The sequence below is a fragment of the Manis javanica genome, chromosome 1 (assembly GCF_040802235.1).
Source record: "Manis javanica isolate MJ-LG chromosome 1, MJ_LKY, whole genome shotgun sequence".
Classification (NCBI taxonomy): Eukaryota; Metazoa; Chordata; class Mammalia; order Pholidota; family Manidae; genus Manis; species Manis javanica.
The window spans coordinates 228,176,574-228,248,662 of NC_133156.1; the positions used below are offsets into that span (position 1 = coordinate 228,176,574).

Below are 72,089 nucleotides of genomic sequence, written 5' to 3' on the forward strand. Positions count from 1 at the left end.
TCCATTCCATACTCGACTATCAAGAAAGAATCAGCTACCAATTACTCACACTTCAGTGTGGACGTCAGTTCATGGCCAAGTCTGATCCTTTACTAGGAAAAGAAAAGCTTCCTTCGTGGGGAAAGGGATTCTGGCTACCAGCAAGTGGATCATGAGAACATTGCCAAGGCCCTTGAGATCATGCTGCTGCTTTCTGCTCTTAATACCCATTCAGAGAGTCTAAGATTCTAAGATTCTTGAGTAATAAAATGTTAGAATTGAAATGGTCAATAGAAATACCATCAATACTGCTTTACTTTGCTGGTGACTAAACTGAGACATGGGAAGGAGTAGTGGCTTGCTAGGTATATGACTAATGAGAGTCAAGATTCAAACTTGAATCACCAGATCTTTAAAGAAGCAAAATTTGAACCAGATATAATGTTCTTTTCTTGAGAACTTGATCTACACAGAGCTGGACAGTTTTCAGTTGCATAAATCCTCATAGATCTTTTCTATGGCAGTGAAGGGTACTGGGGATTTTGAAACAGAAAAAGCGGATAAAGGGGATAAAGGAATGGGGAAGAAACTGTGGACAAGTTTCCAAAATGCTTCTCTTCTGTTGCTATAGTCACTGCTGTTTCATATGACTTAGGGAAGTAGCATCCAAAAAGTAGCATCTGATTGATCGTTTGAGTCTTCAGTTCCAGCATTCCGACATAAATCCTCTATGTGGTCTTAGCAACTCACATAACCTCCTTGCTTATCTATTAAACAAAGAAGAAGGGGTCCTCTGTAAGCAAATCCATAGACTTTCCAGCTCTGGAATTGGGAAAAATTGAGGTCCTGATGTAGCATCCAGAATGCGCCCAGGCTTGGAGTAATGAAGGAGAGGTGGTTGGAATAATGAGTAACACTTGTAATAATGGTTATTAACTGTTTCAGGGACAGCAAAGAGGACAGTTTGACTAAGAAGAATGATTTAGGTTGGCAACTTTTAGTAAAATAGAGATAATAGTTACTCTCTTAACATGATAAAATATGCCTATCTGCAACCAGGAAACAATGCTCACTCATTGTCAACATGATTAAATGTTGCTCTGGAAGTGCTGAACGATGCCATTAGTTCTCTGATATGTCTTGGTTTTGGACTCTTTCAAATTTAGGGAATTATGAGTCCCAGTTCCTTCCTTAAAGAAGTGGCTCTTTAATGGTAAAATTGTGGGCATCATTGACAAGCAAGTTGTAGGTAGTTCTAGATAGGAGCTTTCTAGATAGTCTTTAAATCATACTTACACATCTCTCTTCTATCTTCTCAGTGGGGCATTTTCAAGGGTAGGCACTTTATAACAGCTCTTCACCCACAATTCTCCCTGATTTAATAGGACAGCCCTGTGAAATAGGGCCCTAATCATCTCAGGTCTGTCACTTGCCAGCCAGGAGGCCCTGGCCAAGCAGTTAATACCACCAAACCCCTGGATGCTTTTGTGAAAACAGATATAATGATACCTACTCTATCTGCTTCACAAAATTGTTCCAGGGATCAAGTGAAAAAAATGTTTACATGAATGTATTTTATAATTGAAGGGAATTTGTAGATTTGAGGGGCAGTTCTTGTTTGGAGCCCTCAATCCTGTGGGTCTTCAGTCTTTGGAGAGCCCATGGAGGTATGCATGAGCACTCACCCTACAAAACTGAAATCTTTTCCTAGAGCACCCAGGCCCACATCACTGAATCCCATACACCTGGAGCATATGGCTTTCTGAGTGACAGCCAGCTTGGAACGGTGTTAGCAGAGCAGGTACAGTTAAAAGGCCTGGGGCCTTGGAATTTTTAAAAGGGAACCAACACCAACATCTCTGAAATAAATTGATTTGGTTGAAACTCTTCCAAAGAAATTACCTTAATTCTGAGACTAAATATGCTGTGTTCCAGCCCAAATGGACTTTTCTTGGCCGATCCCCTGAGAAGTAAACATTCAAGTTTAATAGGGAAAGGGCAGTAGAACTTGCAGTTTTAGCTCACTGATGTCACCCATCTTTTTGAGCCAAATAACAAGAAAAATCCAACACTTCCTTCAACTATGAAGGCGTCATATGGGAATGATACAAAGATGTTGCAGTTTCTATAGATTTTCGTTTAAAGAAAAGCACAGGAATTGAAGAGGATACATTTTTCAGGATCTTGACAGACATACGAGCATCTTTCAGAGAGGGGTGTGCCTGGGAATCTTGGCTGTCCAGGCTTCTTATTCCTCGATTAAAAGATATGATTTTTTAAAAAAAGCACGGACAGGCTAAATCATGGTAGAGCTTAATGCTAAATCAAATCTGCCATAGTCAGATCCAGGGACAAGATTTTGGTATTAGGGGATAGGACAGCTTTTGAGCTAAAAGGCAAGTGTTTGTTTTACTGAAGAGGAAGTGGCAAAATTAAGATTTGAGAGAAATCACAGAACTTTTGCCATCAAGGCTAGACAAGAACACAGAGCTTTATGCACCAGGACTCCTCTTAGATTGTTTGAGAGCAAATCATGCCCTGATAACAAAGATGATTTTCAGGCCATTCTGAGCGGTAGTGTTCTCATGCTCCTGGCAGCTATGCCAGTAAGTCACTAAAATGGTAGGACAGCAACACCTCAGTTCGTGCAATGAAGCAGGTAGAGTCACCTTGCAGTGGCAGCTGGCTAGAGTCAAGACCTGTATTCCAGGGCCTTCTCCTGGGCAAGTACCTGAAACTGTCAGTTCAGTACCAGCAGAGCTTGCATTGTGAACCATCTCTTACAATTTCCGCTGGAGATTGTGGAATACTTTGGCGAATCCAGTTGGATTCTGTTAACCTTAAGTAGGCACAACAGAGCCAGGCAGGTATTCAAAAGTCAGGAATCTGATCCCAGGCCCAAGGGCTTATCCAAAAAGGGTGGCAAGAATTGAAGTCCCTTCTTCTTTATATCATGGCCTCCAAGACCCAGAATGTATTTTTAAAATATTTGGTGATTGAATGGTTACATGTTAGGCTGATGGTAGAATTGCTCTGAGTATGGAGAAGAGGGGACAATCAATCTTCCTGGAGTGAAGAAAGGAACAAGGTCAAGGAAAGCTTCAAAGCTGATATTCAATCTGAGACTTAAAGGAAAACACATTGCAGAACAAACGATCATCCTTGTCTATTTAATTTTCAGGGCATATAGATATGATTCTTTAAAGGGGGGCCGATTGTGTGCACGTAAAGCACTCAAAATTCTCTGATATGGAGAGTGACCCCTGGGTCAAGAGCAGGGTGGAGGGGTGCCCAGCTTGTTTGCATCAGAGCTACCAGGTCTGCATCTGGGGGGAGCTTCGTTTCCAGGCACTGGTACTGACCTCAGGCACTGGGTCTCAGCCTCTGGTGGCCTCACCTGACTTCCTGCTCTGCCCTCATTTGGATCCTTGGGAAAGGCTGTTGGACTTGGCCTCCCTCCACCCCCAGGGTATGCAATTACTCAGAAACTCCCAGCTGTTCCCAAGCCCCACACTGAGTTTCCAAACAAAACCTGTGAAAACAGAGCTCCGGTGGCAGCTTCAGCCGCATTTGGCAACTGCCCATGTCCACAGTCCACCAGCAGGCTCTGCGTCCCAGACACTCCACTCCAGATGCAAATGAAGCCTGGATGGACACTGTCTTTGAGACATATCCAGGAAAGATCTGCCGGGGAAATCATGGATTCAGTGTTTTTCCTTTGGCTCCATCCAAACCAAATGGAGCTGAATATCTGCGCTGTGGCCTGTCCCTGGATTGCAGGCGCAGGCTCAGACCTCTGCAATCGAGCTGTAAGGAGAAGCTCTCCCCCTACCTGCCAGGCCTCATGGGTTTCGGAATCTCAGCTTCTCCTGTCTGGGAACCTCTTGCTTGGGTGTGACCCCGCCCTGTCACTCCACCACCTTACTGATTGCCGGGTCCTTTCTATAACTGAACCTGCTCTGTCTTTTCTTCTGCCTCCTTATCTTCCCACCATTATTACCTTCCTTCACGTCTTTACTTCTTGCCTGCATTACCTTAATAGTCTCCTCCTATTCTCCCTTCCCACGCTGTTTCCAGCCTTCAGAGACATGCTTGCAGTAGATTTCTCTTTCCAAAGTTCATGCCTTTGATGATGTAATTCTCCAGCTCAAAACCCTCCCAAGACCAGCTTACCTACACCACGATGCCCTGACCTGTTAGTGTGCTGTGAAGACCTTCTCTGCTCAGGACCCTGGGGGAGAGGGGACCCCCTAAAACTTGTGCTCCCACCTAGAGTGTACAGGTGGTGGAAGTAGCTGCTGGGATGGGACTGTATTTCCCATGTCTCCCCTCTCCATCTCCACCCTGCATTTAATTTTGTAAATGCGATGCATGTCACTTCAGGGCCGAGGTTGTTGAGATAAGGGCACACCTTTTATGCCCTCACATTCTCATTCTGCCAGCTCGAAACAGAAGATTCTATGCATGTTGAGGTTGAGAAAGTACAAGATGGAAGGAATATGGGTCCCAGGAGCACCACTTGGAGTAGACCTCAGGACCTTGTTGCTCTGTTCCGTGAGGTAGAAGTGGCTGTGCATCGTCATAAGCCACTGGAGGTGGGGGGGTGTTATTTTTGTTTCAGCTAATGTCATCATGACTGTGACAGCTTCAATAGCCTTTCTGACTTTCTCTTCCACTGCTGTCCTTTATATCCAGTCCAGACAAGTAGCTCTGCACACACCCGTCTGATGCACCTGTGCGCACCTCACCTTCCCTGCTTGAGTGCCCTGTCCTCCCCTGCAGGAATCCACATCGTCCTCGAGATGGGGGCGTGAAGTGTCCCCACTCCACTCATCGCCCCCCGTGGGCTCCTCCGCTGGCCTCGGAGCCCTTGGTCTCCCTGTCCCTTGTTCTGCTCTTCTCATTCCACTGTGTATTTCCGCCAGTGTTTTATGTATCTTATTTCCCCTGCCAACTTGTAAATTCTTGGAAATTAGTAAGGTGTAATGTTAAAGAAAAAAGCAGGACCTAAAAATATATATAAAGTACAATTATAATGATGTAAAAAATACATGTAGGGAAAAAAGACACTTCGATAGTTTCAATAACTGTGGTATGGGATTTTTTTTTCTATTACCCAAAATTGATGCAATAGCCTTTTATTATTTTCAGAACATCTAAACATTTCATTTTTCATATTGGTAATCATTATCATCATAAGATTTTTAAAGGCTCCTCATTACCCACTCTAGGATAAGGGAAAGCACCTCATCTAGGCACTTAAGGCCCCCATCATCATGCCCAGATCTTCCTCTCTCTCCCCATTTCCTGGAACTTTGTGTTTTTGTGCTCCTTATGTTCTCCTCAGGCTGGTCCTTGCTTGTATCCGAGGTAGAAAGAGGTTGCAGTCAGTGAAGGAAACACAGATCTTGGAGATGGGCAGGATTCAGCGACCCACCTTGGCCAATTTACAGCTGGCTGACTTTGGGGGTATTACCTTCCCCCTGGAGTTGCTGTTCCCTCATTCATAGAGTGAAAGATAATACTTCTCTCTTGCATAATGACTTGCCTTTTTATATGTAAATGTTGTAGAATGCTTAGAGATTTCATATATACATGAGTACATATGTATGTGTATATATATATATATATATGTATGTGGGTATGTCTACTGCTGAAGGCATATATCCTGCTTTGCATTTCTTCTTGCCCTATTCAGCATTTTTGAAAGACATGGGGATGCTCAGTTATTGTTTTGTGAGTGATTTAGATCAGGTTTTCCAGCTTGCCTGATGACTTGTTAAAAACAGGTCCCCCTGTGCCTTTCCCTGGAGATTCTGACTTACTTTGCCCGGGCTGGGACTCAGCCTATAGATCTGCCAACAAACCTTTCTTCCTTAGTGTCTCAAGAGCAGTTTGGTCTTCTAATGTCCCTTATTAGAATATGCATGCAGTTGGGGAGACGAAAATCAACTCAAACTTTTCCTGAGGCTTACTGATCAACACTCTTAGCCTTTATTGCTTCATTGCTAGTCCAGGGCAGATAAAGGGGACCTGGCTGGAGGTTGTGGGTGCTGGGAATAAGATCAGAATGGGGGTGGTCTCTGAATGACAAGATCTAAGAGCAAAAAACGAACTTGACTGATTTTTAATCTACACTGAATCTATCTGTTGTACCCATGTTTTTGGACTCTGAAAATCCCTTCAAAAATCTTTCATTTATTTACACAAATTTCAGGACAATTCAGCAATATGGAATAAGTATCCATAAAAAGATCATGAGCTGAAGAAACATGTATTCTGTGAAGGTCTTGATTACAGCTTAGAAATAATAGATATAATGGGTTCCGCACATTGGGTGCCCATATGTCAGGCACTCTGCCAAGTACTTTGGTTCTAATGCAGATGGAGAAACCTAGACCACATGACTTAATAAATGGCAAAGCAGCTATTTGAACCCAAATCACTTTGGGTTTTAATGATCAAGAGCATAGTGGGTTCTCTGTAAATACCAGTTAAATGATTGAGTGAGTGTTCTGTAGCGTTAGGCTCCTGGTCATTCTCAACATAGTGTTGGAGGCCAGAAGATTCAAAGTAGGAGAAATGCCTAGAAAAAACTTTTTAACAAAAAAGAATAAAGGAAAGGTAGAAAAAGTAAAACAAAATATTTAGAGGAGGAGGAAAAATGACTGGGGTAATTACACACGCCGATGAAAGAGCTGAAGGCAGCCCTCTAAATGGTGCTTCTGGTTTATGGAGCGAGGAGCAGCGTAGCGAGAAAGGATGCGTGGCTGGAGGGACAAGAGGGGGCCTCGGATAATCGCCGCAGCAGCCTGGGACTTGCCGGCCTCTCGGGCTGAGCTTTGTGGAATGGTTGACCACGGGATTTTGGATGGCAACCAATGCTGACTGCTGAGAAATGTACAGGGGAGGAAAGAACAGCAAACCTCACCGACAGCCCGGTTCGTGATGCCTCATTCCTGTGCCTGCCCCTTACATATATCATCCAGTCTTCTACCAGTCACTTCTTCCCAGCATCAGTCTTGTCTATCACAACAACTGGAAATACCATTATCTGAATATAATTGCATTTCTGCAAAGAGACCTCAGTCTCAGTGGATAATCTGACATCATAAGCCATGATGGATCATTTCGGACCATATGCCCTGAAAAGACACATACCACAGTAAAGCCAAAGATTATGTCACATGCACCCTGGTATCTCCATTGCAGCTCATGTCGTCAACAGGTTGGGCTTCAAATGAAAGCATGGAAGGCAGCTGAAAGCCAGGATATTCAGCCTGGTTATGGGGAGCAGTGGAGTTACTACAGTAGTGGCCAGCACACTGGGGAGCCTTGCTTCCCACCTCCTCGACCCTGCACTTCCTGGGGGGCCAACTCTCTTACTCAGCTTTCTCTCTTATTTTCCTCTGTCTACTTCTTCTTTTATTTTTTTTGGAATCAAGCAAATTTAAGTCCTTTAGTTGTAACTAGTTGAAGTAGTTAAAAAAGGTATATTATTTTTATCAAACCTGTCATACATGAACAAAATAAAACAAAGCAAGCAGGAAGGTTTCCAGCTGGGGAGCAGCATGATCTTCTTGGTTGCAAAGGCTTCAGACCTTACTAGGATCATCACAAAATTCCCTTGATGTCCCTGGTACCTGGATTGTGCATTTGGAGCTCTTCTTTTATTGGAAGATTTTAAATGATGTCACATAAGGAGATTCCCAGTGAACTTGCAGCTATGTGGATTTACAGTTCTCTTGGTCCAAAAGATAGCCCTTGGGTGGTAAGCTACAAATAGCCAACAACTCAACTGGGAAAATATTTGTGGTTCATGTGTGAATCATGTTCAAGTTAAAACCGTCCTTTAAAGCCTCCATCAGGAATCTCAAGAGCCTCCGGTCGGAACTGACTCTGCATCTCCTGGATTCCACTGTCCTCTCCACTCAGACCACTTGTTGGAGGCGGCCTGGACCCACGGAGTGTAAGGCCATGGCACACTCACTTGCGTCTTTCTCTGCAGGCCTACCAGAGGGCCTTGCACTCCATGGGCGCTGCAGAGCTGTTCTGTGAAATCCAACCTTTGTTTCAGAGAGGAGTAGAGTGCCTGAGAAAACCCTTTAAGAAATTAAGATGGCAATAAATGCCCAGTTCCCTAGTTTCTAAAATGAAGAATGAGCTCAGTGATATTGCAACTTGAGTTTGTAGCCAGATGTGGCTACACCTATATTTGTGACTAACTTACTTCAATCTGCAGAGGAACCTGAAACTTCCTAATGCTGAAACGCGGGTGATCACACACTGCAGCCGTAGGAGATGTCTGTCACCCACGTATATTTCATCATTCTCTGGAGGTTCCAGGTAAACAGAGATATGGTAATAGCTTCCAGATATGTGGAGATTGCTGCAGACTTGGTGATTGTCCCCATCAAGCTGGGAGATAATGAAAAGTACCTTTTCTTTGGCTCAAATCACTTCCTCGTATTGGTTAAGTTTTTGAATTATACAAAGTCATGGCTATGGTGTGTTTGTAAAGGAAGAGTTTCATTGTTAATATCACTAATGCTTTTTCCCCAGGACAATTTCACTAAGCAAATTTATCATTATGAAATACATTTTTAAAATCATAAAGACCTATGTGGAATTTGAAATATTTCCAATAATTATATCACAATAGCATATGTATTAGTAAATAGTATAGGGTGGAGGATACTAACAGAGATATTTACAGAAAAAAAAGTACACATGAAATACGGTTTGGCCAGGTTTAATACACACAGAACACACTTTAATACTTTCATATGGTCTGAATAATATCTCCATATTGATTTTTTCCTTGTTTCTACCAACTCCACAGCAAATGTACGACAATGGCTCATTGATTTATTGTGAGTGTAGCAATGGGTTTATAACGGCATGAATCATGCCGATTGCTCAATTCACCACATGCCTTAATAAAAGTTTCACTTTAATAAAACTGAGCTAAGGCAAATATGCCCAGAGGCTGGCCTGACATTCCTTATACATTACCCTGCCTCAGGAAATTATTGCCATATATTTTACAGCAGCTACAGTAGGCTAGGGGATCAGGATTAAAATGTACTAACTACTGTGATATTTAACAGAACTCCTGTGTTCCCAGTTAACCCTCATAGGTACAAAATGAGCAGAACAATTAGGAGAGAGCACGGTGTGGGGAGCAGAACTGGCCTGGGATGCAGGTCTTGGGGGATTGGTGCTGGCCCTTGTGACCCCAAGAGGGTCCCTCAAGACTCTACACAATGGAGGCAGAAATACCTCTCCTTGTTCCCTTCCAAAGTTACTAGTAGCTTCAAAGAGAAGGAGGAAGTGTAGTGCTTTATAAACTACAAATGCAAAACAAGTGTGAGGTGGGGACATCACCATGAGTGACACTTCGTAAGGCACACACATCTCATCCCCTCAGTACCATGAGCTCTGACTTCAGCAAGACTGATCATTGTTGTTAATAACAATGTATTTGGACAAATAACAGATCTTACTCTATTGATAGGTGTTTAGGGGTTAAAAAAAAGAAAGAGCCAATCTTTCTAAAAGAGCTGTATTATTCTTTTATAACCTAAAAATTGCTGTTTGTCTTCCCTAGCAAGAAGTTGAAAATGTCCCAACCGCACCTGCGTCATGCTACAAAAAATGAACCGGGGTGTGAGAATTTAGCCAAAAGGAATTGCAGGCACTGTTCAAGTGACTTATACCTGCTCACGGCTGCCCTGGCAGAACTGGCGATCAGGCGATCCGTTGCTATTCAATGCCAAGTGGGATAATGTACGTTCTTACAGAAGACCAAGAAGCCTGTTTGGCCGTCTAATCAATACCAGTCCTTTAGTCTGTGTGATTGAGTCAGTGGGGTGGTATGGTCCTGTGGGAAGAGTCAGTCAGCTTTGGACTTAAGTGTCGCCTCTGCCACGAACTACCCCCTGTATGATCTTGAACCAGGTACAAAATCTCTCTTGGCCTCCAGTTCCTCATCTGTAACATGGGGGGTTACATTTGTTGGTGTGACAAAAGTAAAGTGCCTGGGCTCAGAGTAGACCTTTAAAAGTGCAGTTTCCCCGTGCCTGTGCTCAGCTGCTCCATGGTAACTAGTCTCTAGCGCCCTTTCCCATTTCCCCCGGCTCTTGATTCACCCACGTGGCTGCCAGTCTCGGGGGCACTATCATCCCAGTGGCCCACTCTGGGTCTCATGGCTGTCCCCAGCCCCTGCCACACCTTCCTCTGTGCTCAGCAAACCGGCTTGTGCTAAGCTCAGTCCTTGGCTTTCTCCCCAGGTAGGGCCTTGAGAGAAGAACCTGCATTCTGTTTTTCTCAACGTTATTTCCGTCACGTTGAACATTTTCTTTGGCACATAGAAGATAGTATTAAAAAAGGATGAATGAATATATGAATTGATATACAGCCAGGTCCCACCTCAAAGAGCATGTGCCATCACAACAGCAAACTTGATCCTTGATTAGAAATTTTAAAAATGAGGGACGATTCAGGAGATGCTGGATGAGCCAAAACCCAATTTACAATTCAAAGTCGCTGCTTCGGAGGTAGGATAACAGCCATAATGTGCGATGGATTATTTATCAGCTACTTTCTATGTACCAGGCACTATGCTAATCTGCACACCTTGTGTCATTAGCGCTCAGGATGTCTCTATAGCAAATGCACCATATGATTCCCGTAGTACAGCTTTGTACGCTGAAACTCAGAGAGATTAAATAACTGTGCCGAGGCTGCGTAGCTAGGCTGAGCTGGTCTTTCCGAGTCCAGAACCAGGGCTCCAGCTCCTAGGCTGTACTTAGCAAAGGGGAGTGGGCACACACTGTCATCTGCAGAGGGGTTAATGACTGGCTGTGAGGCTCAGAGTCCTCGTGAACAGAGCTCACGGCTGCCTGGTTCTCCACAGGAGCCTCCCTTCCCCGGCTCCATGTTCTGCGGCTTTCCCCCTCTTTCTCACTCTCACCCCCAAAGGGACACCAACAGGGGCAGTTGAAATAAAACCCACCATCATCCACCAGGAACTGAGCTGTCGAAAGAAATGAAAAATCCAGGGGCAACTGCAGTCTTACCGTTCATTAATGGGTTTATCGGTAACTCTCTTGACATTGAGCTCTAACTGTGGCGTTTAAGAAAATCCCAAATTTGAAAATAAATAAGTTGGCTGACATATAGACATTTTACATATGAATTTAATAAAATAGATTTTTCTTTTTGAAATCTTTGGTAATCTCTGAAATATATCAACTGTAACCCAGGAACATTGTATCCCAAGTTGTGATTCATGAAATGAAACGGAAATGTATTATGTAATTCAATTTGGAGAGCCTAGCACAGAGCTCATTAGGGCAGTTGCTGGTGATGTGGACTGGAGTCCGGAGGCCCTGTGGTTTGGGCAAACCCCTCCCAGTCCTTACCTCCCCTTCCTCCGAGGACATTTCAACCAAATATCGTCACCCTTTAAAAATAGCATTCTTGAGCACTTTGCCCACAAATGAGGATAATGCAGGGGAAATCTTAGGAAAAACTGAGGCTTGTTTCCTTCTCCTCGCGCTTTACCATTAACCCATCTGTGATGAGTCAGGCTCAGAACCGACTCATGGCTTTTCTATGTAGTCCTTGGACCCAGACCAGGCCCCACCCATACATCGGGCAGGTGGACACCAGGATGTCATCTGAGGTAACTGGGGCCCAGAGAAACAAACATGTTCCCCAGGGTGACATGGCTCTTGAATATCAGAGCTAGAACTCACTCTGTAATCTCTGGCTTTTTTTTTTTTTCAGTTCATCACATAGCCTGAGGTTGTAATCCAAGCATAGTTTTCACTCATTTCTAGGAAAGCAAATGAGAAAATGAGTAAGAAAACACTTTCACTCCTACGTGATTTTTAGGGTTTCGTTTTTTAAAAACTTTTATGGAGATTAGAAAAATTGCTATTTTAACCACTTAAAGTGTACAATCTAGCAGCTTTTATTATATTCCCAATGTTGTATAACATCACTGCTATCTAATTCCAGATGATTCTTATCACTGTGAAAAGAAATCCTGTGCCCAGCAAGTGTTCACTCCCCATTTTCCTGTTCTCTGAGCCCCCAGCAGCCACGAATCTGCTTTCTGTCTCTACGGATTTGCCTGTTCTAGACGCATCCTATAAACAGAACACATGCTATGTGGTCTTTTGTGGCTGACTGCTTTTCCATAACATAATGTTTTGAAGGCTCCTCCATGTGATAGCATGTGTCATACTTAATTCCTTTTTATGGTTAAATAATATTCCATTTTATATCTACTACATTTTATTTATCCATTCATCAGTTGATGGATCCTTGGGTAGTTTCCAGTTTTTGGCTATTAATGAATAATGTTGCTATGGAACATTTGTATAAAAGTCTTTGTTTGACTTTTTGTTTGTTTGTTATCAGTTTTCTGGGGTTTACCTAGGAGATAATTGCTGGGTCATATGGTCATTTTATGTTTAACTATTAGGGTAACCACTATGCTGTTTTCCATAGCAGCTGCATCATTTTACATTCTCACTAACCATGTCTGAATGTCAATTTGTCCACATTCTCACACAGCATTTGTTACTTTCTGGTTTTTGTTTTTGTTTCTGTTTTTTTTTTAATTGAACCCATTTCAATAGGTGTAAAGTGTTATCTCATTGTGGTTTGATTGGTATTTCCCTAATGGCTGATGATGTCAAACATCTTTTCATTTGCTATTGGTCATTTTTATATCTTCTTCAGAGAAGTGTCTACTCAAGGCATTTGAGCATTTTTTAATTGGGTTGGTTATCTTTCTGCTCTTCAGTTGTTAAGAGTTCTTTATATTTTCTGAATACTAGTTCCTTACCAGATATATGGCTTGAAATATTTTCTCCAATTCTGGGGGATGTCTTTTTACTTTCTTGATAGTGTCCTTTGCATGCAAGTTTTAAATTTTGATTAAGTTCAATTCACTTTTTCTTTGTTCCTTGTGATTTTGGTGTCATATTTAAGAAACCATTGTCCAATCCAAGATTGTGAAGATTTACAGCTATATTTTTTTCTCAGAGATTAATAGTTTTCACTCTTGCATTTCATCTCCTTTGAATAAATTTTTACATATGGTGTGAGATAGTGGTCTAAATACATTCCTTTCCATTTGGATATCCAGTGGTCCCAGCAATATTTGTTGAAAATAATACTGTCCCCACTGAATGATTTTTTTCATTCATGTCAAAAATTAATTAACCATAGTTGTATGAATTTACCTCTGGGCTTTCATGTCTATTCTATTGATCTCTGTGTCTTACCTTATGCCAATACCACATTGTTTAATTATTATAGCTTCATAGTAAGTTTTGAAATTGGGAAATGTAAGTTCTCCAACTTTGTTCTTCTTTCTCAAGATCATTTTGGCTATTCAAGGTCTCTTGCAGTTTCATATGAATTTGGGATCAGCTTGTTTCTTTATGCATAAAAGGTCAATGGAGTTTTGATTGAGACTGGTTTGACTCTGTACATAGATTTGGGGAATATTGCCATCTTAACAATATCAAATCTTTAAACCATGAACAAACACAGGATGTCTTTCCATTTATTTAGGTCTTTTAAATTTTCTTTCAACAATGTTTTATTTTTTTTAAGTGCACAACTCTTACATCTCCTTGATTAAATTTATTCATAAACATTTTACTACTTTTGATAATAGTGTAAGTGGGATTGCTTTCCCAATTTCAATTTTGGATTGTTCATGGCTGGTTTATAGAAATACAACTGATTTCTTTATGTTGATGTTGTGTTCTGCAATTTTGCTGAACTTGCTTATTAACTCTAATAGGTTTTAGCTCTCACAGTGTTTTTTCCTTCTTGTGGTTTCTTCAGGAATTCACAGGGGCCATTTCTTGGGGTCAAATTCCTGATGAGCCAAGTGGGAAGTACTGGCCATGCTTTCCTTCTCCAGGCATGACCCTGGAAGGTGTTAGCTGGAGAAAAGAAGAGAAGAAGAGATATTGCAGGGATTTAGGCCTGAGCTAAATTAGAATCTAAACACCTGTGAAATTGGGTGGTTCTGAGGGAAACGTCCCACTTTGGATATCAGCTTGCACTTACCTTACCCCAACCCAAGGCCAGCAATGACAGGGCACTCTGAGGAATTCCTTGCAGCTTTGAAATGGACCAGCTGTGTTGGAACTGCTCTGGAATTAAGATTTTTGATAAGGTTGTCATGTGGTTAAGAACAAAGATTATTAATTTTGCATGAGAACTTGGGAGAAAATGCTAGGCTTTTGTATGACTCTCTAGATGCTAAGGTCTGTTTTCTATGAGGTTTGTCTTTTCCACTGTTGCCAAGTGTATATAAGAGTGACATAACAGTATAATGAACTAAGCCAAAACAAAATGTGTGTGCACATACACACACACACACACACACACACACACACACACACACACACACACACACACACACACACACACACAGCATTGGACAATGAAACAGAAGCCCAGAGGTGAAAGAAAGCAAGAAGGAGTCTTATTCCCCCAGAGAACATGCAGCCACATGCCCCTAGAGGTTAGCTTCCCCATCTGAAGTGAGGGAGCATTGGCACTGCCTTCCTCCACCCTTCTGGCATGGTGGGAAGAATGAATAATAAGAAGATCCATACCTATGTATTCTGGAAGTAGAGGTGTTGTTAAAAAAAAAAAAAGATTTTTAACTAGTCAGTTAGAAAGAATCATGTCCAAAGACATTTTCTATAGACCTTAGCTGCCCTCCAGGTAGGAAAAGAAAATAATAGCAGTAGCAACGACAATAAGAAAACAGATGTGACAGCCCAAGTCCCAAATCGAGTTTATGCTCTGCTATTTCGCTGTGCACTTCTCTGTTGGTAAGGTGCTGGAATTCTAGCTTCCACAAATAGCCTTAGTTCACCTTCCCCTCTCGTGCAGAGGTGTCCCTTCCCTGTACTCAGCACCGATGGCCTGGAAGGTCGGTACCTGGGACCCACTGCCTGCTGCTGGCTTCTGGTATACCCAGTCTCCACGAGCGGTCCTGAACAACTGGCAGTTCACTTTACTTTATCCACCCACATCTGCCTCAGGTTCCAGCATAGGGCTGAGAGTGAGTATTTTTTGATCAATTGCTTTATAAATAAAAATACTTTTAAAAGGGAAAATAAGTTTAGAAAAAACAGCTCAAAAGATAAAAGTGGCATGACCTTTTTGAATGTACTAAAATGGAAACTTCCTGGCTGAGAACTACTAACTTATCTCCTAAACACACAGAGGTAGAAACATACATTTAGGCTTCATAATTCACATTTCTCTAGAAGGAGTTGTCATTTTTACTATGAACTCTATGTAGACCAAATCAACACTGAACTATAGAACAATGACAACATGCATGAAATCAGTAATCTACGTTTATCTTTACAACACAAATGTATCTGACAGATCTTTTTTTCCTCAACAAATTGCTATTTTTTAATGTTGCAAAAAACAACAACAACAACAAAAAACAGTGGTGTGAAGCGCTGGAAAGAAGACTGGATATGGCTTTTAACTCTTAGTATGGAAAGACCTTCCCTGAACCTCAGTTTCCCTAATTACAGTATCCATGTGGTAGTAAATATGTCCACACAACCTCTCAGGGTTTTTAAGGACTCCAGTAATATAATGCATGTAACTATGATTTCTAAATTCTAAAGTGCTTCACCATATTAGTTAATATTATTACAAACATGAAACAAAGCTCTCCATATCTTTTGTGGAAAGGGGGTTTGGCATTAACCATTATCACTGTATAATTTCAGATAAGCAGACCCACTTAGATCAGAGTTGGCACTCCAGGATTTTGAGAAATGAATGATCTAATTTCATTTTTGTTTTTGTAAAATCGTCAGACAAATTGTTTGGTGGTGTTTTTTTTTCTTTCTCTCTTAACATCTGGTTCTATCAGAACTAGACATACCAACAGAGTGTAAAAAATATTTTTGGGATATATTTGCAGACACTAGTCATTTGGATCTTTTTATGCATTTTATGGGCTCTTATCTCAGCTCAGCCTAGACACTTGAGTCTTTAAATATTCCTCATGTACAAGATGATGTAGTTATCAGGTGACCGTATTTCATAGTCAACATAATTAAGAAGTTTGTTTAGACTGCACCAACCCAAATTCCTTTATAATAGGAAGGTGGTGTCCAAAGTTGTTCAAGTAATTTCCTATCATGGTATGGTAGGGAGAAAACCTCCCTGAGAGACTGCTTGTCATTTGTGACACTGAGCGAGAAGCCATGCGTCCTGTCCTGACTGGCGCTAGATCTAGTGCCCTCGCAGAACTGACTTCTGACCTACATGAGCAGATCTGTCCCTCACTTTTTCACAAGCATGGATACTCTGAGGCTCAAGTGTGATTGTCCTGGTTGTTGAGGCAGGTGTGGAGCTGGAGCTGGAAAGAGTTGTCCCCGAATCCCTCTTCCCTTCCTCCAGGCCAAGGCCCCCCCACCTCCCTACGCTTAGACACGAATAGCCAAGTCAGGGAGGATTCTGTCACACTGCACACTCTGACTGCCTGGATTCCACTGAACTCTTAGAAGTACGCAGGAGAAAGTCAGATTATTAACCTCCTAGCCAGTGTAGTCCATGGCCTAAATGGGTGGGGTGTGGAATTGATGTGCATCGATCAAACCGCTGCTCAGCCTACCAAGAAATCTCAGTCTACAAACAACCAAGAAGTCGGTGCTCAGTATTTAGACACTAGATTCTACATGAATGAAAGAGCCCACTGAAAGATCCACATGAAAGATCATTTTGTACATGTTGACAATGAGGTATCTTGGTGTAGACATAGAGTAGGCATTTGGATCCATGAAATTAGGGCTCAGAGGAGAGGCCACGGCTGGCATGTAAACTCGATAGCCATCGTAGACCACCTAGGTGGTAACTGGAAGCATGGAAATGAATTAAATCCAGTGAAGTGAAGGGAGGTATTCTGCTAACTGTCTTGCTTGACCTCTACTACAGAGCTCTAGGTCCCCAGTCACACATTGAGAGCTGCCTTCTCAGGCCACTGATGTTGTTTTTCATTCAGTCTTGGCAGGCTTCTTTTTCAATTAAACAGGAGTGTGTGTGTGTGTGTGTTTGTGTGTGTTTGTGTGTGTGTGTGTGTGTGTAGGTAAAGGTTTGTTCCATGAATCCAGAGTTGGAAAGTTACCTCAGACTGAGTTTGGATTTTATTTTCTAATGGTCTAGTCTGCCAAAGTTTTCAAAATGGAGGGAGTCGAGTGGTTTTTCCTGAGGCATAACTTGTTTCCTTTACTCTGGGCTTTTTACAAACCTCACACCTTCTTTCTCCAAGGTTCCCTACTGCTGAAGACTTTAAATAGTCTGATTTTGTTTCTAATTTTCTCATAAATTCACCACCCACAATCAACTGGATAGCTGTATTTTTTTCTTCTTCCAGATAGGTTTACTAGGACTCGAACACATACTCTTTATTTTCCCACCTGCCTTGGCACATGAATCTGATTCCCAAAATGAGCCTAGTGGTCACAGCGCTGCATGGGGCTGGCACTGCATCCCCGCAGGTGCCCAGACATTCCGTTCCTTTGGAAAGGCACAATCAGAAGTCTTGATCTTTCCATCGGAATGGTATGGCTGGATTTTCACTGACTTTTACTTCCTTGGTTTGGTTTGTATTGATGGGGGGCACACTTTAAAAACACTTTCCTCATCATATTACTCAGGTGGTCTTTCTTCCTGATTTTTATACATGTCTTGAGGAAAAGGTAGTTTTGAAATGGCCAGAATGTGGTTTTGGAAAAGATGAGAATTCCTGCTTGTGGCTGATAATTAAGCTTATTCAAGGCTAAGATTTTAGGGTCTGTTTTTATTTGCCCATCATCTTTTAGTTCTAGTGTGAAGAAACATCTATTTTGCTTTGAATTTAATTACCAATTAATGTAGGGTGAGTGCTCACTATAATCTGCTCACTGTATCCTAGGGATACCAAAATAAGAAAGAAGACGTAATCCACACCCTCAAGACACATCTTTGTATAGTAGAAGAGACAGAAAGAAAATGACCAACTCTGAGGTGCTATAATAACAAAGGTAAAGGAATAACTAACATAAGGATAATAAACTATTCCATTGATGATTTTAAAAGCTACATGTCTTAAGGAACTGAATCTGGGTCAGCCTACATAAAACAGACATATTAATTGTTCACTATGTAGAAAAAGAGGGCAGTCTCCTCAGACAAACTGTGTAAACAGAATATATAGCCTAAAAGTAGAATGTGGACCTAAATACTCAGAAGATCCTTTGTCATCAGATTTGTAACAAAAATTAATATTAATGGGATAAGTAATTCCAGTGGAGTGGTGGGTGCATAAAACATACCAGTGTTAGCAAAATGACAAAATTCATTTAGCGTTAAAGTTGAACTTTAACATGTGAGGTGTCTAATGATGGCTGCCCAAAGAAAATATAAGCCTTCCATAGCCACCAGGACAAATATACACCATCTAATTTTAGGGGATCTCAAACTTGTCTCGAATCAACAATCTTCTACTCAAGTAAAAATCTTGATTGGATATTACAAAAAAATAGACCCAGTTGGTAAACATGACCAAGATATTTGTAAGAACCTATTAAATAGATGCCCACCCATTATGTTTCAGATAAGAAGAAAAGTACAGTACAGGTTCTTCCCTCTTGTGAAGCATGGCTGTTTAAGTGTCAACCTGGAGTACTTGAAATAGAATTCAGGTCTACGAGATGAAAGCATGGTGAGAAATTTTAGATGGTTGTAGAAATGTGTGTTCCTGGGAAGTAAAAATCATAAGAAGGAAAACAGAAAGGGCATGCCTTCTCCATCTTGTTTAGTCCAAGAGCTGCAGCCGAAATTGTCTAAAGTAACAGAGGTACAATGAATGTTGTCACAAGTTGTGTTAGTTATTGAAACAGTGTGGCTGATGACTACTAACAGCATCAAAAATATATACAGGATTGTTTTGATACCAGCATCTATTAATAAAGAGATGGCTGGGAGTGGCAGGTTGAGGAAGCTCTGTTCAAAGCTGTTCCTGTGTGCTAGGTTACAGACATGGCTGTAAATATTTGTTTACAGTCTTTAACAAACCAAGCACTTAAATTTAAGAGAAATCAGCAGAAAGGAAATTGATGTATGGATATGTGATTTGGAGATTAAAGTTACTCTTAAATAAAATGTGTATTGAGAAAAAAATAGTGTACTTCAAGGTCTAAAGGGACATTGAGGAGGGAGGGAACAATTAGAAATTCTCTACTGTCCCAGAGGACATTACCGGGGCTTAGAATTCATAGGGAGGTAAGACTTGGCACTCTGGAAGGGAGGAACATCCCGAACACCTGAGATACCCAGAGCGGGAATGAGCTGCTCAAGACAGTGAACTCGCAATGACAGCAGTGTTCGAGCAGATACCGGGTTACTGCCTGTCAGGGATGTCATAGACGTGGCTGATTTGTGTGAGCGATCGGGCTGCACCAGTGACTCTCAATTTATTTCTAGGGAGTGGAACTTTTTTTTTTTCAAATCATCTCTTACAAAAAAGCACAAAATTTTAAAAATAGATAGCAGACAAAAGGAGGGCTGCTTTGGCAGCCCCCCCCCACCGCACCCCCGGGCTCCTCAGCTCTCACATGACCGCCCCTTGGCACTGCCTTAGAATTCCAAGGCCTTGAACAGCCCCTCTCCTCACTACATAATATCTAAGGATTTATGGTTCCTTTTGCTTCCAGGATTCCATGATTATTCTGTATAGGAATTGTTCCTGTTTGAAATGGTTCATTAGCTAGGTTTCTTTTCTTTCTGCTTTAATTACTAAAACATATGGAATTTCACAAATTAGGTTCAGAAAATTTGAGCCTGAAGTTTAGTTTAGACCTATCTAAGTACACATTTTGACTAGGCAGGATACAGAAATTATGGGTGCTTTTTTTTTTCCAGAAGAAGATTTTTTTTGAGATCTAATAATAGATGTTTTAGATTCAAACTACTTGAAATCAGATTGTATGACAATGAGGAAGTGCAGCATTAAACAACCAGGTCTGATAACTGATCAGCTTATATTTAGTGTATTATGGAATTATGTCTTTCTTTCAACTCTGTCTGGCTATAGAGGATCGTTTGAAGCTCACGTGTAGGCAGTTAATCTTGACTGGATTCATTGATTTATAACAGCGAGAAAAATGCTCTTGTGAATCCAAATAACTTAAGCTTGAAAAAGTTTCAGTCAAGTGATTTTGTCCATAAGCCACTAATAAAATTAAAGAGATGTCAAACAGAGACCAGATATCTTGCAGGGGGGGGGGGTCACTGCTCTGCAGGTGCAAAAACTTGAGTTAACCAGTTAATCAGCTTGGGAGACTCAACATGCTAACTAACCTAAACAAGATAGATGTGTCTGGCAGATAATGATTTATTAATCAGAATGGAGAAAAAGATGGCAGGTCTGTTTTGAAAAATGAGACTTTTTTGATCAGTCTCTGATGTGTCTATACTCTCAGCAGGCCAAGTTACAGGCAATTTACAGAAGAGGGAAAACATTGACAATATGGTCATTGCTGCCTTAGCATGGTAATGAGGAGCTGAAGGCTTTCTGGTTGTGCATTGCTGGAGAATATATGGATAAAACGTGGTAGTGTGTTCACCTTGGAATATTATGAGTGATCTGTTAGAGCAACATACTAGCAACCTAACAACACAGATGCACTGAAAAGACAAGAGTTAACATATGGTTGCCTACAGTGGGGGAGGCAGGAAGAATTGCAGCTGAGGAATGGGAGTAAAAGAGAATGAAGACAGCAGTCAAACAAATTAGTTGTTGCACAGTGTAAAACTAGTGGTATATAGAAGAAATGTCCAAAGTAAAACTTTGAAATGAAGAGGAAATTGATCAAATCTGTGAGGATGGGAGAAGACTTCTCTCTCAGAAGAGGAAATATGTGCTTTGGCTCTTCACGCATAGAATAATACGGAAAATATGAAGAACTTAAATAATTCAGTGTGACCATAACATACTATATGCATTGAGGAGGAGGAGGAGATGAGACTCGTGCTAAAGTAGAGTACAGATCACAGACGGTTTGGTATGCCATTTAAGCAAAATTGTATTTTATCCCAGAAGCAATGCAACTAATGGAACTTCTAAGCAGAGAAGAAAATGTGTTGAGTGATATATAGGCCACTCAAGAGGCAGGGTAGAGACTGGATTCGAAGAGCAAGAATGGAGAGAAACAAATCAGTTGGAATATTTGAAGAAGTATGAATAGAAGATGAGTGTCTGAATTAAGGAAGAAATGGGGATGGATCCTGGGAAAAGAAAGATAAGGAAGGTAATAAGGGGTAAAATCGACGTGACATTGTGACTGATTAGATAGTCAGAGGTGAGCAACAAATTTTAGGCTAGCTCCCAGGTTTCTGGCTTGGATGACTGGATGAAAATTCAGGTTATTAAACAACAGAGGGAATTTAGGAGGAGGTTAGGAGGAGGAGTCCTAGTTGAGTTTAGCACGTGTTGAGAAGGAAGCACTTGTAGGGCCATCTGAGCGGTGATCTCTAATAGGAATCAGATCCATTATCAGGAGAGTCATCTGAGCGTGAGACGCAGATTTGGGGATTGAGGTGTTGGAAGAAGCACTGCCTTTGAAACCTGCAAAACAGAAGGAAAACTAGGAGAAGGTGATGCATTGGCAGTCCAGGGAGCTGAGGACTGGACGATGGAGGAGGAAAGGCCTTCTTCCAGCCCGCACATACGTCCATTCACAAACCTGCCGATGGCATCCCCGGAGCTCAGATCTCCACTGTTCCCCACTGCCATCACCGTACCCAAGTCCGTGCCACCATCAACCCTCTACTGTGACAGCTTTATAGAAGTTCTCTCACCTCTCCTGTAATGTTCTACTTTAGCCAGAGTATTTTATTTAAAACATAAAGTATATCAGGTCACTTACCTGCTTAAAAGTCATCAATCACTTCTGCTGATAAGTAGAAACCCATATTTTATCATGGCCTGCAAGAACTGGCAACACCTGTCCCCGGCTGGTCCCTCTGACCCATCTCATGCCGCTTTCTCCCTTGGCCTCCTTGGACCTCCATTCCGTCCCTAAGATGCAACAAATTCCTCCCACCCCCCACCCCAACACTTTTATTTCCCCAAAGGTTAGTGTGGTTTGTCCATTCTTATCTTTCATGACTGGACTCGATACCACATGTCCAGAGTAATTGCTGCCCTGGCCACTCTGTCCCTCCTTACTCTAAGTGTTGAGTGAGGGTGTTTTGTGAGTAGTTAAGGAGACACTCAAGTGCACGACTCACAGGAGGAGGAGAGAACTGGATTTTTCTCTAAGCAGGAGGAGATCTGTAGGTTTGACCTACACAGACACATCTGTGTAACCACTCTTCAAAACAAGTTATACACTATATTTGTCACCACCCAGAATTCCCTCATGTCTCTTTCCAACCAATCCCCTTCCTCAATTCCTCCGGAAGAGGTGACCACTTTTTTATTTCTGTTGCCAGGCGTTTGGGCTTCCCCCAGCCTCATCAGATGTCTCATTGGGAAAAATGGTGGTATGTCTGGGGCTTGCCTAGATTTCAATCCCTCCACATAGTCCGTGTGACTATCAATACTCCACTGCCTGTCTTTCCCATAGTAAATTACCTGTACCTCTTCTGGCGCCCATGATTGCCAAAGCCACTAGCATAGAAAGTAGCCAGCATTTCTCAGCTGGCTCGAGAAAGGACATTTTCTTCTTTGGAAATTTAGATGATTTAGCCATTTTTGCTTTTATAGTTAAGTGATATCTTCAAAAATATTATTTTAAAATATTTTTCTGTTTTTTTTCCCTAATTGTTGCAACAGAAATGTTGGGTTACTACATCCTGCTATATACCACTTGAAAGTGGATTTTAAAAAGATTTGCCAACAAGCACCTATCGACCACCCATTTTATTCTTAGTATTGTGCTGAAGGAATTAGAAAAAAAATCTAAGAAATGATCCTTAACCAAGTAGCTGACATGTATTTGAGAAGAAAAAAATGTAGTAGATATCAGAGAGCATGATAGTATTGTGAATATAATGGGAAAGTATGTGACCTTGGTGAAGTCATTTTGCCTTTTAGATTGCAGTTTCCTCAGAAAGTGAGAGGTTTGAGTTCTATTAGAGATTATCAGACATTTACGTTAAATGCACTGAGCCAGAAGGCAGGGCTGGCCAGCGAGTAGCTGCCCAAGATATCCATCTACATGAGGTTCTTAAAACAGCAATGGGAAAAAAATAAGATGGAGAAAATGGAATTTATCAGAACTCTTCTCAGGAAGAATGCCATATGGGGTGTTAGAGTTAGCCATTTGGGTTAGTGGGTGAGATTCCCAGGGAGCATGCTTAAGAAACAACGGATGAAGAGTAAGCCCTTCTAAAGAGAGAGAATCTGGTTGAGTACAGTGTTTGTTCTGTTCAACTACAAGCTTGGGACCCACCCAAGATGTCTGGGACAGTGCAGGGGAGGCTGGCCTCACCATTAGCTGTCCCATTTGTCTGTCCCTTCATTCAGTGTTCGGTATTTCTACATAAATGAACAAATGTTTTAAAAATATAGTCTGGATGGGATACAAGGGTTAGGGCTACATGCCTCAACCTAGTTCTCTAGCAAGTAACTCCTTTAAAAATGAAAATGTACATAGAACCTCAGTACAAAAAACAGGAGAGAACGACTCTGTTTTAATTACATGTGGGACTTTGTTCACTCAGCTGCTGAGAAAATTTTGTCAAATCCTGGTCTTTAATGAAATACTGTTTGAAAACTACTGACTTAGAGGATTTCCACTTTCTTAACACTAATCTGTGATTCTATGGTAAGATAGACATCTAGAGAATCAGAGTGTTATGCTTTATTTTTTAAATTCTTATGTCATTCATCAATGTTAATATTATTAACTGGTTCAATAGCCCTTATCTGAGAAAAATGCAACATTTACATTTAAAATGTACAGTCTCCCTTGACTTTTCCCTTTGTCTTTTAAAAAAGGTATGTTCTGAAAGTTTTCCTAAACTCCTTCTTTCAAACCGTGCATTCAATAAAATGCTTTTATTTTCATGAAGTCTCTTGCTCTTTGATTATATCTTTTAAAAAAATAGTAATATGCTCTTGTTTTATGCGTGCCCACTCTTAAATTTCTCTGAGGCTATTAGCCTTCTTTTGACATTTATTTCTCTTGTCTAGATTACCTTCTGTCAGTTTCTCAGTTTTTGATTCCATTCTACTCCTTCTCTTTTGAACAGCTGGTTCCCTGCAAGTTTCCCAGAAGCCCTGACTGAAATTCACATTTAAGAAGGAATATGATGTTGATTAATAAAAGTAGATCTGTGATTTCTTTGTTGCTTTGGGCCCCCTTTCAGAAGGAGAAGGCTATTCAAATTCTGAGGGACTCGACTGCCAGGCTTCCCACCTTCACTTCCTCTACACCCAAATGACAAGAGTCAACTCTGGGGTGCCAGCCCTCATGGGCGGGCACAAGCTCCTCCCAGGAGGATTGCTTAATTCCTTTAGGAATTCCCGCAGAGAAGACGCTGCTGCCAGGTGGGGCAGGGCGACTGGAGAAGGGGCTGTTTCAGGCTGACCCAGCACAGGTCCACGGGCTCTATCACCATCCCAACCTCTGCGTCCTCTCCAGTTCTGTCCACCCTTGCTCATTGCAAAACAATGCAGTGAAAAAGTGCTCACGTGGAAGGCTTCCTCCCCTGCACACCCTGAGCTGTGGCCTCTTGCCCTCTAGTTCATTGGGCAAAATGATCCTATTGTCTCGGATATTTTTTTAAATGACTGTTTCTCCCATTCTCAGTTCTTTCTATATATTTTTTCCTTTTGTATTGACTGCAATGGCATACTAATGATGGGGAAGTTGGAAATCTCCATGCAAGGTATAGGCAATAAGGGGTACGTTGCCAGTAGAGAATTTATAAACAATAATAAAACCAACTGAAAGAAAGCCTGGTTTTTATTACCACCAAGGCAAGGTCAGAGATAAAATGTTCTCTCTACGCCCAAAAAAATATCTTTTTAAAAATGTCAGTTCTAAACAATTGCTTTGATTACTATAGTTTCAATTATATATATTTACAGATATGTGTGTGTGTGTGTGTGTTTCAAATAAGCCCCTTTTGTAAGTATTTATTCTCTAACAAATATTGGGTTCCATAGGGAATCTATAAACCTTTCAATTATGTAGCTGATTTCAACACAATTGGACTCAGCCATACATGTTTGTTTTGAGGGTAAGTTGGTAAAGTTTTAGAATCATCTATAACTGCTTTTGGTGCCTTTTTTGTCTCTAAACCCTGTGGTGCTACATATTCCTGTACTTAAACAGTGGATTTTAAAGTATTATAAAGAAACAAAACTTGATATACTTTAATTGTCTCATTCTACATGACCATTCTGAGTTTTGTGTTTTGATTGAAACCAGTGAATATATAGAACTAACTGCAAGGTGTAATATTTTTTGACAAGCGCAAATTGCAGTCCATGCATGAAATCTTTTATTAACTTAGAATAGTACCTTTAAATGTAAATTTCTTGTTTATGAGTTAATTATTTGTTTTGAACTGTGGAACAAACCAAGGAAATAATGACTATTACTAAAAGTAATTTTGTCAGAAAGAAGAAGGGAGTGTTAAAAGATGATCCATTCCAAGTGTCAAATACATTCTGCACACCACTGCTTTCTGTCATAGCAGTGAGTTGGGTCAAAGAAGGAAATAAATGCATGTGTTCAGTCAGCCATTCTGAACTAGAAGCATAGGTACTATGAGGAAACGGACAACTCAAGAAGATAAATAACTTTTTGAGCAATGTAAGTCAGTAGTGGAACTTCCGTTCCACTCCCGTTCTTTTAGCGGAACTGGTCTTCGCACTTCATGTGACTACTCAGCCTGGGGATGCACGTGCTTCCAGCTCTACCGTCCCTCTGAGCTGAGCACAAGACCCATTTTCCCTGCTGGGGCTTCTCAGACTGCTTTAGTCCAGACACCTCCCAACTCTCACGTGTCTCATTCTTCATCTCTACTTTTTATAATATATCTGTACTTTACTTCCACATGAACTGCAAGCTCTTTAAGGGAAGGGACCCTATGTTATGAATAGCTACATCCCTTGCAGCACACAGCCTATTTACTATAGGTTCCCGGGGGTGACTAATGATGGGCATGGCTCTAGTAAGATTGCTAAGAAGGGCTAGTCTTCAGTGGTGACCTACTTTGAAGTTGGATTTTTTTAAAACTGGCCAAATCATTGGGAAACCAGACTGAAAAGTATACTCTGAAATCTAAGTGCTTTTAATGTCCTGGTTGAAGTGAAGTACAATGATAAAGCCATGAGATTTCCTGCTAGCTTAATTTACATGGTGGTTCTAAAGCAATTTCCAAAAGGGTTCTAGGCTACAGCAAGGTTATTGGCCTATTGCATATAGCCTTCTCCAGAGGGATTACTCTGCAAGATAATACTCATTAACTCTGCTGGTTTGGTCCCTAAACATCTGAGGTAATGCCACTTTCTTAAAGCACCAAGTCACACTGAAGGCGCTCGTTCAATCTGAAATGTTATCAGAGATTAAAGGAGAATGCAATTTGGTAAGAGAGTAACAGTTTTACTCCCTCTCACTTTAGGAGAAAGTCATTATTGTAATCAGATACCTTCTGTTCAAATGTTGCTCAACTTCAATTCCAGAGAGAAATAGAAAGGGTAGGGGAGCTGTGGCTGACAGGAGAATATTAGTTTTTATCATTAAGATCTGCCTTAAGAAAAAGAAGTCCAGACAGACAGTTTAACAGATTGAGGAAGCGCTGGGAGAAGAGATAGCTGTGTGAATGCAGTCTCAAACAAAAAGACCCTTCATTTGGAAAGATAAGGCTGTGTACGGATAAAATCAAAGTTTCTCAAGTCTTGATGGGGTGCAGAGGATAAACCGAGGCTTGTGGAACAAATACTAGATATTCAAGAGTGGTAAATTTAGGATAAATAAAAGGGAGATATAATTTCAACAGAGGAAAGTGAGCGTACTTCTGGAACCCATTAGCCTAAGAGGTGGTACTGGCTAAAATATAAGTGGACTGCAAAGAGGTTCAATTCATTCATGGATGACAGGGATAGCACGGATTATTAAGGGCAGCCAGGGTGACCAGGCATTTCACTGACCTCCCAGGCTGATGGCAATGTGACATCCTCGCCCTCTAGGACTCACCCTTGGAGTCATTATTGGAGACAGTTTCTGGGAGGGAGAGAAGCAAGACACTGGCCCAGGGGCACAATTCTGATGTTCTCATGTTTCATCTTACTGGGCTAAATATTAACTTTCAGCCTAAAGTGTCTGTCACCAAGTCATCTGTCTTGGTAAATGCTGTTGGGGTCTCAGCATTGTGTGGAGGCAATGAATCTTCCCTGCTGACAGTGAGAATATCCACACCAAGCTGCCATAGAGATTTCTGCTTCCCACAATGTTTATGACAGTAAATTAGGCTACACAGTGCACCAAAGATTGTTTACATAACCCCTGATACCTGGTATATTTGTCAGCCTCACTCCGTGGACTGTGACTTTAGTAGAGCCAGAAAATGTTTAAAATGTAAGGCTAGAGATAATATATAAAATTATTAGAGCACTTTACAAGAAGTCACACTGGTTTATTTCAACCTATTCCTCAAATCTAATATATTTCCTTTCTTCCTTTTCTTTTTGGTCCTCTCATTATCTTTCCATTTCTCTCTGGCTTTTCTGTTAGTTTCAATTTCACACCCAGAGTAGTGTGAGCATTCATTTGAATTTTTCACTGGATCCTCTGCTTGCCTTCCTGCGTAGGTTTTTGTGGAGGAAGCTCAGTTATGCACATTGGCTATGTGTACATGTGATTGTCACATCTCTAGATCCTACCCTGATGTTTATCCTAACTCTCTGCCTTGTGCTAGTTGTTTTCTTGATAGCTCTGTGCTTACACTTACAAGTTTCATCTTTAGCAGTAAATCCTATGTTGCAAGGCCTGGTTGCAAAATAGACTGTTCCATAAAACCATCTTCATTGAGTGTCATTCCAATCAAAACAGAAACTCTGGAGAAATATTCATTTATTGAGTGCATTTCCCAAAAAGCGTTTGGAACTTGTGTGTATACCCCTCATTGTTGATAAATTTGTCCCTTGACACTGGAATCTGAATTTAAGAGAGTCAGTTATCTGGTTTAGATTGAGTAAATCTGGGGGCAAAAAGCCTTCACAAATTTAGGTAGTTCCAATCTTTATACAATTCTTACTGCTCTCAAGTTAAATTTTGTTTTTTTATGCACCTTATTCCTTTGCATAATTGAATGGCTGCTTTGTTCTTAGAATTGTTGAAGAGTTGCTGATATTGACTGAATGATACACAGATAACATCATTGAAGCAAATACTTGGTCTGGAAGAAAATTTTGAAATCTTGATTCTAACAATACATTATACCCACTTTCTGTGGCTCTAAGCAGGTCAAGACTAATACATGGATTGTGAAATTTTAAATTTGGCGCTTACTGCCTGTGATTATTTGTTTTTAATGACAAATTAAAATAATTAATTTTATGATAAATTAATTTTACTGATAAATTAAAATTATTGTTTTAATTATTTGTTTTAATGAATGGAATGACATAGAAGAGAATGGATATATTTTTCTAGCTTTGCTGAGATATAATTGAAATCGAAGTATTGGAATGGTCTGGAATAAAATAGGATTCTGGTTCTTTTTAGGATGTGGAAAGACACAAGATAACTTTGCCCCCACCCTCGTAATGAGGAAAGACTGTACAATCAACAAAGTAATCATTTTCTTAAGTCTTTAATAAAGTTGAGGTCACAAAGCAACCAGGCAAACTGAATTCCAAAAGTGACAGGTCTCTCCCAGGAGAGAAGAAACACACAGACTATTTCACCTTTGGCAGAACATGAGAAGAAGAAGTGGCTGTCAGGAAAGGGGAGAAGAGATCTAATATTTTAATGAATTCTTAGAAGCTGAATATGGATTCAGATAGTCGGTTAGAGTAACTGGGAGCCCAGAACAAGGGAACCAGCATTCACTCACCAGCTCATTTCCACTGATGTCCAGTGGGTTCTGAAAAGAAAAACTGGGAAGGGCGGGAGATGGGGGTGGGGTGCCCTTTGGTGGAGCCGACGTGTAGGGATCAGTGGCTGCTGGTATGCAGGAGTAAAGCCCTGCGAACTCCCCAGGATCCTTCTCACATACCTAAGAAAAGTCTTAAGATGCTGGACAAAGGGCCTGAAACCCTCTCGGATCCAGGGTTCTACACTGATACAAAGCAGTGATCTTCTGTCCCTGAGAGGGGGCAAGAAACTCTACCACCAATGCCCCCACTCCTACGGACACAGGCAGACTTTGGCTATCATGGCAAGAAGGACAGGTGCCCCAAAAAGGCTCAGTCCCAGAGGGCCAGGTGTACAGGGCCCTCCTAAGGTGAAGTCTGGATCCGAAGAGCCAAGGGCCCCCTGTGAGTCTAGCACCAGGGAACAAGCACAAGCTGTCCTCCCCTTGGGTTGGCAGGACCTTGGAGGCAGAGGCCTCTGTGGTAGAGACTTTCAGGGGCTGCTGAGCACTGAGAGCAGAGCAAGGACCCTGGAAGCCTCCTCAGCACTCCGTAGCCCACACCAAGCACGAGGTGACAGCAGCTCCCTGAAGGAGGAATGTGAGTTTGGCACACCGAAGGTTACTATGCAAAACAACAAAAACCCAAACCCACATCAGTCAGATCAAACCAACTCCCCATATTACTGGCCTGACAGAGGAAGAGGCACACCCATTGCAGTATGCAAAATATTTTAAAACTCCATCTATATGTTCTCCTGAACAATAAAAATTATGAAAACCCCCCAAATCCAAACTTTGTGAAGAGATAAAGTGATCATTAGAGACGACATAGATGCTGGAACCATTTAATTCATATTTTAAAATAGTTGTGATTAAAATTTTTAGTTATGTCAGCCACTGGAGAATGTAGACAACATGCAAGAATACATGGAAACGTTGAGTAAAGTGCTGAAAACTGTATATTTAAAAAAGAGTTCATAAACAGATTGGACCCAGCTGAAGAGAACAAATGAGTGAACTCGTAGTTTGAAGAATAGAAAACATGCAAACTGAGTAAGAGGAAAAACCTTTCTCTACAAAGAGGAAAAACCAGCAGAGGCAGGAATGGGAGGGGAACAGAGCGTCCACGAATCACAGGGCAATATCCAAAGTCTGACATACGTGAAGCGGGAGCCCCAGATGGAGGAGAAATTAACAAAGCAGATGAAATGTTTGGAAAGATCATGGCCAAGACTTTCCCAAAATTAATTAAATGTAATGAACCAAAGATTCCAACAGTTCTGCAAATCCTTAAGCAGGATTAATTACCCTTCCCAACACACCTAGGCACGTTGTATTCAAATTGCCGAAAACCGAAGATGAAGAGAGAATATGTTGAAGGCAACTTGAGAAAGAATATACTTTTATAAGTTCAAGATGTTATAAACCATAGAACAACCACTAAAATGTATAATTAAAACAGAGGAGTACATAATGAGTCAATAGTGGAGATAAAATGAGCACAAAAATAACCAAAGAAAAGGCAAGAAAAGAGGGGAAAGCTGTCAAGAACAGATGAGACAAATAGCAAACAGCTAACAAGATGATAGATTTATGTCCAACCACACCAATAATATTAAATGGCCTGTACCCTTGTTTACTTTATGTCTCTGCTTGGGGACCTCAGATGTATCTCAAATGCAACATGCTGCAGATGGACCTGGTAGTCCTTCAGTGGTCTCTGTCTTGGAGATTGTCTTCACCATCTGTCTAGTTGCGTCCACTTTATTGACTGAATATAATATGAGTTGTAGCTAGTTATCTGGATATATAATGAAAGAATATAATAAAAATCATCCTGGATGCCTCCCTCATCTCATCCCCAGGTACCATACATCCCAAAGATCTCTCCAATTTATCCATCTGTTTTCTTCTTTCCCCCACCACTCTAGGCTCATTTCCTACTAACTTTTGTCTACATTATGCAATCAACTCCAAACTTCCCATATCTACACCTGTGTCTTTCCATTTTGTTCTTCATACTGTAGCCACTGTGGGTCTAATTTTACCACTTTGCCTACCCTCTTAAAACCCTTCACATTGACCTCCACAAGTTTGCCAGCCTCTTCTCTCATGCTGCCTTAGGCTCCCTCATATGTCTTTCCATCCTTAAATGCGTGGACCCCTTGTTTACTGCAGGGCCTTTTTGCATGCTGTTTGCTCTGCCTCCGATGTTTTCCTACATCCTTCCGTTCCCTTCTCCTGATCTAACTTAACCCAACTCAACATGAAGATCACAACTTCATATCACCTGAATCCATGGCTCTTCAAATATCCCTGTTTTACTCTTGAATAATGCCATGCACCCCTCCTTTATCATATCATATCAGAGATTTCATCATAATTGTGATTTGATGTTTATTTGAAAGAAGTTATTTAGGCCACAACTATCTCTTTCACCAGACAGTAAGCTTCACAAAGTAACCTGTGTCTTTCTGTTCATCACTGGATCCCCAACACTTAACTCCATGACTGACACGTATTGGGCAATCAATAAATATTTGTGAAGTGAACGAATGAATACTATAAAATATACCAATAAGAGGGGATTCAGGGATACTAAGACCTTCCTGTTTAGCTGCAGTTGAATCTAATCTTGAACCTCTTTAACTGATGATTCAATCACATCACTAAAGCCCAGTGTAATTCCTCCTCCTTGCTGAAGTCATTTCTGTTGATAACCAGAGTATAGGGCTCTTACTTTCCTTTAAGCTCCTAGAACCTCCATGGATTGCCCAGCTCTTTGGGTCTTGCCTTGGCAATCACAGCTCCAGCTCACTGAGAATGCCAGGATTACATCAGCTGTGCCTTAATTGGCTGGCACCATGATAGCAAACCAAGTGGCCTCATTGAACTGCCAGCTTTAGAGCCTTGTCTTCTCAAAGTCTCTCTTATTCTGCTGGAGAGACAGGATCACTCATGGCTCTGTGCTCCCCAAGTGCTTGGCTTCTCCACTTTGGCCTATGTACATTCATTTGCACTCAGCTTTATTTAAACAAAAACACACAAATACAAACTTTCAGGTGTTTATATGGCACTTGCTTCATTTTGCCCTTTGGGTAGTTAATTGTATGCCTGTCTCATATCTCTTGCCAGACAGGTGTTTCTGAGAAGCTGGGTGTTCTTGTTTCTTTTCCCTCTTTCAGCACCCTGCACAGTGCATTTATGGTGGTCCAAATGAAGGTACCATTGGCTGACTGGAACTGACTCATGCAGACACTTAGATTGCCCTACACTCTGGTATAGTTACTACAGAATACTAGATTATGAGTCAAGAAATGTGGGTTTTAGTACTAGTCACCTAGTCTCAGATTTCTTATCTGTAAGCAGAAAAAATCATTGCAATTAGTTGTTAGGATCAAATAGGATGATGGGTATGGAGGTATTTTGTAAAATGTAAAGTGTGTTGTAGGTGTAAAGGATTATGCTTCTAAATGTGAATGTGCAAAGAAACACAAGCTAACGTAGCTAAACCTTTAACTTGCTGGCCCCTCTGAGCTCGGCCTATAACTCACCGTGGGTGCCAGAGGCAACTTTGGCTTTGTTCTTTATGTAGCCAAAGGGAAAGATTCATTAGTTGCTGTTATGAGGCCTATATATGTAGCACCATCTGGACGTGTGGTCAACTGTGCCAAAGTTATTTGGTGACTGGAATTGGAGAGAAATGCCTGGAGCACATCACCAGTGCTGGGGTGGTGATGGCAAACTTCCTTCTGAAGGACTAGGACATTAGATTTAATGCTGACATTGGTTAGAGATCCTGTTGAAAGTGAATGAGTAAAGTTTAGAACAGGAAGAGCTTAGAGCCTGCAGCAAAGGGTCCACCACACTCCGACAAGCCCCATGCACGTCTGAGTTTGCCATACTTCATTCACTGCGATGGTTGGTTTCCTCCCAACTGGCCGTGAATTCTTGAGGACAGGGACTGAGTTTTGGTTATCTTTAAATTTCCAGCCCTTGAGATCTCTGAGTGCTGAGTATGTTCTCCAAAAACATATTCTGGTACCTATTTAAAGGATGGAAAAATGAATGATGGCTAAGACTAGGTTTCTGCCCGGCAGCAGACCTGTGACTAGATTGTTACTAAGGAATGTGCTATGTGCGAGGATAGAGGCTCCCTTGGAAACAGGATGTTTGAATTGTACCTTGAAGGAGAACGTTGAAGTCAGGGCAGGAACAGGGAATGATGGTTTGGAAGGTTCTATGATGTTACACACTTAAGATGCTCAAATGTTTCAAGGTCCTTTTCCATCCAAAGTCTCAGTTCTCACAGAAATTTGGATGTGAATGGTGTAATCCTTACGGCCACGTTCAGTGATAGGGAAACCAAACCCCAGCTGGGTTTAAGGATTTGACAAAAGACACAGCAGCAGGTCAGAGCGAAAGCCCGAATGGGAACGCACTGCTCTTGTGCTCGTGCAGAAGCTTTGACTCTGCATTTGAGGCTCTGGTTTTGAGTGCATTGTGCATTGGATGGACATTCTGGAAGTATGAACTGTTTATCAGAGTTTGGAATGGAGACATTTATTTGATAGCTGGTGCTTTATTTACAAACAAAAGGAATTCACTGCTTACAAAGTCATCCCAAGTGTAGTAAAGCAAAAAGAAGTCAATTCATGGTGACATTAACAAGCTAAGTGTGCGTGGAGAGCAGACCTGAATCTGCCAATTGTTGTCCAGCATTTGAATCAAACAACAAAATTCCTTTTGGATTTGGGAAAAAATTCAAAAAACCAAACACCTCAAACTTCCTTCTATAGGATTCTTCTGCATTTTCTTCAGCTCTAAACTCAGGAATATGCAAAGAAAAATCAGATCCTTATGCCTTGGGATTCACAACATTTAAATCATAAAACAGCATAGCATAAGAGCTACTGGATGTCCAAGAATTAGCATGCTTTTGGTTTTCTAAATGCAAGTTCACTTATAAGACACGACTCCAAAATGTTCAAGTACTGTGTAAATTCTTAATGCTCATGGACTTTCTCAGATTAAATGTGTGATCTGGAAGCATGTCGTTTTAATTCTCTGGGCCTCAGTGTTCTGATCTATAAATTGGGGTTCACTGGCTCACTGTGTGCCCTCCCAGCTATCATATTACATGGTTCTGGCCATGTGGACATTCTTGGCTCTTAAACACAGTGAGACTGTGGGTTCACGCTCTGGCTCTGCCATGTATGCGCTCTACGTGATCCGGTTGGATTGGCCTCAGTTCCTTTATTTATGAAAATGCAGTAATAGAGCCTGACTCACAGTGTTGGGCAGAATGCTGAGATCGGGGTCTGGGACACAGAAAACATTAAATGTGAAAGTTATTATTGCACACTCGTCTTCTCTTTGCTTTAGGAACAGCGAACATGCACTGAGTGCTGCCCGTCTGGGCCGGGGCTGCAAGCTTTACCAGCATGCTCTCCGTCCGCCCTCATAATATGTAGGTAATATTTTTATCTCTTTTGAAGATGAGGAGATTCAGGCTCAAGTAGTTTGCTCCAAGGCACACAGCTAGTAAATGGCAGAGCCGGGAATTAAAGCAACTATCTGGATGTCGGGGTAGGAGTCGCTAGACACCACGAAATCCTGCCATATCTAAGTAGAGCATTGGGATTGAGCATCAGAGGTGGAGAAGGGGATCTGCTGGCATTTGAAAACCCAGTCTGAGCCAAGGCCAGAAAACATGATTCAGAAAGGGACTAATACCGATTTGTAGTGCAGAGTCACGTGATTCATAGATCCTCAATGATTCTAGTTCATCACCTCATAAAATTCACTTTCCCCCTAACACCAACTTATTGCTTATTTCCGTTTCTGCTGAATTGTCTCCCCGTGATTTGCTACCCTGCAGCTAAATTCAGCCGGCTATTCAAGGATATACCACTGTGGATCAAGAAGAGCGCTGTGACATTTTTTTATGATAGCAAAACCAAAAATAAACCCAAAACACCCAGCACACAATCTTAAAGTATATCCATACTATGTCCACTCTGCTCCTGTTGAAAATCAAGAGGTAGCTTTATGTGTCTATACATTTCTTAACTAAATACATAAGGAAAACCATTCTGTGGGTATTTTGAGGCCACGGCAGTGAGAGACGTGAGCCCATGCTCCTCCGTCTCTCTCCCCAGCCTCATCTCAGGTCAGCCTCTTCCCCTCTCTTTGGATTTCAGTGGCATTGACCTTTCAGTCCCTCAAACATGCTACATTCCTTCTGCCGCAGGGCCTTTTTAGCACATGCTTCTTTCCCTCTGCTCTCCCCAAATTTCCTCTCACTTTTGGTCTTTGCCTTGCTGATTTCTGTTAATTTTCCAAAGTTCAGCTCAAATTGCCCTTGCTCAGGAAGGCTGGACAGAGTTCCTCTGCTGCACGCTTTTTTAACACCTGTGTACTTGATGGTGGAATGTCAGTTGGCTGGAAGGTAAGCTCCTTGGAGGCTGGGAACTTCTTTTCTGTAGTTTATATGCTCAATGATGAATGAAAAGCTCATAGATGTCTAGGTGGTGAATATTATGTTTTACTCCTAGAACCCATGCAATTCAAAGTTGAATGCTTACAGAGATGCCTGGGAGGGAGTTTGGACCCATTTGGTCCACACTAGCAGATAGTCCCTTGAGCACCGTGGTAAATCAGAGAGCGCATGTGTTTTAGAGTCAAGACCTGATTTGAAACCCCATTCATTTATTGACTGAATAAGTATTTTGAGTGCCAGACACGGTGCCAGATGCCAAAGAGATAGCAGCAAGGAGGACATGTGCCTGCCTTTGAGAACTTTGTGTTCTGGTGAGGGAGAGACAGGTGAACAGGCAGTTGTGATACACTGAATAGGTGCTAAATTAGCCAAGGGTGCTCCAGGAACCCTCACATCATCTGGGTGATGCATAAGCCTTCCTGAGGAGGGAAGGGCTCAGCTGAGACCCGGTGGAGGAGGTCACCTGAAGAGCAGTCAGAGGGGATGGGGCGCATCAGGAGGCATGGCTGATGGGACAAGCTGGGTGATAGAATGGGTGGGGCGGGGACCACCCCCACTCCAGGAGTAGCAAGAAAGCACTGGAAGGGGGCATCTCTGAAGGCAGTGGGCTGTCAAGATGGTTCACAAAACTCTAAAACATTGCTATATTCTTTCTCTTAGATATACAGAGAGTGGCTGATCTTGCCTTCTTTCCTGCCTCGTTAAGACTCATCCTGAAATTTAAAGCACATGATTTTCCCCCCTGTGTTATTTCAGTGCAACTGCAGAGATCAGAGATGAGTCCCTCGTGACATAAAAAGGCTCAGCAAACACCAAAACAATAAAGCTAAGCAAGTGGGTGACAGCACAGAATTTTGTAAGTATTCAAAGTTAATTTAGGGCTTTTATATGAAACCCCCAAAGGTCCTGATAATAAATTATCATTCTCTTTTCCATAGCCACCCCTCCTTCCCCATCCCAAACTCTCCCGAACTTCAAAGCCTTCCTGGGCCCCCAGAGGAGGCCTCTGCATGAGCAGGGTTGTGAGCATGGGGAACTGGCAGATTTAGGGCCCCATCCTCTCCCCTTTCAAAGTGAGACTGCCTGTCAACTTGGGTCGCTGTCCTTTGGATGGAGGTACATTTTAAAAACACTCTGAGGCAATGACTCTAGACATTTTGGTCTCTTGTTAATATAGGATAATAAATTTCTAAATTCAGAATGACAAATAACCCTTCGCAAGTTATTAATACTTCATAAAACAAATACTCCAACTTTTGTTTCATTCCTGGCTTTCTCTTGCTCTCTCTGCTATTGTCCTGCCTTCTCCTGATTTTTCTTCCCTCCTCTGTCTTGCATCTGTCTTTTCTCAGACTCCCTTCACAGTTTTAAGTTCGGTTTTGGTTGTTCAAGTGTTGTTCCGAGTATACACTTTGCCAGCTTATACCTTGATAACCTCTTTGAATTTCCTAAGGGGCTTTTAAACAATGACTCGTCTTTGCTGAAACTGCTGTACTGTTGTGGCTTTGCTTCGGGATTTCTTTTACCCTTGGGTTAAAAGGGGTTTTATCATTTGTAATTTTTTCTTTAAGGCTATTTTCTACTTAACTTGCTCCTTCTTCTTCATGCTTTATTCCTCTCCTAAGCTTCCTTTCCACGTCTTTCTTCCCTTTCTATGCACTATATCTCATTTATCTGGCAGCTGCCTGCCCCCCGCCACCCCCACCAGGCCTTCTGTTTCTCTCCAGCCTCCCTTCCCTTCTCTCTGCTGTTGATTGTCTCATTGATAAGCTCTTACCCTATGTGAGGCGAAAGAGGTTCTGATATTTCACTAGAAGCCCCACCAGAGCAGACCAACTGTGACTAGAAGCAGTAAGGGTTTCCACGAAGGTTCTTCCAAAATTCACTTACTAGAAAGAGACCCCTTATAATAAAAGAGAACAATCTGAAATTCTTAACAAAAGCACGTAAGAATTGCTTATGCAAATGAGCAGCTCTATTACACAACTAAATTCCCTCTGTTGTCTTGATTCGAGTTCTGCGCAAATATGAGTTTAAGAACACGCGCGGAATTTAAAAGCCAGTCTTCCTGTTTCAAATATCCACACCCTGCAAGTCACAGCACTTACCCTTTTAAGCAGGCATCACTAGTGCTTTCCTGCCACTTCTTTGCTCTCCGTGTTTTATAGCCTTCCAGGGGGTCTGACTGCGTAAGTACCCCTCAAGGCAGGATGGACAGCATCTCCAAATATCTACCAGATGTCGTGCTGTATCTCAGGATGAATCCATTATTGATTCAGAACTCTCACTAGGGGAACTTCTGCCAGGTTTCCTTTCACACTTGTGATGAGGAACTGGACGGAGCATCAGTAAGGGGACAAGACAATAACAGTAACAATAAACAGACACGGGTTGAAAGCAACGCAGTAATAACAAAAACCACCCTGGCCCCCTTGACAGTTGCTCTCCTTCCAGCGCCAGGTCGCAAATCACTTTCTGTTTCCTTCTCCCTGAGCTCACACACATTCTGAGACACAGGATCTGAAAACATGCCCAGTAGCGTTCTTGTTCAAGGAAATATTTGGATAAGAGAGACAGGACTAAGGAAATTCAGATTCTTCTTGGAGGAAGTTATCAAGAGATGGTCGTGTTAGGCCTGCAAAGTAAAAAGGACGACTTAATTCTCTGTTCTGTCTAATCAGAATCACTTGCAGCCTCAAAAGCAGGTCCTTATTGCAATGGATGCCAAAGGCATGTTTTCCACGTTCAAAGCAGAATCCATCATCTCTCCACCCCAGCATTTCCAACCCTGCAGTCTCGCATCCAATTTACCTAATACATCACTGTCATATTCGTTTTCCTAAAGCTCTTTGCTCTTGACTGCCTTGGGTATTTTTAGGAAGTTGGTGTGATAAAAATATATGAATTAGTTTGTCTAACTATTATGGATCAAATGCCAGCCATAGGACTACAGAGAACAATAAGAAATGCTGGTGCCCAGTGTAGCAGGAAGGTGATCATGAAACAAGTACAAAGAAATGCGAGAAGTATAGTCACAGAGCAATTGAGAAGAAGAAAAGAAGCTGTTAGCTTAATAGGCAGGAGAAGGCTGGAAATTATCAGGGAAGGTTTCATGGAAGAGGTGACCTCTGAGCTGAATTTCTAAGGATCTGTGATGTTTTCCTGGACAGACAAGGAGGCTACTCACACAGAGGTATAGAGGTGTGAGAAATCATGGTGTGTAATGGAACAGTGATAAATGCCAGGTCAAAGCACAGGGGCCCAGGGATGTGTGCATGAAGGGATTACTGGGTGGACAGGTAGGTAAAGTTCAGAAGGTGACGGGCCTTGTACATCATGCTGAGAGTTTGGACAGGAGCCTACTGATGGATATTAAGCTGGGGGATGATGTGATTGTATTTCTACTTAGGACTGGTGACCTGAGGGTAGGGGAGGAGATGAGAAGCATCATAGAGCTGTTCTGACATGGAAACGCACTCAGGTGGAGCTCTGTGAAGAAAGCCCTGTAGTAAGAGTATAAGGTAGAGTTGGCAGGGGTTGGGGAAGCAATTTGATATGAAAGGTTGAATAGTGGTAAACAACACATTAATGTAGGCCACTCACCTGGTTTTAAAAAAACAACCCTCAGTGGTCCCTCATGACTTACTAAATTAAGTTGCAAATATTTAGCCTGATACTCAATATCCTCAAGAATTCGGGTCTAATCTATCTTTCTGACTTTATTTCTCAATATTCCTCTACTGGGAGAAAATGGATACTAAATTTCTTTCCTGTGTTTTTCTGATTCCCTGTCATTGCTCAAGATTGCTATTCTACATTGAAAACCCTCTTAACTCTCCGGCCAAAGCCTCCCATGGGCCACTGCATCCGTGCTCCTTTGGCATCCCCCAGATGAACAGAATCACCCCCTTGGAGATCCTGTGTGAACTGGAGCATATTTCTCTCATTTCACTTATTTCTGTAATGCTTTGTGTTTGTGTCCTAATTGTCTCTCCATTCCATCCCCTTTATCAACTAAGACAATCTTATTGAGGGCAGAGATTCTCCTTTTCGTGTTTTTATCCCCTTTCATACCTCATATATAGAACATTGCACATTACAGTTATAAGGTAACTTTTTCCAAATTAAAGATTTTTACTTTGGCTAAATTTCCCTAATTCCATGAAGTAAAGTAGGAAATTAGAACATTTAGGCAGATAATTCAAATGAATATATCTAATTTGACCATATCTGGCCATTGTTAAATGAAATCTCATGACAATATTAACATAGACAAGATTTACTAATAGAAAAAGGAGAACGCATATGAAGTTTTATGCTCCAAAATATTGTATCCATCAATAAATCTTGGTTATGTTTGGCATATCTCAAAGGGCCCAACAGGTTGTAAAGATATTATTGATAAGATTCCATAAGCTTATAGCCTGCTATTAATTTTTATACTAAATTCCTATTGGCTTTAATGAGAATTCTGATTTTTTTAAAAAAGACTATGACTCCATAAAAGTTCTAAGTGAATTTGTTTTTAGTTCTATAGTGAGGTATGTCTGGGTATAAGCAGAGAAAAGTGCTTTTGGATATTTCATGGGCCATATGTATTTATTCTTTTAGAGATATTTCAGCAAAAACTCCCCTCAAAGTCATGAGACATTACATGAATGTTTGCGCTATTACTATTTTATTCCTCAAGATGATTATCATTATATTTACATGGTATTTGTCTTTGAGCAGCAATGAACACATTTATTAAAAAATTTTTTTAAATTTCATCCCTACATGGTTCTTAAGGATCCGAGGTGTTGCCATTGAACTAATGTGGAGCCAAAGGACCACCAGTAGGAGAATGAAGCTCATTAGGAGCACATGCGAGGTACTGTGGGGACTACCCTTGTCGATGAAGATTTTACCACCGCCTTCAAAGCCTAATTCCATCTCACATCCCCCCCATAGGTCTGCCTGGTCATCCAGAGTCACACCGATCAGACTGTGTCCTGCATCCTTAGGTTCATGTCACTCTCTGTTTTGTGAGTGTTGGTCTTGTCTGCCCATCTAGACTGCAAGTTCCTTTAGGGGTATGAAAACTCATGTTTACTGAGCTCTTAGTATTTTCCAGGTACCAGAAATAGAGAAAGGAACAAGCCAGTACAGTACCTTCTCAACCTCTGTGGGTAAGATAGAAAAGTAAGCCACAACTGCAGTCCAGTGTGAAGACTGCCTGCAAGGGGAAAAGCGTGAGTATCATTATCCACAGACGGGGCCCGTTAACACAGGCTGACCATCTATGGGTGATGGAACAGAGGCTCACAGAGGGCAAGTAACATGCCCTATGTAATGTCCCAATAAATGGCAGTTGCAGGAATTGAACCCTGATTGTCCCAGGCTTGTTTTCTGTATCAAGTTACTCCCCTTGCACACCTACCTGTGTCTCCCCTGTGTCCTCCACACCTACACAACAGTTACCAGTCCATAGGAAATGGTTATTTTTTTGAGTTGTTGAATAGGAGATGATGTTGTTTATTACTGTATTTTGAGCCAAATTTAAATTAATACTAAATGACTCACTAAAGCATATGCAGGTTTTCAAGAGGTGAAAATCATCATGGAGGCATGCTTTTCTCACATGAGGGAGGTTGGCAGGAGGTCAGGACAGACTATCAGGACAGAGTGAGATCGAAAGAAACAAACAACAAGGCCACTGTTCAACCTACATGGAGGGAAATGGGGCAGAACTGGGGTCTTGCAATGAGCGATGGGGAAAGGTTGTTGCAAAACTCACAAGTGGACTTAGAAAGCATGGGGTTGGCTGTTTGTATCCTTTATCAATTTCAGATATGTTTTTATGGGTATCAGACAGGGAAGATTCAAGTGCAGGGTAAATTTTGGATGTAAGTGGCCCATTTCTTATGCCCATTGCTCTGTCATTAACCCTCCCACTCAGTCCTGGAAATGCAAAGCCTAGTATCTTCCATCTGCTCCACGTTATTTATGATGATGCCTCTAATTATGTCCAATTTAGTTGCTGTCGATGATTAAAGGTAATAGGTAATAATAACTTGGCCTCATCATTACCACCATTATTATTAGCTCATTGATTGCAATAATTTCTAAAATTACCCCTTGGAATAAAATATGTTAAACACCTGGTTTATCCTTCTTAGGAACATCTGCTCTAAATGTGTGATAGTGTGGGACTGAATGCATCTTGCTCTGAAAGGAAAGCAAACAGCGTTGACATTGGGAGTCTTGTCTGTGCTGGTATGGATATATTGTGAGATGATGAGAGGAGGAAATAATGGTCAGTCTCAAGTTCAATGCTGGAATTAGAGCCGTTAAAAAATGGGGGAAGAAACATACACACATGCACATGCACACAAAATCGAGGATATCCTGCAGCTACTGCATTCTTTGCTCCTTGCTTGGAAAAGTTCACATCTTCAAAGTGGCCAGATCTGTGCCACAGGAGTGCCTCACCTGGCTTGTAGAATCAGCGCGTTGGGTATGTGGTGAGTGGGAGGGATGCAAGAGCCGCGTACGGAGATGGAGAGAGCAGCAGACTCAGGAATATGAGGGAGCTGCATTCCTCCCTGGTTCTGGAAATGCTTCTACTTCCCTTTTGTTCATTTGGATTAAGTGTTGCCTTCTCATGCTCCTCTTTGGGAGTCAGAGTCTGTCCTGGGCCTGTGCATTGACTGTTTATAATGTTTCGGTCAGTATGTTGTCGGTCATTACATGCTTCCCTCCTTCACTGCGTTGGAAGTCAGTTGGAGACGGACACTGCATGTTCTTGGTGATGTAAGGTACTAAGGGAGTATAAGCTCTGGGACAGTACTTAAACTATACCTCTTTCAAACTTTCAGCCTACCTGCCCTGGCCAGTGAGGTAGCCACTCGCTACATGTGGCTATTTGTATTTAAATTAATTAAAATTAAATAAAACCAAAAACTCATTTTGTCAATCGCACCAAACTCATTTCAAAAGCTCAGCAGCCAGTTGTGTCCAGTGGCTACCATCTCAGTCAGTGAAAATATGGGACGTTCCCATCTTCACAGGAAGTGCTCTGGATCAGTGCCGGCCGACCGCTAGACTCATGTACTAAGGAATGACGGAATGTGGTGAACTTCTGCTAGGTGCTAATTGCTGATCTGCCATCAGAGCCCCACAAGTTGTCAGTAATTGAATCACATACAATCCATCCCAGCTCTAAAGGACTCAGAGTCTTAAGAAAAAAAGAAAAAAAAAAGACAGGCAGTATATATGTGTCTGTTACCAATATGTAAAATAAATGAGTGTTCAAGAATGAACTGCTTTCATATTTGTTTTCTCATTTACTACTCGTAATAATGTTGAGAAAGTGAATTGTGCCCATTTTATAAGTGAATAAGCTGAGACTCAGGAAGGCAAGATAATTTACCCAAGGCCATCCAGACCACCAGTGACAGCTCACATACTGTAAGTGGTATAGCCAATCAGGCTCTACAATGTCATTTCCAAGCCTTCTCCAAAAGACCCCACATGCCCACATGGAATTACATGCATATGTTCTCTCTGTAGAGTACTTACTATGCTGCAAGTGAACTCGAGTTTATCATTGTCAGACCACAGGCAAATTACATCTGTGAAATGAAGAGAAAGTACTTGTCATTTTTTTAAAATTTTGAATTAAGTCCCTTATCCAAATCTCTTACACTGGGTCAAGAACATGCAATTCATTTTTAAAAATAGTTCTGGTTATTGGTGATTTTAAAGTATGTATTGAGTTCAACACAAAACTGATTTTCTAGTTTTCTACATTTTGCTGCAATTTGGAATCACAAGGGATGGAAGTTTAACTTCCTCTCTAATTTTAAATCTATACTTTTTCTCTTTGCTTGGACCAGATCATCAGTTCCCTGCAGCCAAATGTGGTGGTTCTGGGCGGCTCCAGGACCCTGTGCCACGGTACCTCTGGCTCTTCAGGGGCTGTGCATATAAACCTTCTGATCGAATTCACAGAAACCAAGGAACATATATGTCACTGGTATATAAGTACGTACGGAACTTCTATGTGACTCCAGGGGTATGATTTGGCCCTGGCATCCAGTCGCTGAGTACTTTCAGGGTCCCTGAAGAATGTCATGTTTCAGGAAAGAGCTCTAGTCACGCTGTATCATTAACTTTATGGAGTGTTGTGGAATAACATTTAGTTTGATTCTGATCGACTAAAGGTGCAAATCCACAGGCATAATTTAAAAATAAAAATCCCTTCTCTGGTATCGTATAAATACATGCCAGGTGTGAAAGAAACGAAATGGTCTCCCAGGATGTTCTCCTGATGAGGAGGCTGGCCAGCTTTCTGCATCAGCCTCCTCCAGCCCCTGGGGCATTTGTGTGGGTTGCTGCCCATTGCCCCTGTGGCATCTGATGTGGCTCCTAGGGATTTTTCCGAGACCCCTTCATTCTCCTCACCCTCTCTTTCTCCACCATAAGTAAAAATCAAAAGTGAATTACGGAAGGGAGATATCCTCAGACTGGGGTAGCTTGCCTCCTTTATTGGGCTGTGATGCAGGAAGGATCAGATAAGATGGTGATGAAAATTCTTGGTTAGCTTGTATGCTGCACTTGTGCAGGGGAATCAGTTCCTTCTTTGCAGAGGAGTTTAAGCCTCAGGTCAAGAGTTGGATGCTAAGAAACTCACTGGTAAGATGGAGATTTCTGGGCTATTAATAATTCCAACACATTGAATGGGTAGTGTGGCTGACTTGGAACCATGGAATGCGAATGTATCCGACAGCATTTATGCCAACGCTCTCTCCCTTCTGTCCTATCAGGCATCCTTCCATCAGGGCTGGGCCTGGCTGAGTGTGAAGGGGCTACCAGGGCATAAAGTCCCTCCTCTGAGACCCAAGCAGTGGCTGTGAAATCTTGCCCTCTTTGGTGTGGGCTTATGTCCTTAGCAGTATTCACAGGTTGTCCGCTACACGCTTGGGCCTACCCTCAAGAAGGAAGATGGTCCAAGTTCTCCCCAGCTCTTCCCAAGTCCCCCTTTTGGACCCTTTGTGCCTCTTTTAGGTCCTCACCTTCTTTCTTGCCTCACTGCTTGTTTGTTTGTTTTTTGCTGCTCAAGGCCACCCATGTCATAGAGGAAATAAATATAATCATTTCTTCATAGCAAAGTGCTGGGGACTTACCCAAGCCCTTATCTGGGAACATCAGCTTTTAAAGGCAATGCTTTTGTTCAAAGCGAGGCAAATGCTTTGTTCAAAGGAATGAATAAAGTCAAAGTTTTAGGTACTGTAGCTCATGAATCTGGGAAAAGCTGCAGGTGGAGATCTTCACAGGTCCTGGACTCTTCTGTAGGTTTGATCATTGTCCTCTGAGCTGCTGCTTGGCTGACGGAGTGGGGAGGAGGCTTCTGTGGGTCTGAGCATCAGTCAGGAGGGCCTAGATGAGACGTCTGGAGTGGGGGAGGCCCCCAGCCACAGAGCACTTGGAAGAAGAATAGGCACATGTGGTCCACTTGTGATCTGTGTTTACTCGTCTGTCTGGTGTGTCTGAGAAGAGGGCGCAGGCCAGCCAGAGGTCGGCAAGTCAAAACCCTTTGAAGACAGACCCAGCTTCTGAAACAGATCTGGCTTTGCTGGCTCCTCGTCCTGCAGTAGTCTGCACGCTTCTCAGCCCATTCCCTCCGCACGTGTGTTGTCTACACATTTCACTGGTAGGAATGCAGGTATGCAAAACTGTGATGTTCTCTCATTTTCTGCAATGAAGTACTTAGACTCTTGAGCCCCTCTCTGCCTGCAAGCAGGCACTTCAATCCAGTCACTTCCAGGCGGGCTCAAACTGAAACCTGGTCAGTCGGGTTTCCCTCATCCTGTTAGCCCAGAGTGGGCTAAATATTTTGGAAGGATTAGTGTGCACATGGTGGCATCAGGTGTGAAAGAACCGAAATGGTCTCTTTCGGTTGTCCTTGACCTTTGAGGTCATCTGATGGGGTTTACCTCATTCACAATGACAGTGACCTGTGTCTCTGTTGCTGGTGTCCGGGATCCATCCAGGGCGTCAGCTTTGTCCCACCTGTGTTGCTGCAGCCAATGGGGGCCCCTGTCAGACTTTTGATCCAAAACCTCCCTCAAGAACATAGGGTATGTTTGGATGCTTTCTCACACCCCTAGGACCATGGGACATTCCCAAGACTCTCAGTCTCTTTCTTCTTAACTAGTCCCAACTTTCTCTCTTTCTTCCCTGTCCTGAGGTGCAGAGCACATCTGAGAGGCTCTACCTCAGTCTGCTGACAGGAGGAGAGGTGCCAGTCTTCTGTCTCACAAGAATCCACCTCCCTAGTCTAAGCATAGTTGATATCCATCTTCCTCCAGGGCTGGGCCTGGCTGCATATGAAAGGACGGCCGGAGCATGACATCCCTTCTCTGAGACCTGTGCGATGACTGTGAAATCTTGCCCTCTTTTCCATCTCTCCTCTCTTCTCCTCCAGAAAACTGAATTTATATGATTTTTGGAAGAAATCTGCCTTGTTTGTAACACTGCTATTTATAGTATAAGATTTGTATTCTGATTCCATCCAAGTTGTTGAGGATTCAAAAAATCTTTTCTCTATCATAAAGGCCTGGCTCTCACAATGAAAGCCTGGGCTCTTGAGGTCGTGCTCTATATTTGCAGAGTCTATTTGAGAAATAGGTCGGTATTTGATTCTTCTACTCTCTACTGTCGAAAGAGATCATTTTGTTTTTTCTACTCTTCTTATTGCATCTCTCTAGAGCAATAAACACAGTCCAAAACAAAAAGCCTAGGTTTTTAGGTAATGGTGCCATGAAGAAACAGAGAATTGATAATAATGCACTGATAACGATTTCATAGAATTACCCTGCTACACTCAGAATCGCTTTAATTCACTTTGCCCATTTTAGCAATGATCAGATTCTCATGAGAACCAGAGGAAGGAAGGTGAAGACTAGTAGGAGTACCAAGGAGACAAAAAAAAGGAATGTTCCAAACAATGGAAATGGAAAGTGAGTAGAGGTTGAAATTATCATTACCTCTAGGCACCTTTGTGAAAGGCATCATGAAGCAAACTAGAGCAGAAATGTCTGCTGCTTTCAGCTCTATCATTTAGTAGCCATGTTAACATTTGACAAGACAACTACTGGTTTCTTCATCTGTGAAATGGGTATAATACTTACTGCCTTGTTGACTTCAGAGATATGTGTCCACATAGAAATCTGGGGAGATATGACTTTTAATAAGCTTTATTCTCTACATAGCAGACATAGCTAACCTGACAATGGTTCTATGAAACAGGATTAAAGAGGATGCATATCCCTTAAATGAAAGGTGATCTCAATTTTAAAGTACAGTCATTTTCAAATCTATTATTTCAAACTTAATAATAGGTATTTTTTTCTTTCTTCCTTTCCTTTGTTTCCTAGAAAGAATTTAGGCAATGCCTACTGTACCGTAGGCATTTCATTGTATTCGTCTCCAAATCCAACACAGAACTGTAGTCTGTTTGGACTTTTGGGTAACTTATCAGTCACTGGGCATTGGAGAAATATGAGTGCTTCGTAAATAGGATGTACTCCACAGTGGATTGTAGGGAGTAAAAATAAAGAGATAGTATTATGGTCTGTGCCCTTGAGAGATTCCAGGTTTTACTGGGGAAACATTGCTCAGTGATTTATTCATTCAACAAATATTTATCAAGTCCTCTCATGTGCCAGGCACTATTCTAGGTGCTAAGATGATAACAGTGAATGAAATAACAAAAATATTTTAAAAATGGGGCTTACATTGTAGTGAGACTGGATCAAATGCATAAAACAAAGTTTTTCAAAATGTAATTTTGGTAAGTCATGTGGTATAGGATTAATGCTATAGAAATGAATGTGGAGGTGTTGTTTGCAGAACATAAATTTCAAGCAATTACATTTTGAGCTGGAGTTGCAGTTTGCAAGAAATCTTTCAAATGACAGGCAAAGAAGAAATAGAATGAGAAGACTCGAGTAAATGGTTATTTTGGGGACACGGAGGCATCTTGCTTGACAAATGGCGGGTGAATTTCAGATGGGATTGGGGAATTTGACTAAAGAGAAAATGTGGGAGTCCATGACACCAAGAGAGAGAAGTTTGGTTTTAACGGGCTGAGGGCTAAAGGGCCATGAAAAGTTTTGAGTAGGTGGCAGTAGGTTGTTGGGGGTACAAAGGCACATGATGTGACTAACAGTGCTTTTAAATAATATAGATTTGGTATGCTCAAGATTCAGGCCACAGGAAGGAATGTACATGACTTTTCATTTTCAAAGGTCTACATACCATGGGTAAGATTGGGAATTACTAGAACAGGTGGTGATAATTCTGAATTAAAAAAAAAATTCTCCAAAGTCCAGATGATTTAATTAATTAAACATATTTTATTGTGCCAGCCCCTATCTAATGTATACAGATACATTTAGCTATAGCTTTGTACATCCACCTTCATGACATTTACATATGGGGCAATTGATGTGGATCTGGTGAAATGATTTATGATTTATTTACTTGGAGTTACCAAGTCATGTTTCCACTGAACATCGGTTACTAACAGTAGAAATTTCAACTCTTTAGGAACAGTCCCACCACACACAGGGAAAAAGGAGGTATCAATTTAAGAACACTTTTCTTCTTTTTGATCCAGTGGCCAAAGGCAAACTGGTGACCAGGCATTATTTTCCAGAGACGCTTAAGGAACTTATCACTGAAAAGCTAATCAGTTCTCTATTGAGAATTTAGACCTCAGCAGCCATGTGTTTCATAAGCCTTTGCTTTATTCAGGGAGGAGGTTTCCTTATGCCATTAAGACAAGCACTTGGTGAGGGATAATATAGTTCAGGTTTTCTCATAATTGCATGGAAAGTCCCTGGGTGAAATGTATGGATCTGGAAAAGATCAGAACTGACAATGCTCAACGGCTTCTGATTTTCCAGTCCATCAGAATGCCCAGTGGTCTCCCCTTGGATATCTCCTCATCAAGTTTTAAGTTGGTAAAGTCCTTAACAGGTAAAACAATGCTTCTTACCATATGCTGTCACTGAAATCTAAAAGGAATAGAATTTGTGTTTGGTCAATGGAATTGGCAAGCGGAGCAGGCTTCTGGGGCATCTGGACATTGTTCATACTGAAACCTTTTATTTGTTCACTTAGAAGTGAACAATTAGGAAAGCTTCTGCATTCAGGGGATATTTGCAGAATGAGTTCTTTCAGGTTGAGTTTGGCTACGGTCCCATGTGAAGCAGTCACACTTCTTACTCAACAGATTTTGGATAAACCAGGAAAGCTTGGCTCCTCGAATTGCTCGATCTTTGTTGCATTGCCCATTTTTGCAGATTCTGACATCTGGAATGTAAATTAGAACTACATATTCAATATTTCTGTTTAATGTTCATTATCGGTCTCCCCAGAAGATTGTCATTCAGATTGGCTGCCAAGGGCCTGCTATTCTAATTGATGGAGTTCTCGGCCAGGCTTCTGGTCACTCCTCTCTCTCCCTGAGTAGACCAAGGACAGGATAGTGCACTTCAGTCTTCATTAGAAACAGTAAGTCATCAGAGCTGTGTAAGTTAATATTTGTGCTGAGCAGCTCATAAATGTTTGCGAATGAACAATTCCAGAGGTTTCTATAACATTTCTGTGTAGACAATTATTTGCACTCTAGGAATGCTGGAGAATCAGCATTCTAAACCCCAGGCACATCATGTTATGCATCTTGTTTCACTCAATTCTATAACATTTAATCAATGAATACTAGACAGGCACTCTTAAGGATGTAAAGAAAAAGGAGTGACTTCTACTTTTGAAAATTGTATTAGCCTGCTTGGGCTGCCATAACAAAATACCATGGACGGGAGGGCTTAAACAACAGAAATTCATTTTCTCAAAGTTCTGGGGGTTGAAAGGCCAAGATCAAAGTGTTGGCAGGTTTGGTTTCTTCTGCCTCCCTCCTTTGCTTGCACACCACCACCTTCTTGCTGTGTCCTTATGTGGTCTTTCCTCTGAGTGCACACTTGCATCTCTGGTGTCTCTCTGTGTGTCTTAATCTCTTCTTATAAAGTCACCAGTCAGATTGGATTAGAGTCCACACGATGGACTTGATGTTAACTTAATTACTTCTTAAAAGACCTTATGTCCAAATACAGTCACATTCTGAGTTATTGGGGAATAAGCTTCAATGTATGAATTTGGAGGGGATATAGGTTAGCCTATAACAGTACTTTTTTGTAGTAGAGGAGAAGCTTAGTGACCACTATACAAACATAGAATAGGCAAATGTATGAGCAAAATTCCATTGGGATTGACAGAAGAGAGTGTCCCAGTGGTTCAGAAGAACTGGGGAGGAAACCTTTGTGGGTGAAATGGTTTTGAGATGGATATTGAAGAACATATTTCAAAGAACAAACTATTAAATTATATTATATGAAATCATTGTTTTAAAAACCCATACAGTTAACTATCAGCAATTTCATATGGTATAACAATATTTATTTTCATATTCCTGGTATAGAAAAGAGGGTTGGCAGATTTTTTCTATTAAAAGTCAGATAGTAAATGTTTTAGACTGTGTGGATTCTGTGGTCTTCCTCACAACAACTCAACTGTGCTACTGCAGTGGGAAACCATCCATATACAATATGTAAACAACTGTGTGTGGCTGCGTTCCAATAAAACTTTATTTACAAAAATAGGCGGCAGACATAACTAGGAAGAAAAAAGAGAGCAATAACTTAGGTCCCCTGACTTCTAAACTAAGGTCCCTTCCTCTGCACTATGCTAATTGTATCTCCTAGGAACTAGCAAGGTTCTAAGTAAATAATCAGGTTTTTTTTTTTAATCCAAAAATGTCCATTTGGGAAAACAAAAACTTTGAAAACTGCTCCTACTCCCTCCAAAAAAAGACAGCAGGCTGGATTTAGCCCTGGGGCATAGTTTGCTTACCTTATTAGGGGAAGCCTTAAATTCCCTAACTCTTCCATTTGCTCAAACTTGGGTTCCCTGATGCTGGGATGTCCCGGCCCCCGCTGCCGCGTTCCCCTTCTGAGACACGCCGATCCTCTCTGTCCCGAAGCAGAGCTTTCCAACAGCCAGAGACTGGAGAGAACAGAAAATATCTTGGCTCCAACTCAATCCTGTCATGTGGTAACAGACCACAAACCTAAGCCACTTCCGCCTTGTTGTTTAACTTTTGGCACATACGTGTTTTGTTTCTATTTTATTGGCTGTTTAGTGGAACTGAAAAAAGTCGTGTGGTCTCCTTTCATCCACTGAGGCAAAGCAAGCGGCCATCTCTCTCCTCACCACCTCCAGGGTGTCCCTAATGCAGAAAGGGCTCTTCCACATTATCAGATTTGTCCAGATAACTGAGAATTCCATCAAATAACAAACAGCCCATTGTGGGTGGAAGATCTATTAAACGTATGTAATTGTTCTGGTCTCTCCCAGGGAGGAAGCTCACTATAAGACACCTCCCAGAGAAGACTCAGTGGTATCACTGGGGACCCCCGGTTCCTTACAAATATTTACAGTCACTACTCCCCGCCTTTCTAGTAGTGGAGGCAGAATGGTGACCAGTCAAGGCAAGACTGCAATTTTTCATGGAGCTTTCATTCAAAGGGGAGAAGACAGAAAACAAACAAGCTGAAGAGGATACAAATCATATAGTTTCCAGTGATAATTATCATTTAAAAAGAAAATAAAATGGGGTAACAGGATGCAGATAGAGAGTGGCTATTTGCACAGAGTAGGAGCTTTGTGATGATCTGCCTCTGGAATATTACACGAAAAGGCAAGAACAAAAGCGGTGAGGTGAGCACAGGCTCAGTGCAGTCCCCAAACAGCGAGGCCAGGGTGGCCTGAGGAATGACCCACAGGCAGAATAGTGGAGAGTGAGGTTGGATACCTGCTCTGAGACGGGGAGGCCCCAGGACACTGAGTCAGGTAAGGTTCTGTCACAGCTCCAGATGGCCTCAGATTGCTACACTTAAGAGTTCTTGTGTCTTTTTAACATCCTTTTCTCCTTTCCATTTTTATCAAGTTGCCTTACCTTATGTCTGCTGTTTTAATGCTCTGCCTCTAAGCCTGGAATGAAAAACTAGATAATTAATCTCCATGTAACCTAAATGCGTAAGATCAATTGACCTCCAAATGCGGATGTGAGAGTCTTCTGTGATAAAGTCCATGGGGTTATTTTCTAGCCTTTGAAAAGCTCAGATGTCTTTTTCATACTGGACTCTCAGTTGTGTCCTTAATAGTTAAGGCTCTGAATATCTGACTTCCAGATGAAAGTGGAGATGCTTACGAACAGTCTCTTTCCCTTGTGGTCACGTCTCCTGTGCTCCTGTATCTTCAGAAAGAAATCAAGTAGATTTCTAAAGGGTTATTGCCACGTAACTGTTCCTTTCCAGGATTCCAAATCCACAGGAAAGACCAGGGAGGCTGAACACGGGCTCTAATGTCCTTAGAGCCAATGTCCCCTTCCTCCTCTTTTTCTCGTTGAATTCACGTGAGAGTTAATAAAGGAAGACATCTTTTCTCCCTACTTCTTTTACTGCAGTTAGAAGGTGAACACAGCAAAATCTGTTCCTGTCTTTCTGGAAGATGCAGCATTTGAACAGGGCAGGATTGTAATCAGGAGGACGAAGAGATGAGAGGCACGCAGCCCTTGGGGCCTGAACATCTCCGGCTCTTTGTCGGCTTTTCTGTCGCTCTTTTCTCCCTCATGTTCTTGTGCTATGATGTCACACCATGGGCTCCTTGGGCCAGAGCCTGTCACTACTGTGTTTTCCTCTGAAAATGTAGTTTTCAAAGTTTTATTTTCACTGCTTTAATTGTTTTAGAAGCAAAGAAGACCAGAATACTGTTTGGCAGGACCAACTTTGATTTTAGCACCAGGTGCAGGAGGCAGCCACCATAAGTGACGTGGGGACATGGAACAATGGAGCTGCACTCTCCCAAACCCTTTCCTGAAATCTCATCACAATGGCCAGAATGCTGTAACTTTTTTGTTTCCCACTAAAATGTAAATGCCCAGTGGAAGAATAATGCCTTAAGCCTTCTCTAAGTATTTATCCCGTAGGGGGAGTTGGACATTTTCCTGATATTAGGTTTTTATAGGAGAAAGAAAGGCGAGTCTGAGAACATTGGAATGCCTAAAACTCAGGAAGTTGGGGTTGAAATGTGGGGGTAGTTTTGGGTGGAGGTGAAGGGAAGATTTGCAGGAAAGGACTCAAAAAGAAAGGCTAGAACACCAAAAGCAAACTTGGCTGCCTTCACAATTACCTCTAGCTCTGGCCTCAGGAAATATCACTGCGCTTACTGTTCCCTTCCTTGGCTCATTAATCCTGGTCTCCAGTTTGTGCTGGTTTCCATCTCTCTGCCCAAGGTGCCATGTCACAGCCAAGCAGGTGTACCCTTGTGCCGTAGGATTTGCTAGGATCTCTGAGTCCACGTTTCACTGAAGCCACATTTCATCTCAAGGCTCGGTGGGTTTCTTCTTTTGCTTGCCCACTGCCCCCGACTTCGATGTGTATTGTAAAAAAGCTGCCCCAAAGCTGGCTGACCACATTCTCTTACTACTACCCCCTCCTCTATTCAGAAAATCCCTCTCCAAGTCACAGAGGGCCTCCCTGTCTTTCCTCCATCTCCCTTTCTTGAGCCAGTGTTTTTACCTTGCACCCTACCTTACCCACATTCGATGGCTCTTCTCCTTGACCATTAATCCCAGATGTGGAATCTTGTCAAATCTTCTTTAAAATCAAAGTACTCTTTATACCAGCACTAAATCTCCTTCATCTTTCATGACAGGGATATCTTCAAGGAACTCCGTCCGATTTGTTGAACATGACCCCCCTCTGCCTGGGTCCTTGCAGCCGTCCTTCAACAAAGTGGGCTTTTCCAGGCGTTCTCCTACCACATCCTTAAAGAATGTTTCCCAGAACTCCCCTACTACACTCCTTCTGTCCCTAAATAAACCAGATGTTCCCGGGGCTGATCTTCTATCTCCCTGCTTGTCTTACATGGGATCTTAAAAGAAATATGAAAGATGAATCTGGCTGTTTTCAAATCCTCGGGAATTACTTCCAAATAAGTGAATTTCAGTTACTGCCTCTTTACCTCATCTGTTTGTCCCATGATTGCCAATTAAAAAAAAAAAAGGTAAAATGAAGAGCCATGTGTTTTCTACTGCTTTACATGATGTACGTATGTCATTTTTTTGAAACTTGCCTCCAGGTCAGTTATCCTGAAATGTAAGTTTGGGGTTTGAGGCAGCTCAATACATAACATTCTTCTCAATACATTACATGCCCCAGTTCACAACCAATTGAGAAATGAACATAGGTACGCTAACAATAAACCATCACTTTTACCATTTTGAGTGAGTGGATTGGATTTTCTATTGTTCTGATCCTGTATCTGATACACTTTTCTCTGGAATGGTTGGATAATCACAAACTTCCTCTCTCAAGGTAAAGCTCACCCCACAGAGTGAAGTGTACTCTCTTGGCAGGCAGGCAGACCCCAAAGAGAGGACAGCCATGCAGGGTCAGAGCCAAGGATGCCCATTTTACTTTTCCAAGTTCACGACTCAGGAAAGTCATTCCTCCTTCAAGACCAGGACATATAAGGCACAGCAGAGGGGGCAGGAGAGGAGTTTCTCTCACAGGACGATCAAATCGTGGGGAACAGGCTCTCTAGGAGGATCAGGTTCCCTAAGAATTAGTTGTTTGTTTTAAAATGCAGAATCCCCAGGCCTGGTCTGATTGAAGATATGGGATAGAGCCAGCGGCACCCAAATATGTAAAAGAAACCCAAATGATCACAACGCAGGTCAGTGAACCCCACCTGGACTAACACTGCTTGACAGTCTTAGAAGATACTCTCCAAAAAAGGGATTATTGTCAAATGTTTTGGAAACAGTGGATTTAAAAAAGTGAGCACATTTCTTCTTCGATTTATAGCATTATAAAGGTTTGAGAGGAGGGTATGCAGTATTTTCCAAACTTCTCAGATATCTCTGAATCACCTGAGACACACTGTTGGGCTAACACAGTAGGAAAAGTTGAGTGTCTGCAACAAAAGAAATAACAATTATAATCTGTCCTGCTCAGAACACACTGGAGGCTCAGTCTGAGGCACTCTTACCCTTGAAGAGAGTCGCTGAAAACCCCGGAGCACGTTGAAAGAGCAAATAGGATCTTGCAGGGTTTGCTAGTCGTATCACTTGAACAACGGTTGGGGAGCCCAAAGAGACCCCCAGGCTGATGGCAGCTCACGTGGAAATTCGTTTCCTGTCCAAACCCCTCTGAAGCCAAGGGAGAGAGATTCAAAGAACTGGAAAAGAAAGAGAGAAGACAACAGTCACATTTGGAAGCTAGAAAGCATACGGACCAACAGAAAATGAGTCAGCAACACCAACAGCTGAATCCGAAACCGGAGTGGAGAAAGCTACCAGTCACCGTGTCACCTGCCACACATTCCTCAGAAGGCACTGGATGCACGGCTCTGGTTTCCCTTACAACAGGGCGTAGTGGTGGGAATGAGAATAGATAGGATTGAGTGAAACACATTGGCAAAGCAGTCATATCTCTGGACTTTCCCAAAGCTATGCCCTGGGTAATTGCCCCCCTTTCCCCACCACACCCCAACCCCAGAGGGGACTAGATGTTTATTGTCTGAAGAGGATAAAATGGAAGAACTTGGGATTGGGGATGGCTGGCACAGATGCTCGTGCAATTGAAGATGGGTGTCCTGCTGCAAACAAGGTGACCACCAACCTCTCTACATTGTCAGCTGAGTCCTTTTTGTCGCGCCAGTTCCAAAAAAGTATCTCAGAATACAAATGCCCCAAGCAGGCCATTTAAAAATATGCTTGAAGGAATATGATTATTCCAAAAGGAACGACCAAAACCCAGGCTTCCCCACTAAACAGCCAACCCGATCACCCTGCAGGCAAGCTTAAAGTCAACGAACCCCATTCAAAATTGGCTACAAGATTCCCAGTCTCACATGCAATTCCGGAACCTTGCCACTTGCCATGGAGAGGCAGTACCTGTTTCTCCTCCCCCTGAGATGGGGTGGGATTCTGTGACTGCCTCCATAAACGGAATGTGTTGCATGATTACTTTTAGGCTAGGTCATAAGAGGTGATGCGGCTTCTGCCTGGCCCTTTCTCTCTCTGTATTCTTGACCTCTGAATCTTGCCATCATGCTGTGAGGGAGCTCATGGAGAGGACCAATGAAGAAGGAAGAATTGAGACCCTCAGCCAAAAGCTAGCATCAGCCACAAGACCCATGTGTGATGTAGTCCGGCTGTTGGAACCTTTCAGCTACGGCCTCTGACAGGGTGGGGCAGAGAGGCCATCCTCACTCAGCTAGGTCCAACTCCTGACCCACAGAATCCATGAAAATCATAAATGGTTGTTTTAAACCATTACACCTTGGAATAATTTGCTCTAAGGTCATTAGTAACCGGAATAAGAATTAACTAAACATTTAAAGAGTTAAACTTACAATCATTATTTTGGAGGTCATCTCTAAACATTTCAAGATCCTTGGGGGAACACATTGTCACCCTGCAATTTAGAAGGATTGTGTTTGTGTGTATGCAAGGAGCACGGAGATCAGATCACAGTGGAAGCTCATCGTATAGTTCTCTGTATGATCCGTAATTCTCTTAAAAGCCTTTCTGGAATTTTAAACTATTTTCTTTTTTCTTTAATAAAAAATGCATAGGGGATGAGACATGAACTTATTACAGAATAATAAGTTCAGGGTTTTTTAAAATGAAGAGAAAGTTCAGAATACTCTGAATAGGAATTCAAAGACTATTTATAATACATTCCAGAGCTCAGCAAACTTGTTCATATTGCCTGCTGTTTAGGATTGAATTAATCACTGCTGCATTCAGTTACAGGTGGGGACCTTATTTTGGAAACCTCTCTTTGTATTGTCTTTGCAGCCTAGATCTATGGACCATGACATTTTAGCTATTTAATAACTCTACTGTTCTAACAAAACTTCCCCCAAGGAGTAGTTCAAGCTCCCGGTGTCCACCAGCCGAAGCTCTCCAAAGGAAAAATGAAAATCCACAGGTGCAAGAAATCTGAGGATTCCATCTCCAAGGGGTCTCTCTTCACTCAGTTCTGTTTTTGCCTTAAAATAGATCATAAACTCTCTGGAGTTGTTAATCTTAGAAATTCAGAAATGGGCAATTAAGCTCCAAAGATTAAGTGATTACCTCAATATGTTCATTCCACGTGATTGTTAATTTCTTACCTTCTATCCTGGTGATGAATGACGACCTACCCTGCAACCTTCGCTCCGATGATTTTTGTCAGATGAGAACAAACATTTCCTTGTGAGTAAGGAAAATAGATATCATTTCTCCAAATGAACAGCAGAAAGACAAAACCACACCTACATAGCTTGTAAAAGGTGTGAAAAAGGTTCTGAAATTGCATGACTCACTCGTCTGGTGAGACATTGTTCGTCTGAAAGAATATTGTTTCCAGCTTGCATTTATTGTAAAGATTGGATTCCAATATTTATAGAAATAGAATATCTTTATCAGCCTTTATCCAAAAGAGATTTAGAGTTACTAAATCACTGGTAAACCCTATTGGTTCAAAAGATACTTACACTACTTTTTGGTGGGCTTTTTTTGACTGGTTCTGGAGAGAAAAAGACAAGTTAGATGTGGAATGTGCCTTCATTAAGTTGACAGTCTAACAAGAAGGTAAGTCCTATATAAAAATAACTAAAATCTAAGGTAGAAAGTGAGATGGGCTATAGAGAAGGTATATAGTTAGATTGTGTTAATGGTGTTACACTAGAGATTGAAAAGCCTGGAAAGGGCAGGAGTTTTCAGAGTGTCTCTCCGTTTGAACACTTACATCAACGTCGAGAAGAAATGCAGGTTGTTACCAAGGAATGCGCTCCAGTCCTAGCAACTGAGGGCCCTCCCCCTGGGCTTGCTTTCTGAGGGTCCTTTCCCTGTGTTCATGCTCTTTCCTCGGTCTCCCTACCGCCTGACCTTGGATATTGCCCTTTGCCACACATTTCTCTTTTCTCACTCTGCCCCATTCAAACATCTACCTTGTCTCATGTTTCCTAATGTTCCTTTGACCCTGAAGACCACCTTCTCCTACAAAAGATCCCCTCTCTCTGACACCACAGCTGTGAGCCCACCCCTGCTGCTCCCACACCCGACTCTGACTCACTGGCCTCGGGCTGGGCCAGAGCTGCAGGTAGGCCTGAGAGGGTGACAGGTAACAGGAATGAGCTCCAACCCCATCCAGACAAGGCCTCCTTGGTTAGACTCACCAGAGGAGCAAAGCTCTGGGTAAATTACCCTGCCCCAGCAGCACCAAACTCCACCAAACCCAGGGTACCAGTGATTGGAGTGCACAAAATTATTTTATATACCAATAAAAAAGAATAAATGCGGACAAATCAACTTAAAACACTCTGAACTATAAAATGCTTTAAATTCTAGAGTAATTTAAAAGTAGATATTAAAAAGTTACAGGTTATTGATTCTAAGTGTATTTTAGAATCAATGACATGAGATATATGAGCATGAAAATGCCATCATGTAAGAACGATGACCAACATTTTTATAAAACATTACAAAGCTGGGAACCAGCTGAGGTCAGCTGAAAGCACATGGTCCTTTAAGTTTGTAATACATTCACTCCTACCCCAAACATGGGAGGACAGAGAGGGGCAGAGATGTCCAACATTCTTCCCGGAATTTCTGGGACTTCGGGAGCACTTACATCTCCACGGTCACTGCCCACCATGCCTTTCTACTTCCCATTTGCATCTCATGCCCCAAGGTTATTCTCCCATGTCCCAAACTGAGCACAGCCTTTCCTCTATATTTTAAAATATTTCTTGCATTTTATTTTTATGTATATCCAGTTTTGCTGTAGGCTTGCAGTAACAAAGGTGGTTAATATTTCAGTGGGTAAAGTCCATGAGGATTGCACTGTTTCTTTATTCTCTTGTTGTTGAGCTTTGGGGTTGTTTTCCATTTGTATCTATCTCTGAACAAGGCTGCTGTGAATATTCTCATCCAAGTCCTTTTGCAGACCTATGATATTGTCATGTGATTTAAAAATTTACAGTATTTCTTCTCTACTGCTCAAGAAATAAGTCCATTTCTCCAAGCTGTTATCTAAATCTACAACTAATACCATGTGTAGTTGCCCAGAACAAGGGAATGAGGCCTGAATTCAGGATGAACAATGTCCCAGAGACTTACATGATTATCTAAACTTGTGATTATCATGTATGAGACGGTTTTCACAGGATCTGCTTTCCTCCTGAATGATACTTCCATTGTTTCAGGTTACCTAATGGCCCCTGCTATCCAAATTCTCATTATCCAATTTTGGATACTTTCTTTGAGATTGTCTGGCATCTCAATATCTCAACTCTCATTCCTATCTATCTGAGACCCCAAACCATCTGGTTTGGATACTGTGTTTCACAATCTGTGAATAAAATTTTCTAAACCTAAATGCAGCTTTCCAGTGACAGAACTGCTGAGGTTCTGTTTAGGACCATGTTTATTTAAAGTCCACCTCACCTTCCCGTGAAGAAGGCTAGTGATTCTGTCATTGGAAACCTCTGTTGTCTAACCAGGCAAGGTCGAATAAGTCATTTTGCTTTTCTAACCCTCTGTTTCCCTCTCTGTATAATGGAATTATCATTGTGTCATAGAGTTGTCTTGAGGAAAATTGTGATTGGTTATACGTAAAAGTTCAAGAGTACTCAGAACTTCGAGCGGCTGGTCTCTGTTTGTCCCTCTCAACCCCACTCCATCACCCTCCCCGAAACTGAGCTCTCTAGCCCGCACCCCCTGAGCTACCTTCCTTGACCTTTAGCTCCCAGTTGGTTTGGGCCAGTGAGAGGTGCCAGCGAGGGACTGGGGGCAGGGGGGAAATGGAAGTTTGGGCTCCTGCTGCTCTGGAGGCCTGGCCCTCCGCACTAGGCCGTGGTTTCTCAGTGGCACTGCATTCCTCACCCAGCTCCTGGCAGGTGACTCCTTTCCCATGGCTACGACTCCGGCCGGATCCCCTCTGGTCCAGAAGTCATAATGGCCTCCTACCACTCTTAGACCCTGAGAGCTCCCATTCTTGGCTGGTTTCTTTAACTCTGCTCATACCTTTGAACATAGTCCCTTTGTCCAAGTCCTTTGAGTTACTCCTTTAAGTGTCTCATCGGTGTTCTGCCAGGGCCCAGCCTGCACCCTCTCCCAGGCCTATAGCTGGGGGGTGGGAAGTTTGCTGATAAGAGGCTGTAGCTCAGTGCAGCAACGGGACGTCTTAGCCAGAGAATCCACCATTTGGGACCTTGCTTTGCACAGGCTTAAACATTTTGTTTATGCACTTTAAAAAAAAAAGGAGCAAGTCATTCTTGAAAAGTCATTCTTGAAAAGGGCAACACCCCTTGCCTCCCTCCTCTCTGACATACACACCTAAAAAGCAAATGGTGACCCTCTGGCTTGTATTTATGAGGGAGCTAGCTAGGCATGCAATTCTCTTTGCAAAGCTCTTCACACGGAAAGGAAACTGACCTTCGCCTTTACACAGTCCAGGAGGATTCCAAAACGAATTTAGACAGATTGGGAAGTCACCATCTTGGAGTGTGTGGGGAACAATCCTGGTGGGAAGATGTGGTGACACAGATGAGACAATCCACAGACACTAGGAATGTGCTGCTCTGTATGTGCCTCTGCACCTCACGGCCCAATGGGATTGTCAAAAACATGCATGTGGTCTTTATGGCATCACACGAGGAGGCCATCCAGTGAAAGCACTCCGCCATAAATACAAGCAGTATAATTCCTGAGTATATTTGTGATGGCTTAATGTCAACAAAAGGGTCTTTTAAACACAGCGCATTCCTTACCCTGCACTCACAGATGGCGCTAAACACATCCAAACGCCCGAACTGTACAAGAGGGAAGAGGCAGCACTGGCCCTGAGCGCTTCGGTCTCTGCATCTGGCCGGCGTCCTCTGGGAGAAACGTAAGTCAGAGTTTACCACGTGGATTACAAATGTGCTGAATTGCAAGAATGATTATTAAATGAAAATATCCATAGCACCTGCAGCTTGTCCCAGAAAACTCCCCCAGGCCATTGTGGGTGCTTTCTTAATTTTTCTTTTTTTTTTTGAGGAAAAATAGGAAGACGGGGTGAAATGCAAATGGCAACTCCAGCTGCTTATAGTAGCAACTCCATTAATGTTCCTGAAGGATTCACAGAGGCAATTCAATCAATCTGAGCTGCTTCCACTCCCAGCACGAGTGTGGTGAGGGAGGGCCTCGGGGAATATCATTAGCCTCTTTCCTTTGAGGTTCTGACTATCAAGAAAATGAAAATAATAGTAATGTAAATGGCAAGTGCTTTAAAAAACAAAGCACATCAGTGCAAGGGGAAGCATAAAGCTGGCTCTTCAGCTCTGGCCCAGCAGTAATGTTTATTCTGTTATAAGGTCAGGGCTTCTTCTGGAAACAGAAACTGAGCAACTATGTGGATTTTGTTGATTTAATACATGATTGTATATATATCTATAGAACACTCTACACATATGTAATATTTGGCTGTGTTTCAATGAGCTTCTGTGTGTATGAGCGCACGTGTCTGCACACACACACGAAAACAGAAAGAATAAAGTTAGGAGACATCCAGTGAAGTGGCTAGGTTCTGGAACTGGAAATCAGTTACCACCCTGCCCCTGTAATTCCGGGGCAAGTCACTTCAGTTTTCTGAGTTTCTGTTCCCTCCTGCATAAAATGATGCTTAAACCTATACCCATGTTATAGATCGATATGAGGATCAAATGAGGTCATTTGTCTGAAAATGCTCTGAATATGATAAATTGCTAATATTGATTATTACTACTGGAAAGAACTCCCTGCTGCTCAAATGCTCACACATAAATATAACTCTACCAAATGTATCCATATAAACGTAGTTCACACATACCTGGAAACTGGAATCTAAGCAGCACATCTCACATTTAGGTAACCTCTTTTCGTTAGTAGTAAACCTCTTTTTACTACTAGTAAAAAGAATGCATTCATTTAAGTTTATTTCTAGGGCTGGAAATCAAACAAATTGATGTAATATATCCTTGTACCTTTTCATAAAAACCAGACATTTCACAGCACAAATATGACAGATTTGTTTAAAGAATTTTAAAATGTATTTGTGCCCCTTTCCTGCCTCCAGCAGCCTCCCCGCCCCCTGCCAGTAAGTGCAGACTTCTAAAGGAGAGTTCTAAGGTGTCTCCTGGGCCCAAGAGACTGTGGTGTGAATCTGCCCACATGGCAAAGAGAGGGCTGAGAGGAGCCCAAGGAAAGCTGGGTGACTTACCTCACAGAAAAGCCAGAGGGAAAGCAGAGATCTGCAAGTGCAGGAAGGAGGCCGAGTTACGAAAAGGCTAAAGCCATTGAGTGTTGAGTTGCTGGAGCATTTGGGACAATTCTGAGAGAGTGAGAAAAGAGATTCAGTTAAGACTGCCATGCAGTGAGGAGTGACATTTTGGAAAGATGGTGGTTTAAAGGAGATTTTGAAGATTTTTTCTCCCTGTACATTGTGCATTGTCATCCCCCTTTGCCATTTGCTCAGACTTTCAGAGACAGTGTTTTGCAATTTCTCTTACATGTCAGCATGCCAGCCTCTCATCTGAATGTACTGGTACATTAAGCTGAACATGAGGCGGCTCAACTTTCTGTGGGTGATGTAAAGACAATAGAAACGTGACTTCCGTAAAGATTTTGACATACATTTTGATGTTGAAAGGTAACAAGTTACATAAGAGTCTGGCGTATTACATATACGCAGAGATGGAAGATTGCAATTCAAACGCGTATTTTGCTGAGGAATATGTGGTAAAATGAGAAAAAAGAAATGCATAAGACAAATGTGACATCTTATGATACATACATCTGTATCCATCTATATTGCCAGAGCAAAATGTGGAATGATGGAAGCCAAAAAGCCAGGCCTATTGCAAAGTCCCTCATCCCCTGCAGGCCCTCGGCACATGTAATCAGGTATCTTTCCTGCTGCCCTGCATCCTTAACTGTCTACAGGGAGTCCTGGCCCCATAGTCTATTCCAGCTGGAGAGATTGCTGAGTTCATCTACTCACATGCCCTCGTTTAATATACAGAATGCTCAGACGCAAAAGGGCTTTGCAGGACTGACCCCAGGTCATATAATTAGCTAAGGCATCTGACCCCACTGTTGGGTGTTCTTGGGACCACATTGTGGTTACCTAACAAAGTATCCTCCCCAAGTCCTGCAGGCTCAGGGCTCATCTAAAAGAGATACACCAGTGAGATGGGGGCTGGAGAGAAAACACCCTGGAACCACCTGGCAGAAGTGCCTATTGTCTCCTCAGGTCAGGTCCTGAACCCCACCGGCACCAGGCCCGAGCTGTTTCTGATGCTGCGTGCAGGCCTTCTGCCCAGAAGGCTGCCCTCCACCCCACGACTTCTCTCTAGGAAATGGCCGTCCCTGTCCGTACTGCACAAGCCTGCAGAGTTATGTTAATAATCTCCCTGGCCATTAACCAAGAGTTCACACCTGTACCATTCACCTCAACTTAATATGCCCACTCAATATTAGACAGGAAACAGCCCTTTCACTGCCTGGATGTAATACCACATAGGATTCCGTTTTTTTTTCTTACTTGTGACAGATTGGCAAAGGCCTGGGGGGACATGAGTTGATTGGAAAATCATAGTTTGAAATTCCTAGACTATCTGAAATCCTTTTCAAATCTTTTTCCTTTGCCTAAAACTTTGTTTTCTAGATTTAGTTAGAAGAGCTTCACTCATGGACTTTAAAAGAGCAAGTACAAACATACTATATTCTCTGACTATAATCAAACTGGAAACATCATATAAACATGTAGCTCTTATGTTTTAGCTCTTTTGCTTTGAATTGCAATCTTCCATCTCTGAGTTATGTGCAAACCAAAAGGAGAACAGTGGGAAGGAACTGTGTGGCTCTGTTAGGGTTCGGAGTGTTTGAACATTGACAGGCATAGAGATCGACAGGGTCACAGGAAATCATGAAAAATTATTTTGTGCAGTTGCTTCTTCTCTACTATGCATGCCTCTGAATGATTGAAGTTCTTTGGAAATTTCCGCTGGCTTTTAAAGGGGGCAGGAGACAACTCCTGCCTTTGATGACCCAGTGTAGCGTCCAACAATATTCACAGAAAAATACATAAGTATTTTCCTTATGTCCAACCTAATTTCTAAATATAGACTCTTGTTTCTGGCTATGGTGTAGTAGCTTGTGGCAAACTTAACCCTCCTGCCAAGAACAACTAGAAGCTTGATTTTTAAAAAGTGTCCAAAGGCACAAGAAAGCTACTGATACAACAAGGGCTTGAGGGAACAGATCTTGGAGAGAAAGAATGTTCAGTGAGGCGAGCACACTGATTTTCCACTCAAGGCACTTGGCAATTGTTGGCATGAGATCAGAGACTAGAAGTCAGTCAGAGGACCTCTTCTAGTGGGGGAAAGTAGTAGAGCTTTAGGAAATATTAAGGGCTAGAGAGCAAAAAGGGGGAATTGTGGACTTTTAAGGCAGGTAGGGCCTGAGGGTCAAGATCCTGAAGACAAGGAAGGTACAGAGAAATAAGCCCTGACATCTGGCACCAGGTTTTTTCTCCAGGCATTTGGCAATGAAGCCATGTTGGGCAAGAGGCTGAGAGGCTATGCAGAAAGCAGCTGAAAAGCCAAGCAGAGCTTCTGGCAATTAAGTGATGCCAAAAAATTAGGAAATCAAGTTGAGAACTTGGAAAAGAGAAGGGACCACTGCAGACACCCCAACTCTCCGTTGGGACCACTGGAGGATTACATTTTACTTGCGGAGGCCAAACAGAAGGAGCCCAAGCCTTTTAATGATGCAGTCCATCCCAAATCAATTCAATCACTGATTGGATTGAGTTAATCTGTCCTCTCTACCTTCCAAAAGAGAGGTTGAATCCTCTCCGAAAGATGATGACAAGATCAAAAGTATCAACATTTTTTACACACAATATCTGACATTCAATTAAAAATAACAGGCATGCTGAGAAAAAATAAATCAATAAATAAGTGGGTATGAGAAACAGATGTATTACAATTATTAGATATGGTTTCAAAATAATCATGAATTATTTGCTCAAAACAGAACATGGCAATATGGATAATTTCATCATAAAATGTATATAAAATAATCAAGTAGAAATTCTAAAACTGCAAATTCAAACATCTGATATTAAGAAATGAATAGATGGTTTTAGCAGCAGATTAGATGGAGCTGAAGAGAAGCTCAATAAGCTTGAAGATAGGTTAGTAAAAAATATCTAGATTGAAGCATGGAGACAAAGAAGATAAGAATTATAGAAAAGAATATAGAAGACACAGATATGGTGAAAAGCCTAGTACAGGATTTCTAAACCTCTGCTCTATTGACATCTGGAATCAAACAATTACTTTTGGTGGAAGTGTACTTGTCTTGGGGCAAATATCACCCCCAGTTGAGAGCCACTAGTCTAATGTCAGTCTAATGTCAGAGAGAGAATGGGGCAGGGGCAACACTTCAAGTGGCCAAGAGTTGACTCAAGAGGTACTACAAGTCCGACACATAGAACTTCCTGTCTATTAGAACATCTTATCTATGATTTTCATATTTTAAGTCTGAAGCAAAAATATCTCAAATAAAGACAATCACCCTACCCACCTTTAACTATTCAACAACAACAAAAAAAATTTGGATACTTGATATGGGTAATTAATTCATGCATGTCTTCATAGTCAGTCAACATGAAAGTGATTCTGTGCCATTCTCTGATCCAGTTGTTGATTCCCTTTTGAGCTCATTCTGTCTCAAAGCTAAACATGTAGTCCCGTCCCTCAAACAAAAAATCAGGTTTAAAAGATGATACAGATGTTAATGTGGTCCTATATGACTTAATTATGTAAATTATATTAATTCATGCTGACTTAAATTTAATTCATTCTGAAATATCTACACATTCATAACCAAATGCAATTGAGAATTCTTAAGGCAAATGATACACTGATTCACCCAGCAAATGTTTACTGGTATACTTACTGCAAGATACTGTGCTAAGCACTTCACAGAGTACATTATCTGAAGAGGAAAATGAATGAACGTGTACCTAAATAACTGTAATACTGACAATTGACACCAGAAAGGTATATACCATATAAGTGTTCGTAAGAGGGGATAAAACTTCTTTTGAGTAATCTTCTGTGGTCAGAAGGCTTATAAAATATGGCAAATGCATCATAAGCTTTGTGGGGATAAATGTGTATGAGCCTGGATGTATGTATGGTTGAGAAGGTGGCTTGAGGGGACTATGACAGTGACATAAGAACTAGATTCAATATTGTTAACCTAAAAGTTATCACTGGAAGATAGAAGAAAGGCAGTCACTAATCTTTTGTTAGATAAGACTGAAATAATAATACCAGCATAGCTTAAGTAGAAGTCTGTTTATGTTAAATGATGGCTTATTATGTTGTTGGAGAATTATAACACCATCTCTGGACAAGCCCATAAGGAGGACAGTGCCCTCTTTGTCCTTAGTACCTTTGTGAAGTAAATAGCAACAGGTGGGGGGCTCTTTCAATGGGTTGTACATTGTGACCCTATTATTCTGACCAATAGTGGTTCCAACTAAAGGTCAGCCCTCCAGCCAAAAGTACCTATTTCTTGGTATTCTATTCAATATGATAGCCACTAGCCACATTAGCACTGGAAATGTGGCTTATCTGAATTGAGATATGCTCCATGAGTAGCAGATGCACAAGGTATTGAAGACTTAGTAAGAAAAAGGAAGGTACAATATTTTAATAAATGTTTACTTAATACATGCCAAAATATTAATAGTTTAGATGTCCTGGGTTAAATTAAATCTTGTCACAGTTGTTTCACCTTTTTGTGTGATGTTGATGTGGCTAATAGAAGATTAAAAATTCCATAACCCACTTGCATTTGATGCTGGCACCATATTCCTGTTGGGCCCAGCTCTGCTGCCCTGTGGTCTGGACCAGCAAGCAGCTCACTGAGGTCCTGGTGCAATGGCTGCCCAACAGAGGAGGCCCATGTTGAAGGATAGCTTCTTTCTCTTGGGGAGTTTTGAAATGCACACACACGAGAGAGAGAGAAACACAGAAGCACAACAGAAGAACAGAGAAGAGAGACACGCATAGAAAAGGTAGTTGGGTCAGAAGAATTGTGGGGCCTCAGGTGGGACCCGTGGATAGTCACTTCTGAGGAAACAGGATGGAAGAATCATCAGAAATGCTCTCGGACTATAAATACAGTTCTGTTTTTAAGAAGCCCAGTACGTGGTTTCCCATACTTTATTTCTTCCCTCCATAGTCTTATGATAAGCATCTGTCATTTGAGGTAGCTTAGTGTTTCTTATTCCTTTACCTCCGAACAGCTAACTCCTCAAGCTGAGTAACAGAAAGGGTTAGAGAAGCTGGTATTTTCCTTGGAAGGAAGGAGAAATAAAACCGTCTCTGTGAGAAGGTAGAGGTCTTACGAGCAGCAGAACCTCACTGGGCGTGTCGTCCATGCTTCCAAGGACACAATCAGAGCACGTGGGCACATAGTTACTGCAAACTACAGAGGGCCGTCATCATCATTATTGTTTGGATAATTTTTATTGCATTTATTGTTGAAGAGGACTAAATGACTTAACACAGGTACAGCACCATATACAATATGCACTGAAGGTGGCTAGAAAGAGTGTAAAATTGAGAAAGAGTAACTTTTTTAGCATAAAAAGTGACTTAGCTCATATAATAAAAAACACCAGCATCTTTTTAAAGAACCTCATTCTCCACTGCTTGTACAAATCCTCCAATCCAGCTAAGTCAGAGCTTACACTGGACCCCTAACAGCCATGCACAATCCTTTCTCCATGTCGGTGGTTCTCGTATGGTGCATGGACCAGCAGCATCTGCGTGAACTGGGAAACTGTTAGAAATGTGCATTCTTGGACTCTTATTCCAAACTCACTGTATTAGAATCTTGGGGGCCCAGTCATCACTTTTAGCCAGCCCTGTGGGTGACTGGTGTACCCTCAACATGGACAGCCACTGCTCTAGGCCCAGCTCGAGGTGCTCCACTGGCCTCTCTCTCCACATTCAATCTTTGAAGCTAGCCTCTCACTCCGCTTTCTCTAGGACATCAGCCTAAATTTCCTGAGGCTAAAGGAAGTTTGTGCTATCTTGCTAAGATGTCAACATACCTGAGCTATTTCATATCCAGTTTTAACTTCTTCTCTAAATGGTTTCATGTGTGTAAGACAATGGCTTGAATATTCCTTGAGGGCAGGATTTCTGCAGACTCCCTTCCATCTCTCTAGTAAGTGTCCAGTAGGTATGTTTTCTGCACTGAATTGAAATCACACAAAACTCCTTTGTCTTTGCACAGCGAACAGTGCTAATCCTCTTTAAGGTCAGGAGTGACATCCCAAGACCGGCCTTTTTCTCTTCATCCTGCTTGAGATGAGACCTAGGTGAATGGATTTGGAAGCCTCTCTTTCCTCACTTCAAAGCTTTCTCCTTCCCTGGCAAACATGCCAGGAAAGCCATCCTGTTTTCTCCTCTGAAAACGTTGGGATGTAGTACACTACACAACAAGTGTTGCTGAATTTTTAAGAGAGGCTCTGAGAAAAGGAGATAAGGCTTAAAAGTCCTTAGCAATTTGCCTGCTCCCTTTAAGAACTTCAGGAACTCTTTAGGTACATTAAAATGTTTTCCTTTAATTTTTAATTTTTGTTTTACGATAAGGCTAATTAAAGCAACACCTGTTTGGAATGATATAGTTGGTGCTGGGTCAACATTTCCATTGGTTTATAATCCAGCTGTGAAAACTCAATTTGAAGTAAAAGTTGGGTGTATAATATCTGGACCCAGGGGATTCAAAAGAAACACTAATATACCAGCGTGCATATTAGGGGGCAAAACAAATAGGAGCAAAGTGGTTTCAGGTGCTCTTTAGCACTTGCGTAGTGTGCAAACAGTTTTTATGACTATGGTTTGTAGGCCTTCAGCTCCTCATGTAGGTGGGATGCCTTTGGGTATTTAAAAGGAATGAAAACAGGCCAGTTAGTCTATGTAAAATACCAGCTACTGTGCATGCCTGGTAATGAGGCTTCTCTCATCAGAGGGGTCTTAAGACATGAAATGACTACTCTCATGTTTCTCTGGATTTAAGACTCCCTGGAGGAATCCTGATGCGACATATGCCAGTATGTCTTGAAGACCAATGGGCTACTTCTGTCCCCTATCTTCAGTCGGGAGGCTGAAGCAGAGATTTATTGTCATGCCACATACAGGAGCTGGAACTTGGGTTCAGGTTGGAAATAACACTGTGGACTAGAACTTGCCCTACAGTGGTTTTCAAGCACATGTTAATACCTACAGAGAGACCAATAAATAAAGCAGGTAAAGGTGGAGCTGCTCAGATTGAATTAGGGGAAAGCCTAGAGCCCCCAGCTGCTCAGCTCAAAGACACTCAGAAGTGTGGGAGAGGCTTGGTGGAACCCCTAAGGCTGTGAGAAGCAAGTTCGAGAACTACTGTTCTGCCAGTGATATATATGAGCAGGTACCCCAATTCTGAGCTTTGTTTTGATATACTCTTCTGGGACAGGAGTTTGGCCATTTGATGAGGGAGGCAAAGTAAGTAAGTGTTTAGCAGACTTTGCTTGAAGATACCCTCAAGAAACCGCACAGCTCCAAAGAACTGTAGGGAGGGGACTCTGGCTTCAGATGACCCTGTGCAGTTTTGTGTGTGGGATCTCTTGTGTCACTGAGACCCAGGATTTTCCCCTAGGAAATGGGGATAGGAGTTCCTGCCAAGATCATAGGTTTCGATTTGTTGCTGTTGTTTTTGAGGGGAATGGGGAATCAAGAAAAACTATGGATTTTAGATGATTGTGCCGTTAATTAAAGCCATTGGAGGACTCTAAGACAAATAGAATGTGAGCTACTCTATTAGAAGTATAAGGCACAGGGGAGAGAGAGATGCACACATTTTTTCTGGAACCATTCAGAAAAGTTGTATGGATTGCATAAGGATAGTCCCACCTACCCTGTATGTGCCTTTATGTCTTCAATTCTCTTTTTCTCCTCATCTTTCTCACATCCTGGACATTCATGCTACCAGTGTCTCTCCTTTATTCATTTTGGAGAAATATCTGCTTAATCTAACATAACCATAGATCCTTTAAGCTCAATAAAATGTTTGAGGTGATGCCATCTGCCCTGTAATTTTACAGTTGAAAATTCCCAGTTTAGAACTCAGGTCCCTGGATTCCTGGCCAGGCTCTTCTGAATAATGGTGGAGAAGCCCAGTTTACTTCCACTGCAGTAGATGAGGATTTTGCCTTCATGACATGGGCCATTTCCTCTTGGTATCTCTTGCCCTCTCTCTGAGGTTATCGAGAGCCAGAGGATCTCACACTCTGAGATTTCAGCAGGAAGCAAGCAACTGGCTATTTCTTAAAGAACTTGTAGTAGGCAGCAAGCAAGGGTCCTATGCCAACTCTCTCATCTCAGACACATGATGCATTACCACTTTCTAATAATCTCCCACCCGACATCAAACCTTTCTCCTAAAGGTGTCAATAATGAACAAATTTGAGTAGACCCCCTTAGGGATTTTGTTTAATTATACATAAAAATTTGTGTCAAGATATGGATTTCTAATGGCTGGATTTTAAGTATCAGCGGATGTGTGAGATCAGCAGCACCATCTGGTACCTCTCTAATGCTGCTCTGCCAGCAGCCTCCGTGCCTGCAAATGCATTTGGCTAGGGGATTTCCTCACTTCTCTCTGCACCTTCCACCCGAGTCACAAGCAAGCTCCTTGAAGTGATGACCTATATCAGTAAGAGGAAAGGGGAGAAGACAGAATGTGCATGGCAGCCCTGTGTCCAGCCTCTCCCACACACTCAGTGTGATTGGTTACTCCCAGAAAGGTGTTAGAAATCACTGCAGCAGTGTGGAAATAATAATATCTTGCTACCAAAGCTCTATTTCAGAGACTGTCTTCACATCAAGAATAGCAAAAATACTCTTTGTCGGGTCATGTACCCTGATTTTTTTGAGTTTTACAAAAATACAGTTCATGTAGATGGGCAGGGAGTGGGCGACCCTCTGATGATTATGGCATATCTTGGGTTTTGGAGGTTAGGAGGCAAGAAAAATTCAAGAGAGGAGATGGGGCCGATGAGTGGCTTTTGTTTGCAGTTTGACAACCTGGTGATGGCTGGAGAACTCTCTGGAGGCCCCAATGGCTATCTGTCATGTAAGCTTAATAGCGAGCTAACCCCACTTGATGGGATGGGACTGGAGGCAACTGAGGGCTGCCAAGCCCCTAGACCCCTGGGAAGAAGCATGGACTCTCTCCCAAGAGGTTGGAGCCTCTTCTTTCCACCGGGCTTCCCCACATTTATCTCACATGACTCACCAAGCTGGAATCTGACCTGTGCAGCCCTAATTCCTTTTCCATGTGAGTCTTCTGAGATATGGCTTCCACAGAACATTCCCAAAGCCAATCACACTGTTCAGAGACTGTAACAGAGAAGCCCCAGAAGCACAATGAAATGGTAGCTGCTTAATAAAGCAGCTGGTAGGCTGAACTGAATTAGTGATGATCCGTCCAACCAATTCATTTTTACCAATGCTCAAGTTGAAGTATGGAAGCTGAACAATTAACCCTGAGTAAGTTAGTGGCAGACCTGATCCTGGACCGCCGGCCCCCTGCTCATCCTTTCCCGAGACTGGGCCCATCCTACAAGCAGAATCATGAGAAAAACAGAGAATTCTTGTTCAAACACATATCCACTGGGAGTTTCTGTGAAAAACGCCAGGACTAGGCCCTTTTATGAGGCATTTCTTTAGGGTGGGCTCTAAGCTTTCAAGCCAAAGCAGAACTTCCGGCCCCAAAGGTTGACGAGCAATTGAAGAAGGAATGCATAGGTCCCTGTGCCGTGTGATGTGCCTCTGGCCTGTATTCCTTTTTAACACTCCAGAGGCTGGCAGGGTCCAAAGAAAGTTGGTTTCCTTTGCTGCCCGTCAGCATTTACCTGGATTCAGGGAGGAGGATGGCATTCCACCTGGAGGAAAAGGTAAGGAACTTAGAAGTCAGTTGATCTGACAAAGTTACATCATTTATCACCTGTGAGTAAATTTGAGAGATGCCAAGTAGGTAAAAATGACAGGAAATGGTAGCCGAGTGGCTTGAGGAAACGGAGCAGTGTGGTAGGAATCCTGGACGAGGCACTGAGCTGTTTTGCTTAGAACCTTGAATAACTCAGGTAAGATAATGAACAAACAGAATAAAATCTCATAGGATTAAGTGGTC

The 72,089-nt window shown here is 42.0% G+C and overlaps 1 long non-coding RNA gene across 1 annotated transcript; it reads right to left on the minus strand.

The window, feature by feature from the left end:
- Window positions 1–13,572: 13,572 nt before the first annotated feature.
- Window positions 13,573–50,733, minus strand: LOC140850373 (uncharacterized). Its single transcript, XR_012133111.1, has 4 exons — window positions 50,600–50,733; window positions 43,202–43,254; window positions 14,083–14,168; window positions 13,573–13,955 (listed from the first exon to the last, which is right to left on the minus strand). It is a non-coding gene; the product is annotated as an uncharacterized lncRNA (long non-coding RNA).
- Window positions 50,734–72,089: the final 21,356 nt, after the last annotated feature.